This window comes from Tachypleus tridentatus, chromosome 13, assembly GCF_004210375.1.
Source record: "Tachypleus tridentatus isolate NWPU-2018 chromosome 13, ASM421037v1, whole genome shotgun sequence".
Lineage (NCBI taxonomy): Eukaryota > Metazoa > Arthropoda > Merostomata > Xiphosura > Limulidae > Tachypleus > Tachypleus tridentatus.
The window spans coordinates 161667358-161739446 of record NC_134837.1 but is presented as its reverse complement, the minus strand read 5'-3'; the positions used below and the strand labels follow the sequence as shown (position 1 = coordinate 161739446).

At 34.1% G+C, this 72089-nt stretch overlaps 2 protein-coding genes and 2 long non-coding RNA genes across 6 annotated transcripts in view; 3 read left to right on the top strand and 1 right to left on the bottom strand.

Annotated features, from left to right (window-relative positions):
* Positions 1-3756, top strand: part of LOC143239372 (uncharacterized) — a 6169-nt gene extending 2413 nt beyond the window's left edge. The window contains exons 3-5 of the mRNA XM_076480373.1: positions 380-497; positions 908-1340; positions 2975-3756. Of these exons, the coding sequence (XP_076336488.1) occupies positions 380-497; positions 908-1340; positions 2975-3346 (923 nt within the window). The 3' untranslated portion in view covers positions 3347-3756. The remainder of the gene's footprint in view (positions 1-379; positions 498-907; positions 1341-2974) is intronic.
* A 34013-nt stretch (positions 3757-37769) lies between these two features.
* Positions 37770-40886, top strand: LOC143238472 (uncharacterized). Its single transcript, XR_013020598.1, has 3 exons — positions 37770-38121; positions 38666-38717; positions 40592-40886. It is a non-coding gene; the product is annotated as an uncharacterized LOC143238472 (long non-coding RNA).
* A 136-nt stretch (positions 40887-41022) lies between these two features.
* LOC143238469 (sodium- and chloride-dependent GABA transporter 2-like) lies at positions 41023-44205 on the top strand. The gene is made up of 4 exons (XM_076478733.1): positions 41023-41128; positions 41251-41558; positions 43539-43671; positions 44070-44205. The coding sequence occupies exons 2-4, from the start codon at positions 41419-41421 to the stop codon at positions 44184-44186; spliced, it is 390 nt and encodes a 129-aa protein (XP_076334848.1). The 5' UTR covers positions 41023-41128; positions 41251-41418; the 3' UTR covers positions 44187-44205.
* Positions 44206-44773: 568 nt separating this feature from the next.
* Positions 44774-57154, bottom strand: LOC143238470 (uncharacterized). Of its 3 annotated transcripts, XR_013020596.1 has the most exons (4): positions 56869-57154; positions 54696-54775; positions 48315-48538; positions 44774-44908 (listed from the first exon to the last, which is right to left on the bottom strand). It is a non-coding gene; the product is annotated as an uncharacterized LOC143238470 (long non-coding RNA). The 3 variants fall into 3 exon arrangements; XR_013020595.1 differs by lacking the exon at positions 44774-44908 and having other exon boundaries at positions 48211-48538; XR_013020597.1 differs by lacking the exons at positions 44774-44908; positions 48315-48538 and adding an exon at positions 50127-50178.
* Between the last annotated feature and the right edge of the window lie 14935 nt (positions 57155-72089).

Below are 72089 nucleotides of genomic sequence, written 5' to 3'. Positions count from 1 at the left end.
TCGTCTCACAAAGTAAATATGTTGGAAAACCTGACTGATTTCCCGTTATATAACTATATAGTTGTTGTTATTACATAACTGTACTATTTGTCTACTAGTAAGGAGCTCAAATAATATAACAGGCGTCATTTTTCTTTGCTAATTATCGTTTAAAGTGTAAAGAAAAATCTATTTTACAGTTGTCAACTTGTAAAGGTTGTTATCAATGTTTAATATGAAAATATATAAGAAATATCATATTTATTTAATTGTAATTTTAATATGTTAAATCAAGTTTATTTTAGTTTAAAGAATTATACACTTTGTTATTAAGTTACATTTGAAGTTTTCTTTCTGTTTTATGTAATCGATACAATGTGTAAAACAACTCTCTCTTAAGATCCAACTGAAGTGGTTCTCAAGCTTACTTTCCCCTGGGCCTCCAAACCAACAGTTGTAAGATATCCTTGGTGGATGGAAGAGCTGACACTAATTTCGATTTGTCTTATTGCTCTGTGGTAAGTTACAAGTTATCTTCCAGTTCTTGCTAATTAAAGTATGTGGAACAGGGGTGAGAGAGCATCTGACCTCAATACCCAATTATCTTTTAATTGAATAGTAGGGTTGGATATTTGAAAATGTCAAGTGTGTTCAGTGCCCCTTTGGTAGTTAATTTGTGAAAACACAAATGTGAACCTTGTAAAGCTGAATATGTTTAATTAACCTTACAAATGAGGTCAAAATAACTTTTCAATTGTAGTTAACATTTCTACATGGTGGTTTATCAAGTGTTTTTGTAGATCTGTTTGCTAACGATAAAACCAACAAAAAAGACAACTATTTAGAGTTAATCTTTAATAGTATTGTTTATATAGAAAACTGAAAGAAAAAAAATCGCGTTTTTATTTCTCATTTATTTTTTATTTAGTGTTCTTTGTTGCTTCTGCAATGTGAATGAAAAAGCCCGGGGCAAATGGAAAGCTCTAAAAAACCGCATCCTCGGGTCTTGTGGTGTTTTTGCCTACACGAAGCTAGAAGACCAGGAGCTTGTAACTAAAAAGATCACCCCCAGTGAATTAGACATTTTGGAAGCTGTTTCAATGATCCCTGAGTGTGAGAAGGTCCCAACAAATAAGTTCAATAAAAGAGAAACTAATGTGGTATTAAAGGAAAATCAAACAGAACCAACCATATTGCAGACAATAAATGAAAATCACTCAGTAGAAAAGAAACCAGAAAGAGCAGAAAACGTGAGCAAGCCTGCTTCAAGTCCTGATAAAACTGAATTAAAGATACGCGTTGAGACAATCGTGAATGATGAGAAACCTGAAGGGACATTAAAATCTGATTCACTGACAACGGTTCGTATACGTTTAAAATTCTTTTACTTTATAGTACTCAGTATTATACAGCACAAGTATATAACCATTAATAAATAGGATGCGCTCTTAATATTAAACTTTCACTTCGTACAAGTTAATTTATACCTACACACATATATATATTGCAAGAAGCAACTGAAATATAATGGAATTAATAGCACATTATTAATGTTAATGCAAAATTACTGTTATAAAATAATTACAACCATTCTGATACTTAATTTATGTGAATATCTGTATCTGGTTCAAAATTGAATTAATTTCTCATTCATATTACGTTTATGATTTATATTTGGTAGAGTTAAAACATTTCACTTTAATGTAATGTATACTGTGTCAAACTGTGTGATCAATATGATATGCTTGCTTACAATGAGTGTTGTTAAGACATCCACAACTACAGAAAAACATGCGTTCAGAGTCATTTGAATACATGTAATTCTTCTTCCAAAAGAGACCTATACATGTTCGATACTATTGAGGTTTGATAAGTCTGTACCCTAGTTAAACTGGTCAATTACCTCTTCTTCAATATTATTACATGTGGCAAGACAATTATCATCCATTTAGCTAAAGCCAGAACCAAACATTACAATATATGATAATGTAAGAGGTACTTCCATTGCTATTATGACATCTGGAAAACATAAAGGTCTGATTGTCGGTTCATGATTTTTCATTACCACACATACTTCCACTACTGATATTAAAGTGAGTTATTTTGTGTCTTACTATAACTAAAATTTACCTTTCGTTGTTAATATTACCAAACTTTATGAGTTTTAACCGTACATACACAGAAATGACGTTCTGTTGAAGCTGCGAACATCTGATTCTGTTTTTAACAGTTATCACATAATTGCTGCGAATCGTTAGATCACGGTAACTTACTTAAAATGTGGATTTTATCATTCTTAGTTTAGTACCAGTGTATTTGTACCATTTTGTAACAAGTGATTCCACCATATCTTGTTAATAACACCTTGATACATTTTACAACAGTTTGTTTTTTATCGTCAGCCAAATTTCACTGGTCTGACAGACATTTAGTGAAATATCCAATTGTCTTCTTTTGGACTAAGATTATTGAATATTTTAAAGTACTATAAACTGCGTGATTTACTTCAGTGTTACAACTATGATAAGACAGTTTGAAAACTCTTTCTCTTAATAGTCATTAGTAGTTCAGATTACATAACTTTTCATGTTTAATTTATATAACAATGAAATGAGGAGAACAACAAACATTTATTTATAACAGTAGTTTTATCTTGTTTTAACAAGTTAGTATTTGTGAACTTACAAAACATAAATGTTAAACATTATTTAAAGCTCTTGTTTGCTCTATATTACCTTCCTCACTATTTGGGACAATGCTTGAGATATATTTCGAGTTTCGAGAAAACGTTTATCAGATATCTTGATCCAATTTCATAACATACAATTTTCATATAAACACTTATTTGGTTTTATTCATATTATAGTAAAATGATTGTTACATAAAGAATAAATTATATATTTTTAAAATGTTTATTACCTGATTATTGTTATTAAAAGTTTTTTTTTTTCCGATTGATGAGTGTTCCCTCACTAATTATGATTTACATCTTCAGGCAGAAACACCAGCTTCAAAAGAAATAAGAGACGTTGATTGGATCCAGAGGGAGGTGTCAAGCAACATCAGGCCTCCCTCAACTAGACTTTTCCATAATGTTGATGAAATTATTACTGTAAGACTTGGCAGTAAGCCAGAACATCATCAGAGAAACGTTTTTATTGTTATTGGAAATAGTGAAAACCGAAACAAATTTGTTATTGGTAGAACTCCAAAATCAACACCTACGTGTCAATTGAAACGTTGCAAAAGCGAACATAAACTTATTGTACAGAAACCTAAAAAGAATAATCAAATTAAACACGTTGACAGCCCTCACAAGATTGTTTTCACAAGAGATCCGAAACTGGAACCAAAATCCAAAAATTAAATAACCCATGAGTTGCATACAAGCATACCATATTAAAAAGAATTACTTTACCTTATCTCATAAGTTACTATTTTGTATATTTTACTCACTGATATAAATAATAAATAAAACACACTCATGAAAAACAAAGAATATGATATTCGCCTGGGTATTCTCTTTTTTGCTGTCAACTGTCATGAAACTTAAGCTCACTTTTTAATGTACTAAAGGTATTGATACAATCAATAATGCTTTGATGTAATTAAATGATACATCTGGGAACGGAGAATAATAATACACAGAAAACACTGTCCTATAAATGTGATAATTTTCTGGCTTTTTAACTATGTGATAATTTCCTTAAAGAAATTAAGCTAAGCTTTCCAATGTAATTAGTAATTTCCATCAGAAAAAAATTTGAAACCAAATGATAAAATAGACAAAGCTGCATAAGGAAAACAACAAACCAGATCGCTTGATACTTTAGTTTTCTATTGGGTATAAATAATATAGTGTAAAACACTAAAGATAACTATTAGCATTTGTGAAAGATGGAATTGCAGGACGTTGGTCTGATTACCTAGTTAATGGTTTGCAGACGAATAACAAATAGAGCTATATCACAGTGTTAAATTTTGTGTTAATTGAACAAGAAACGTGGAGACGTATAAGAAACAGACACATTCAGACATTTATTTATATAGATTCAATGACGGTGAACATTTTAAAAATTCAACTAAAGCCCAGTAAAGTATGGCTGAAAACTCAATTGTCGAAAACAATAGGTCGTAATGAAACTCCTTTACAAATATTAGGTAAAATTCAAATTGTGCTTATAATTAAGAATGTCATCTTTATTAATTTCAATGAATATATTGGCAGTTTTGTTCACTTTTATTAATAGCGTTACTACGCAGTTCCTCTGCCTTTACTTTTAACGAGAGTTAAATGTTTATAAAAATTGGACAGCTCACACATCTATCTTGTTTGATATATTAGAATAAATACTGTATTTCTTTTCATGTTAAAAATGGCTGAATTTATAACGACTTATATCCGTACATTAATTTAACTTGAAAACTAAGTCGACCACAGATATAAAACAATAAATGTGCATTCGTAACATTTTTTTTTTTTAAAGATTCAATGGTCTGAAAAGGACCTTTAATTGTAACTCAGTAACTAGGAAAAATCATTATCACCTTGTACAGATCCTCTTGGACCTGTAAAACAGAAAAAGAACATTTTATATTTGAACGATTTTAGGCCCTGTTTACACACCCCCTTTCAGCTTGTAAGTCCCATTTTACTTTTAAAAGATGCTGTCATGTAGTAATCGTAAGGTGGCGTGCTATACTTACCGTCAAAATCATGGACCGCTTAGTGATAAATTTCATAGCTTCCTTTATTAGTGTCAAAATCTAATGTTTGTAAAATATCTGTAACATCCCTAAACTGAAGAACATACAAATCATTTGGTTCTATGAACGTAAATTTTACAGCCGTCATTTTTCCACACCAATGATTCTCTGATAATCATTGTTTTATTGGTTTTCAAGATTTTGAAATAATATCTGTATTGATAAAACCCGAGATGGTATAGTTTGACTTTTATCTATAATTTATACCTCTTATATCAGCCCACCGATTTGAAAAATGCACAGGGTGACACGAAACAGTTTTTCAGGAAGATGTAGATAACACACTATCTATCCTCTGGTGTCACTTCATAGAACTTACATTCACTATCAAATTCTTCTTCTTCATCTGAATTCGGTCCATGTTTTGGACCAGAGAGAGACAGATTTAGTAAAGACCTCTTCCTCCTTCTCTGGAACTGTTATTTTATCTGCACTGCTTCTAAATCTTGAGTAATTAATTAGCATTGTTACTTTTTTGTTGTATTACTTACAGTATATTAAATTTCGTCTATTATCTGCAGTTTTAATTAACATAATATTTTCATGGAGTAATATTAATTCATATGGTTTTATAGCTTCTCTTTTTTATGATCCAACTGGCAGTCATATACAAACAAACGCATAATACTATTTTTTCATACAACACTTTTAAAATAGAGCTACGTTTGTATCTATGACTCTCTTAGCCTAGCACTGTACTGAATTTTAAGTTTTGTATTTGTGACGTTCAGAGTGGAAAGGTACTTAGGGCTAAGTTCATCATGTATTATGTAACTCTTTAGTTTGCTTACCAGTTCATTTGTATTGATATGTTTTTATAATATTGAAGCAAGTTATCCAGGGGGTCTGTTTAATAGAATTGGCATGTTTCAATAGTTGTGAAGAAATATTTAGTTTGTTGATCGTGGAACTGCAAATGCTTTTGTTAAAATACAATGCTGTAGTTTGTTGGTGAGTGTTTTTGGCATATTTATCCACGTTATACAAACATATTCTTCGGCTGGTTTTATGTATGTTCTATTAAGCTTTAATATGTTTCCTATTGAAACTTCTTGTTTGATCATTCAAATTCCTAATGTAACTCGCTATTTTCCAAATTCTGGTTTTTCTGCTATTAATGTGTGGTATCTAGTTTAATTTTGAGTCAAAGTAATCCCTAAGAATTTTGCTGATATTGTTACCTGTAAGAGTCATGTCTAGATGTAACTGTAATATTAATTTGGTTTCCTTTCTTACAATTTTGTAAATAATATGGCTTGTATTTTGTACGTATTTATTGTAATTCTCCAATTCTGCAGTGAAAATTCTAGATTGTTTAGTAATGGTGGTTTGTTGTTGTTATTGGTTTGTCGGCACTCTTCCAGCTTTCAAAATCACCTGTCAACTGTGAGAGAAAAGTGTAGTTTGGGTCTTTGAGAGGCTTTTTGCTGACACGCCCCCTATCAAAACGCTCCTAGTAATACAACTCCTACTAATATTATATCTTTGTTAACATGAAGATAACCAAAGAATGTCGAAATGTTGTTTTTTGCTTTATTAGTAAAGTGTTAATACCCACACCAGCTGTCCTGAAACACGTTTTTTACTTCAAGTAGGTTTCTCGTCATCACGAATTAAACCTTCTGATACTGCCTTCTGGTAACAGTTTATGAAACAATGACTCACATGACCTGCTAGACTCCCTGATGTATAAGTTTCGACAAGTTAATGACTTAAGTGGTTAGAGAAAAGTTTTTTTTACTTCATTACGTAATAAACAAGGATATGTTTGACTTGATATGAACGTCAGGCAGATTGGTATTAAGGATAAAAAGAAAAGATACTTTATAAGCGCAAAACCCTATTACACAGAATTTCATATCAATGTTTACAAATACATATATTTGAACATTTTCTGAAGTTTGACACAGGAAGTTTATATCTACTTTTCAACTTTCAAAATTATAGACAGTAAATGTAAAACTAAATTTCAAGATTAACAAATCTGTAGCAGACAAAGGCAGAAATAAATTGATTTTTAATACATAATTAAACCGAACGTGACATAATTTTAACAGGTAATGCAAAAAGCAACTAAAGATATAATATGTAAATGAAGTTCAGAACTGGGATTATTTTGATGAAATTAGAATATAATATTAATTAAACTTTAACCTTTGAGATGACCTCATGAGTGTTACTGGAGTTGTTTGTTGATTTGTAGTTAAACACAAAGCTACAAAGTGGGACATACACGCTGTGTCCATCAATTTTATATTAAGTGTCCGAAAACATGCTGCTGAGTTACTAGGTGGCAAATTGAAGAAACAGTGAAAGGAAATCAAGAAGAAATAAAATAAAAATAGTAGAACGAGGCAGAAAATTAAAATATTATAGAAAAAAGTAAAATAGAAATAGTAAATTATATTAATGAGCAAGAAAAGTCAAATATCGGGAAAAGTGTTTCAAAATTAACAGGTTTAATACTAATATTGTGTTACAAGTGTAATTGTAATCATTTTTGACAGCTTTTGAAAGTCGAACACGACATAAAATATGTCGGTATGTATGGACATATTTTGGGGTTTGATTCAGCTAGAACAGTTATACTGAAACCATATCTTACAGTTACAAAGCCACAGTAGTGCTATAACAACAGAACTTTAAAACATTAATTCTAGCAATAAAAATCTGAGGAACGCATATATCTAGTTGTAAAATAAGATGAATACTTTAAAAGACGCGTTCAGAAATGGTTCCAGTATTTAATTCCATCTTGATATGTATTGATTTATTCATTCAACTTTCAGGCCCGGCATGGCCAAGTGTGTTAAGACGAATAGTGGTATTGACCATCATATTATAACACCCCCACGGCTGAAAGAGCGAGTTGTTAGATGTGACTGAGATTCGAACCCGCGACCCTCAGCTGACGAGTCGAGTGCCTTAACTACCTGGCTGTCATTTGGAGGGAAGGAAAACAAAAAAATTCAGAGAAGTGTGTGGATGATAAAAAGGTTATCGTGATTCATTGACAAACACAAATAGGGAGAAAAGAATCAGCTTATGCTACCCGAGAGAACAGATGAGGGACACAACTGGCAGAACAGGCGATATAAAGGGGTCAGCAGTTATAACGTTTTTGCCTTGCATATATACTAGGTGTAAAAATAGAGGCAGAGAAAAGCTTAGCATAGGAAATGAGTGTAGAAGCAGTTACAATGGTAGATGTATAACAAATAAAATTGATGACTTCAGGAAAGTGCATGGTTGGAATAGAGAAATTTGATACGAGACAACTGAAAAATGGTTTTCATGACACAAAATCTTTGAAATATAGGGTTACAGGCTATTTAATCGGAACAGAGTACAAAAGAGGGGGAGGGGTGGCATTATATGTAATATCTGATTTAGATCCTGTAGAGATTGAGGATATCAAAGACAATACCAAGGAGATTGAATAAATCAGGATTTTTATAAATCATTATAAAGCGAAAAAAAACTTAGCGAGAATCTGTTATAGACCATTAAATGATACTTGAGAAATTAGTGAGAAACTTTCATTGAAATTAAGATTTCAACTGCGAACTCTACAACATGGTTTTGTTAAAATATACATATTTATATATAAATATATTAAATATTCGGAAATTCTCTTGAAAATAAGTAGCTAATTAAATATTGATATGTATCAAATTTATGATATTTGCTAACAAGATTGATAAAAACATTTTTCTGTCCCAACACCAATATATTTTGTTTGTTTATTTGTTTTGAATTAAGCCCAAAGCTACACAATGAACTATCTGTGCTCTGCTAACTAGAGGTATCAAAACCCGGTTTTTAGCGTTGTAATTCCGCAGACATACCGCTGAGCCACTGGAGAGCGTAATTATAAGAATTGTGATACTTTTATATAATTTGTTTCCTCCCGTAAAGTATTAACCATCTTTGATCTGTAACTACAGGAAAGGCAGCTATTTAACAGTACTCATCGCCAACTCTTTAGCTACTCTAATCGAATAGAAATATTTGGTAACTTTTATAACGCATACAGGACACGTTTTGTAATAAATGAGAGCTAACATAAAAGAATGTGGTTTGTGTAATCAGTTCGATGTTTCACAAACATCAATGAAAGCAGGTCAGGTGGACCCGCAAGAACAAAGATTAGGAAATTATTACACGGATTTCGTCATATAAATTAATTAGAAGTGTGCAGTTTGTAGTAGTGATGTATATTAGATAATGTACATTTCCTATCCCTCCGGGACCTGGCATGGCCTAGCGCGTTAACACGTGCGATTCGTAATCTGAGGGTCGCGGGTTTGCGCCCGAGTCGCGCCAAAACACGCTCGCCCTCCCAGCCGTGGGGCGTTATAATGTGACGGTCAATCCCACTATTCGTTGGTAAAAGAGTAGCCCAAGAGTTGGCGGTGGGTGGTGATGACTAGCTGCCTTCCCTCTAGTCTTACACTGCTAAATTAGGGACGGCTAGCACAGATAGTCCTCGTACAGTTTATCTCGAAATTCAAGACAAACCAAACCAATAGTTCTAAATTGGGGATGATGGCAGAAAGCATTTGTACCTTTGTTAAAAATATATACCCTAATGCATTGTTACGCGAAAATTCTGAAATGGGTGAACAATGTTAATGAAAGTAAGTAAATAAAAAATAGTAAATTATGTATTCTATCTTATTAATGTTAAGAATAAATAACAAATCTCTTCAGCTGTATAAGAATCTATATAAATTCGCTGGATCTAAAATTAACTTTCCCTCTTAAACCTCTTTCTTACTGTATCTTGCAGTTGTTAGCTCCACTGAAAAGTATTGCTATTTTACAAACACTTATTCACTTGATGTGAGTTCTCCTTTAGGGCTCTACGGCTAGTGAGTACATAATATAAATATAGAAATTCTAATTTATAATTTTCGTCTAATTGAAGTGGATTTTATGGAATTATACGATTAATCGCTGTAAAGTGGGCTGTAGTTATCTTTCGGGATGGGAGAGAGCGTCGTTGGTCGTTTCGTCACATATAAAATTGTAGACTGACAATTTATGATCCGAATAGGTGGATTAAGGCGTGCGATTCGTAATCTGAGGGACGCGGGCTGGTATCCCCGTCGCGCCAAACATGCTCGCCCCTTTTAGCCGTGGGGGCGTTATAATGTGACGGTCAATCCCACTATTCATTGATAAAAGAGTAGCCCAAGAGTTGGCGATGAGTGATGCTAACTAGCTGTCTTCCCTCTGGTCTTACACTGCTAAATTAGGGACGGCTAGCGCAGATATCCCTCGAAAAGCTTTACGCGAAATTCAAAACAAACATCCAAATATTATTGTTTCAGTCTGTTGGTAATACATAATTACATTAATTTGAAAGGTTAATTGCTAAACAGAAATGGTCTGGGGGCGAATTTTCTAATTTGAAATTTAGAAAAAAAAATCACTGGTTATTTCCTAATGTTGAAACATGGCGATTGTTGGAGCATTAATATTAGCTCTTCTTTTCTTGAATGACGAAATAATATATTTCTGAGACGTTTTTAGGTTTTATTGTGTAACTTCTAGTTCACGATTTAGTTTTCACATATTTTATTCTTCGCACGCAGTTTTCTGTAATTTAATGTATTCACAGTTGCTACGGAATTTTGCTCAATTTCAGAATGTGCAAGTTTTTTTCATGATTAACTGGAGTGTCACTACATTAGTTAACTGGACTACTTTCTATCTATGGCATTTTGGTAAGGTAACTGTTATTTGTTTTAATAAACAAAAAAATAACAAAGCTGCTGACAATTTGACAACTGGGAGGTTAGACATCATCACAGTATAGCAGAATCATCAAAAATTGTTTGTTCTCAAAGATGGTAAAAGAAATCTCACTCATGAAAGGGAATATTGAACTAACGGTAATGAACTCTCTTGGATACCGATTTTGCAATGTAAAACGGTGTTCTGTACATCGCTGGAGGCGGTTCGACGAGAAGAAATAAAACACTTCTTTTAAATGCGCCTCCGGTGGGTCAGCGGCATGACTGCAGACTTACAACGCTAAAACACGAGTTTCGATACCCGTGGTGGGCAGAGCACAGATTTCCTATTGTGTAGCTTTGTGCTTATTACAAAACAAAATCTTTTAAATGCGACTGATATTGAGGAAAGTGGTAGATGCTCTTCGAGCGATAGAAAACCTTGAGTGTTCTAGAATATTGTCAAATTCAAGATGTACCAAACTGTCTGTTCAAAAATAACTAAAAAGACACCTAATGTCCAGTATATGACAATAGAATCTAAAGAAAATATACTATGCTGAAGCTTGGTGCTGATTTTTGTGACACAAAGCGCGATATGATGACGTTCAAAGGGTATCAAGGAGAAGAGCAACTCCTGGTGAACGGTGGGGCAGGTGAAAGCTGTCTCTCAAGTGGTTTGATGACTTTTTTTGTCACTGTTTTACACGTACTGGACGTGGTAAACATGAATCCAGAACAAGTTGAATTTTTCTACGTGGTATTCTTGAAATTATTACACTTCTTTCACGGACGTGATCCTCTCAATGTATGAAGAACTCTGGGTTTCAGGATATTTTTCAACATTCGTCAGCGATTAAAAAAATGTGTAGCGGTTTCCTCAGTGTTCTTCACTCGTGTGAATAAATCGAAATTATTCACTAAAATTATTTGAAATAAGAGTCGGATTTAAAAGTAATACAAAATCTTAACACTCCGTTATACAAAACATCAAACTGACATAATATCTCGCGCCCGAGTCGCGCCAAACATGCTCGCTCTCCCAGCCGTGGGGGCGTTATAATGTTATGGTCAATCCCACTTTTCGTTGGTGAAAAAGTAGCCCAAGAGTTGGCGATGGGTGGTGATGACAAGCTGCCTTCCCTCTAGTCTTACACTGCTAAATTAGAGACGGCTAGCACAGATAGCCCTCGAGTAGCTTTGTGCGAAATTCCAAAAACAAACAAACAAACTGACATAATATCACGTTACGTTTCACCAAGTTAACTTATAAAGATGTTGTGACAATTTTACTCAGCATATCTGATAATAAGGAATTCTTTTAAAAAAACAACCCTTATGTTGCACAAATTATTTGTAATTATGCCAAACAAAATCAAATTATATAAAGATTAATAATATTTCATAAATAGTGAGAAATAAGAAACAAGATATTTATTAATAACAAAATATTTAATTTCTCGCAGAACTTACTCGCTTGGCTTCTTCTTTGTGGGTATTTGGATATGTTTAATTTTTAAATACCCAGGATGGTCAGGTGCACAGGACCTCTTCCTCCATTCCTAGTTTTCATGTCGGATACTTGTAGGAATTTGTTGTTGTTGTAGATTTTGGGCCAGAGTATTTCACAATACTCCAACCTTTTTCAGGGCAATGTCCATGTCTTGTGTTGCCCTTTTTTTCATCCTTTATCCACTTTTTTTACTTCTATTCCATTTTTATTTATATTTCTACTCGTTTTTTTCACACATATATATATATTTTCCCTTTTTTCATATATATTTAAAGGAAAAATTAAAATAATAAAGAAAAAGAAGAAAGGAAAGAAGAGAAAAAATAATAAATAAAAAGCATAAAAAATAAAACTAGTTTTAAGCGTCTAGTGTATGGAAGCCAGCTTGATTTATATTTCTTAAATATATATTTATAGGAGAGAGGTACTTAGGACTATGTTCATCATGTACGTAGTATCTGTCGAGATCACACATTAAAACATTTTTATGCCAATTTTTATTAAAATAGCTTAGTGCATGATGCAAGAGTCTTTCACATATTGGCTCAACGTTTGCATACTTGTGCATGGTACTTTATAGGCTGAACTTGAGATTGAATTTTGTATTTTTTGTACTTTCTGTAATTGTTTTTGTTATGATTATCCAGGCAGGAGATGTGTATTCTATTATAGGTCTAATGTATGTTTTGTAAATGTTTATTATATTATCAGGTAATGTACCTTGATTTTACCTGAAAGACTTTCATAATTTGCTCTTTTCCAGATTCTGATCAGGATATTGTTTGTGTGCTGTATCCACCACCAACTCTTTGGCTACTCTTTTACCAACAAAATTGGGATTGACCGTCATATTATAACACCCCCACGACTGATAGCGCGAGCATGTTTGGCGCGACCCTCGTATTACAAGTCAAACGCCTTAAGACGCTTGGCCATGCCGGGCCCTGTTGAAATTTCTTACATATTAAAATACTTAACCAGCGATAAACAGTTAAACAATATGTGGTTATGCATCCATTCTTTGATTTGTTATATATAAAATAGAACATAATAATGTAAGCTCAGGTGACACATGGAACACTTGTAGCATATAAACACATGTATCAAGTAACGGTTGATGGATATAACAATTTGAAGCTAGAACTACATTTATGTGGCAAACATACGTAGCAGGTGTCAACCATATAATGCATTAGTGATTTATGACAAACAAATGTAGTACATTACAAAATACGACAGCATCTGTTAACTAGTTAGTTGGTTATTGCCATGAGTAACAGATTACGCAAATGTAAAAGATTATAAAAAGATTATTACTGATGTATGTAACAGGTATCGGAGAAAAGGAGCAGACAGCAACAAAGTAGCTGGTTGCCAGGATAGGCAGCATGCAAGAATAGCACTACTACGACGTGCAGAAAGCATGCAAGAGTCCCGAATAGTCTTTACTGCGAAAAAACATGCACGCGTGTCAACAATCATGTTGCCATGCGACACGTGGCTTGTGTCCTAACAGATAATAAGGCGAAAGTGGAAATAGAATCTCTGACAATAATGACATATCAGAAGGTTGTATTTTGTTGAGAATGGTTAACACCACACATTTTGAGGTTAACTAAACAAGAAATTAACCACTAACTGCACGTCACATGATCATGCACATACGATTCTTAGATCAGAATTTTCCTTAGCTTCTGACACTGTTAACAGTATTGTTTCATAAGCCTCTGCCACTGCGCAGGTTTCGTTTGGTAAAACAATGAAGGTCAACACATTTAATAACAATTTCTCCCATTACTAGTTCCACAGATTTCATGTACTAACCTTATATATATCAAAGACAGGTCTAATTTATAATAACACTAAACTGTCAGTTACTTGTTAATCTTTTTCTCATAGTGTTTCTCAAATTAATAAACTCATTAACTCAGTAATTAAGTACAAACGTCACAGACTTATTAAATATTCAATTGTTGAAACAGTTAAAACGTGAAAACTCCCTCCAGACAAACAATAACACAAACGCGTAAATTAAAAAAAATATAGTCTACAAAAGTATTTTGAGCTCTGAAAATTTTCCCATTTTTAAAAGAATATTTATGTCATTAAATGAAAATGAGAATATAAAATTTGTACCTGGCTGTCAAATAACACACATCAACATATTATATGCTCACCCGGCTGTCAAATAACACACATCAACATACTATATGCTCACCTGGCTATCAAATAACACACATCAACGTATTATATGCTCACCTGGCTATCAAATAACACACGTCAACATATTATATGCTCACCTGGCTATCAATTAACACACATCAACATATTATATGTTCACCTGGCTATCAATTAACACACATCAATATATTATATGCTCACCTGGCTATCAAATAACACACATCAACGTATTATATGCTCACCTGGCTATCAAATAACATACGTCAACATATTATCTGAATTAACAGAATGAGGAAGAACACAATTGACCACAAAGGGGGAGGTGGCAACTGTAGAACAACTTCTGGATAAACAAGGAAAGCAAACCCTGGACCTGAAGAAAATACACTATGTTAGATTATATTTGAACAAAGACCGTGTTTGTACTCTGTAAAAAACACAGCAGGTCACTGTCTGATAATACTTAATTTATATTAAGATGTTGATACACTGTAACTTACCAATAAACGTTTCATTTTAAATGTTTTAGAACCAAGATTCAAGAAAATATTAATAAAGTTTGTTCTGAAATATTTTACGTTGATTTGGTACAGAAACAGAACTTTACTGTTTATATAAACAACTGAAGCACAAGAAGACTGAATTATCTCACCGGACTTCACAACGTCAGCAACTTCAGTCCCGTCGCCTTTCAAGTAGGTCATGTGACCGAGGACGGAAAATATCACAGTACCAGCAAATATGCTAGCAGCAGGGTTAACAATACATAGAATATTTCCGTCTCTAGAAATAAAGATGTAGAAACAATAATGAATGTGTTCAAAGTGTACAATAATATCTATTGAAAGAATAACGAATACAGAGTACAGAGAATTATTATATTGAACATTTTTGTGCGAATCATTGTTAAATAATCAAATAAAAAAATAATTTTGTTTTTTTGTTACCGGAAGAAGTTGTGGCTAAACTTGTTGTAGCTTCCAAGAGTTACGACGGAACCGAAACCAATACCAAAGGTGAAAAACACTTGTGTTCCTGCTGTCACCCAGACCTAATAACATTAATATAATAAATTAATACTGATTTCACAGAGTTCACTTCTTTAAATTTAACACTAATTTAGTTTCGTTACGTTTTGATTAAAGAATTATTAACTAGTATTAAAGCTTGATAGCAAATAAACGAAAAAAAGTCGCTTGACAGTTACTGATTAACAATGACACTGTTTTCACTAAAGACGTAAATTACAGTTACATTAGATGGGAAGTTTTATTTGTTGCCCAGCCTGGTTGTTAGTGTTTGTCTTCAGCGTCAGGGGTATTAAAATGTACGGTTAATCCCATTGTTCGTTGGTAAAAGAATATGCCATTGGTTCTGTCCAACAACCTGTAACATCTAACATTAATATTTACTGGTGTTTATATCGTATATGAATGTAATAATAATAACACTAGTATATTGATATAATAACAATAACATTTAAATCTGAATATAATGACAATAACATGTATATATGAATGTAATAACAATAACATTTATATATATTCGTTGGTAAAAGAATATGTGATGGGCTCTGTACAACGACTACCTTCTGTCTTTTCAACAGATTAAAATCACTTACCTGATATATATAAACAAAAGCAGTTGTTCACCTCACGTGGAGAAAGGTCAGGAAAAACTGAAGATATGAGAAAAGTATTCAGGATTGGCTTTGCTTAGAAACCTAATTATTGTGTTCAAAGTTATCAAAACATTGCTGTAGTATAGTGTAATGCATAGTTAGTAATTATGTAATAACCGGTTTTATCAAGTTGAAATGTTCATTATTATAGTATACTGTGCTATTAAATCGAAATGTTGTGTATTTTGCTTCAGTACTGCACCCAAAGTAATAAAAAGGCTTTTTTTAAATAACAGAATCGAGGAGAAGTAGTAGTAGTATCATCTACTGACAATTCTCGACACATCATTCTTGTTCTAAAAGTGGGATCTGACTGTCACTCTTATAACACACACACGGTACAAAAGCGTATAATGCGATTTATGATAACTTTGCGTGACTCAAAAGTCTCCGGTTTAACAGTTAGGCAAATTAACAACAAGGCCACTCTCGGCCATATGTAAAGTACTAAGGGCACATTAACCACAAGGCCACTCTCGGCCACATGTAAAATACTATCAAATTAAATTGTTCTTAATTTAATTCAGTGTCCCCCAGTGTCTGTATGCTTATAACAGTTAATCCTAAACAAATGAATAATTAAAACAGTTGACCAGAATCAGAGAAATACATTTAACATAATTACCGCACGATTCCCAAGGCAGTTGTGTCGTCATTGAGAACCCGAAGTAGAATAAAGTCCAAGCTATTGTCACCACGTGGTGGATATTATAGAGACAAACGATGGTCATTGTAGCAGAGCCAATTCCTAGTGAAAGTATAGATTACATAATATAAGAACTGTTGACATATTTGAGACACAAGTATGAGTTATATATATCCGGAAAAGGTGAAAAATACTAAGGCACTAGAAGTAAACAACAATAGCTACCTTTACAGATAGAAATCAAATTCCAGAACCCGATACCACCAATGCTGAGGTACTAACCAATGGCCACTTCCAGGAAGAATAGAGGAGCAGCACACAAGACTAAACAGATGAGGTAGGGAAACAAAAATGCCCCTAAATAACAAACAACAACATATAATCTATCAGAACCATCGATTTAACATTTAGTAAGGTAAAGGTTTCATGTATATTATGTTGGATTAAACCACAAGACACATACCTCCACCATTTTCATAACACAAGTATGGAAATCGCCATACGTTGCCAAGACTGACAGCGTAGCTTATGCAGCTGAAAATAAAGCCCAGTTTTCCTACCCATTCCCCACGTTCTGGTTCGTTCTTTTATCTGACTTTCTTACCGACTGGTCATCAGTTGTTGTGATATTTTCACCCCTTTTTCTACACTGACGATTTCTGATTTTTCATTTTGGGAGCCATTTCTTGAATAAAGTCACAAATTTTCTACATTTTAATAAAAATTGAAACTGTAAAAAAACAAGAGCATAATAATGTATTGTATTTACTAAAAATATTACATGAAGATAAACGTAATTATTATAAGAAGTAATTAATTAATAGATTTTATTTGTATCACAGTTAGTACTTAAGAATGCTAACATAGTATTGGTGATATTAAATATGTATATATATATCATCAGAGAAATTACGTACAACTATACTGATGGAGGCATTACTTAATATCATATAGAGGTATCTATATTTTATCAGAAATATTACTTATGCAGAATTATATATTATTATAAATATACGTAACTAATGCCAATAATAATGCAATAATTCACAGCCGTCGGCCAAGATACACCACTGATATACATTGTGTAATATTTATCAAAACATAAAAATATCCAAAAAATCACGAAAAATGTGTGACGTAACTAAAACTAACATTTAACCTAATAGATAACACTAAATTAACACCCTTTGGTATTTACTACCCGACTCTGCACGGCAATTATAAGCGGTATACTTCCAAGATGTTTAACGTACGCTGATAGGTCGTACTGGCTTTGTCGCACCAATCAGTATTGACACAGTCACTGTGGTCAACCATAGCTGTATCTTATGTAAATGACATCTTCTGTCACTGCGTTTATAAAATTGCAGTAATTATATATTTGTAATTGATGAGATTCAAACACTTGTAAACTGAACACTATTTTTAATGATTCACTGAAGACTAGTTTATCTCTGGTAAATGCAATACTGCTGTATATACCTCTATATCACCAGATATAGAGAAGTCGGTTTTTTAAATTGATAATGATCAAATTTTTATTTCCTTTCATAGTGAGGTGTCGAAACAGAGGCATGGGTAGAAATAGGCACGTTCCCAGATTCTATTTGACCGTGCCCCTAATTCCTAGTTGGCGTCTTGAAAAATAAAAATTGAAAATCATGATCGACAAATTGAAACGTCAAAAATTTCTGAAGATACATATGGGTCCGTTCTAGAAATCTTCTAGACACCTAGTGATACCTGTCCAGTCTATCCATTAGTTAGTCTGATTAGTTAATATAAATGTCACAACCTAATTCATTATTGAGTCTGATCAGTTAATATAATAGTCCCATCCTATCTATTAGGGTCTGATTGATCAATATAATGACACAAACCTATCCAATTGTGAGTCTGATCAGTTAACATAATAGTCCTGATATATTACTGAGTAATTAGTTACCATAACAGTCCTGATGTATTGCTAAGTATTTCTAATCAGTTAACATAATAGTTCTGATCTATCCCTAAATCAGCGGGAGCTTCACGCAATTGTACAGATTGCGTAATGTTGTCAAATATGCATATCATTTAGTAGTTGGCGCGACCTGTGATACTAATCTTATTAGAATCGACGTGTTTTGTAACATCATGAAAATATGAAAGTTGTATGTTCATATTGTATGTTGCGTCAGTTAAATGGCGCAGATAACCTGGTTATTTTTTATGATGAAACAGAAGTCTTATAAATGTATGGAAAATAAACAAGTACTTCGTAGGAAAGACCAAAGGTGGTGAGGTAAGAAAGAAACCCGCGAAGTACAAACTAACAATATCAAATCAGAGATCTAACTTAATGCCATCACGTTTCTTTCTGCCCTTCGGACAGATAGGCGGTGGAACACGCTACGACGAGTTCGACGGTACTTGGGGTAGCCACGCGGAACTCTCCCGCATAAGCTCTCGCCTTTTACCGCACATAGAAAAGCCGTACTTTTGAGTAGTGATGGCATTAAATGAAAGTCAATTAGTCATCACCACCCACAACCAACTCTTTTACCAACGAATAGTGGAATAAAACGTCACATTATAACGCCCCCATGTCTGAAAGGGCGAGTATGTTTGGTGTGAAGGGGATTTGAAACCGCTCCCCTCGAAATACGAGCCGAGTGTCTCCACCACCTGGCCATGCCGGGCCCTATTAAAAAGTAGGAACACTTCTAAGAATATTACAAACTGATACTGAAGTCACAGAACTCAGAATGAAGTACAGTAACAATTATATTTATTTAATAATCAATAACATTAACAATTTATTTGAACATAAACGCATCATAAAGTTCCTTAGCGTACTATTATTTGTAAAAAAAATGAATTACATTGGTATTATAGCAATATTAGTTTGGGGATTTACTAAATACACCAAGGAGAATTCGAATCAATGAACACGAAAATGGTCAATGTAGTTACCAATGTCGTAAACAACGACCTTCATCCTTAGGGTGACGTGACAGACAGCTGAATGATGTTGTGAACACGGGAAATTTGCATATTTGCCGGTAGATGGCAGCAGATAACCTTTGCTAATCTATAACCCATTGTTATTATTTTGCTGTTAATTCGGTTTAAAAGAAATGATAAATCTCTGCAATGATGTGTCATAACAACGTTGTTTTCATGCCCACAACTCGCAGTGTATGGGAATTAAAGTTTTAATACCCATACCAACCGTACAAACATCCAACACTTTTACAGATTATTTTTAAATGAAACTTAAGTGTTGTCAGGAGTTGATTGTGAAACAGTTATACTTCTTATCTCCAAATAAAATATTAGTTACGTAGGTTGAGGTCCCATTTTAAAAAAAAAGTCAAACTAGGCTAGACTCATTTTCATACATCTGTGATAAGTTTTTTTCTTAAATGATACTTTAGACAAAGATATATCAATACACACATCTCATTAAAAACATATATAAAGACAGAAAGGTTCCCCTCGATGGTTTTGAATTTCACCAAAAGAAAAACAGTTTCATCATTAAAGTAGAACATTTATTCTTGTTGGTTCTGAAGTGGGAAACTTTCATCATTAGCAGTATTTCACTAAACCTTACAAAAACATCATGTAATATTTTATAATGAGACAAGTTTCATTTTAATCTAGAAAAATTCGTCAAGTTGGGTGTTTCTTGTTTTGACAAACTGTAATGATAACTATATGTCAACTCTTTAACATACGCGTAGATAGACAGACAGACAAATATCTAGATAGATAGACAAACAGACAGCTAGACAGACAATTAAACAGGCGGAATTACAGACAGGCGATTAACTACACGGACATACAGATAGATAGACAAATAAAGAAACGGATGTAGAAACAAATAGACAATTAAACAGATTATGTACAGCTACACAATGAAACAGAGATGAGCAGATAGAAAATTAAACAGATGGATGTAGAAACAGACAATTAACTAGACAGATGTACTGATAGATAAACAATTAAACAGGCGAATGCATTGACAAATAGACAATTAAACAGACGGAGGTACAGACACTTAACAGAATAAATTTATTATAATCTTTGTTCACATAATTATAAAGTAATACACATATATATATTGTAAATTTTAGGTCAATTTAATTTTTTTTTATTTATTTGTAACAGCTCGTTTATTCTAGAGTTGCACTTTATAAAAACAAATGGAAGATATAGAGAAACTTTAAATTATATAATACAACATGCATAGCTGTTGTATTCACTTCATATTTTGAAGTATTTTGTTTCGTTCATGAATATCGACATATTTTATAAAACACAAAAGGCACCTCTACGAGTTTCATTAGTACTTCTAAAATCATTACTGCAGCATTCTATATATAAGGAGACTTTGTCAATATCCCATATAAGCCCTGTACAAGTATCGTTACACGAGGTTAGGTCCCACTGGCGTTTTCTTAGGTCTCACTACTTCTTTCTTGTATAATTCTTATTAGGAACTAAACAAGTACCTTTACACCTGTACGAGTATCTTTACATCTGTTTAAATCAGTTGTACCTGTACAAGTATTTTTACGTCTGCTCAAGTCAGCTTTAGATCTGTTTATATCAAGTCATACCAAAACAACCCCACTATAACACACAAAACAACCCCATTATAACACACAAAAGAATCCCATTATGATGCCCTTTTGTGCTACCTCAGCAAGTATTTTTATTGGTTAACAAAAGATACAGATTGGGGTATTGGTCTGTACTAAGTGGCACCACTACGTATTGATTACTGTATATTGAGTGGCACCATTAGATATTAGGATGTGTTATCCTAAACTGAGTAGCACCACCACCAAGTATGAATTGCTCTATACTGAGTGGCACCATTAGGTATTAAGGAATACTGTCCTGTATTGAGTTACACCACTGGATATCAGGGTGTTATTACCCTACAGAGAATAACAGTACTAATCACTTGATTCAGAGGTCATTATGCTGTAGCAGCAATTTGTTGGGAAGACATTTTACTTCATTTGTAAGTTCATCTTCTGTCAGACTGAACAGTTCCATTCCCCCTCTTACCTGTGCGGCCAGAGCTTTCCTTCTTTACTTCATTGTTCTAGATACTGCTCTGTTCCACGCTGTCCAAACCTGTAAAAAAACGTTCCAGAAGCTCTTCTATACTGAACGGTCCGTTCTCGGTTCTCCTTCGTTTCACGTGGTTCCAGATACTTCTCTGTACCGGATAGTTCCAGATTCAAACGTTCAAAGAAACATTCTCAAAATTTCCATGAAAATGTTCATGCACAGTAATGCTAGCAGTGTTTAGGACTTTAGATTTAAATGTGTTTTCCAACAGTTAGGTATAACCAACAGCATGGAAATAAAATTGACTATTTTGTCGTTAATTAATAACTTGTTTATTTCTCAATTCAGCCTCAAACGTGGCTGTTTCTTATTGAAAGTACACACAGTTTATTACCGAATTGACATACCAAGCCTAAACAAAACGTGTTACTTGTTTATACGAAACTAATGACTATACGCTATAGACGTTTGTTCTAGGAGAGAGTCTCTGCCTTTTTTTAGGTTATCCCGGCATGGTCAGGTGATTACGACAATCAACTCGCAATCTGAGGGTCGTGGGTTAGAATCCCCTTCACATCAAACATGCTCATCCTTTCAGCTGTGGAGGTGGTACAATGTTACGTTCAATCCCGCCATTCGTTGATAAAAGAATAACCCAAGAAGTGGCGGTAGGCGGTGATGACTAGCTGCCTTCCATCTAGTAACTAAACTAATGCTATATTAGGGACGGCTAGTGAACTTTTCTTGGTATTTATAGTGTTGTTTATACTATTCTTAAGTAATAAAAATTATATTTATGACATCAAACTATTTTAAGTTATTTAATGTTATGTTTCATGTTTTATTATTAGTATTTGAACGTACTCTTGTCATTCATTTTGTTTCTGATCCTTTTTTGTCATGAAAACAGTCTGTCATGATAGCCTTATTGTGACCTCTCTTCTGAAGAGAAGGATTAGATGAGTCTGGGAGAGCTGGTTCGAAGATTATTTAACATTCTTCTTGTATTCTGCGTGTGATGTGAAACGGAGAGTTGATGAGGATCCTTTCAGCTTACGAAACTCCTGAACGTTATATAAATATCTCATTATTCATTATTTAAAAAGATTTTCACAGGAAGAGCTTTCTCCTCGTCTTGAACAATCACCAGGACTTACTTAATTCTGAAATCTTTACATCGTAATGCGTTATTAAATCACCTCGCAAATTAAAGTCACCAACACGTGTCTTTTGACAACTTCCATGTAAAAGTCGAGTCTTGTCACAATATTAATAGTTCTTCTTGTTATTCTAATAGACTCAGATAATCATCGAGGCTTAAACTGATATTATCGAGGAAGAATATCAGTTCTAAAGAAAGAAATTACGTGTGACTTGAGGACCTAGTTAAAAACCATAAAACTCAAACCTACACTTCCCTGAATTTCTCCCAGACAGTTTTTCTCCTAGTATTGAGTTTTAAGAATCTCTTATTAGTATTACTGGTATACTATAATTTCCCTGTTATGTTTTCTTGTATTTGTTTGTTTTTCTTGACTGAAGCTTGAAAGTTAGGGACATTGAAATTTACTGAGTTACAACGTTAAATTCCGGGTTTAGTTCCCGCAGTAGAAAAAAATGTGCAGATAACTAATTCTGTAGTTTTGTGCTGTAAACAAACCAATATATATTTCCCCAACTGAATAGTAATAGTTTTACGGTCTTCAATCTCAAAATCCGCGGTTCGATTCATCGCTGTGGACAGAGAGAAGGTAACTCATTGAGTAAATTTATGCTAAAACAACAGCAGGAAATCCATCTCACAAGGATCTGAGTAAATAACCTAATTAATGCATCACAGTCATTTAAAAAAAAACTGATTAAAAATAATAACAATAATATATATATATATATAAAGTAACTACAGCCAAGTTAGAAACACTATCGTAATTATGCACACACAATTTAACGTTTGATCAAACCGCAGGTACTGCCACAGCCGTTCTAGATACTTAAAGTTACATTAATTACTCCAACGTCACGTACAGAAAAATAACAATTTAATATCTGTTATAAATCAAAGAAATAACCATTCAAACAGAGGTGAAAATATTGTTTTTGTTCAGAAAACAAAACTTATAGTAGATAAAGGAAAGTATACCATTGAATGTTCAGTGCCTTATAAAACGATTTTGGAGCCATACCACGTCGTTACAATCCATGTTGTCAGATCCATGACGACCGGGAATCTCGACAATATTAAAAGTTATGTAATGTAGTTTCCATTGCGGAAGGCTCAGTCGTAATACTGTCGTGTCCAAACCACACTTATTCTCACTGAAAGGTTTACATATTCCATCTGGTTTACGAGGACAACGATTTTGCAACGCCAGTTTCGAGGAACAGAAATCAGTATGTGCAACTTGATCAGTATGTTTACACACGCAATAGAGCGATACCCGTTTCATTCTCAACTCGCTAGAAATATGAGATGGTTAATCGTTAAATATGACTGTAAGCCTTATATTGGTGAACGGTTGCCCAAATGGCCTAACTTCCAGATAAAGATATTTCTTTATAACATTTCTTGTAGTCGCCTGAGACACGTGGATGGCTTTTAGTACTAATTTTTTTGAATTTGTGAACACCCACCTCTTACAAAATGCTGCACTTTGCTCATTATGGTTGTAATACGACTTGTTACAGGTCTCTTTCTGGATGGTCCTGGGGTCCATTTTGATCAATATTCTTTTGTTATCCAATGTAATTAAGTACAAAGGATATCTCCGTCTTGGAAATTCTAAACCCACGAACTGAATACATCTTTACAGTCTAAATGTATGATATTTATGTCGGAAAAGCTATTACATACACCTTCCAAAAGCGGTCAGTTTTCTGCGATATTTCACTGCCTACGATACACTAAAAATGTCAAAATGTAGTTCTGATACAATCCATTCCACCACGACTTTGAATTGCCTGTGGTTGTCACGGATCTTGCTAATTTTCATATTCAAATTGTTTCAGCTTATAGCATTCAACCCTGTATATTGAGAAATAATTTTATAAATATATATTTTCGTTATTATTATTGTTATTAAAATTTGTTTTATCTTCTACATCTTGTAAATAGGTTAAAATTAGTTGCAAAGTTTCAAAAAGATGGCAGCACATATCAATAAATAATACTTTTTGTTAACAGTTTTTCAAATTTCTTCGATAGAACTAAAATATATAAATTAAAAATTATTTTAACTTAAATCTTACGAAGCTAAATTTAACAAAAGATTCTAAATCATTCATCTGATAAATCTATAAATTGTTCAAGTAAATGTTAGATATTTGAAATAATAATTATAGCTAAAATCAAGCTTCGTGTTGTAAAAAATTAAACTTTCAAATATATTGCCGTGATCCGACCAAAACAGATTACATGTAAAAAATAGCCAACAATAAGGGCCAGCAGTTTTGAAACATGTAAAACCGTGTACAATTCGTGGTTTTGTAAATATTTATTACACAAACAATGCCGCATTGTATAAAGATGTGTAAATATTGAACGTTCAAATAGCTAACTTAAAAAACTGCCAAGTTTCCTAAGTGTGTCCTCTTCAACTTAACATTTTTAGCGTTTGTGAAAAATTATATATAAAACGAAAACAACACAAAACTACCTAGTTGGATATACTTCACTAATTACGTAAAAATCCCTTTATGTTATCAGTTGTTTTAATTATATTTGGGACGAATGACAAACAAACCTCTTTCGTGGATATCCTTACGTTAATTATGTCTTGTAGTTTTGACACAATTATGAATCTTGCTTGATCAGAGTTTATTGGAAAGAATTTTTACGAAGGTTGTATCCAAATATTTTCCTGTAATTACTAATAAAACATAAACTGAGAGAGAGAAGTAAACAAAAGTTTATAAAAACTGTAGAAAAATACACATCCAAGATGTTCAGTCATGTACTCTACTCCTGCATGTATATATACACATATATATATATCCGATATGTTTAAAGTTATCTACTTTCTACTCGTAAGGCCCGGCATAGCCAGGTAGTTAAGGCACTCGACTTGCAATCTGTGGGTGGGTCGTGGGCTCGAATCCCCGTCACATCAAATATGCTTGCCCCTTCAGCCGCGGGGGCGTTATAATGTGACGATCAATCCCACTATTCATTGGTAAAAGAGTGGCCCAAGAGTTGGCGGTAGGTGGTGATGACTAAACTCCCTTTCCTCTAGACTTACTTTGCTAAATTAGGGAAAGCTAGCGCAGGTGGCTTTCGCCTAGCTTTGGGCGAAATTTAAAACAAAAAAGTACCAGTATGTATATACAGTCATGTGAAAAAGTTAGGACACCCTATGAAAGCCTGTGTATTTTTGCAACATTTTTGAATATATAGATATTTAATCTCAATTTTAACAACACTAAGAAATTATAGGAATATAACTAAATAATTAAAACTGAAGAAAAGACTTTTCAAGATCTTCTGTAAATGTAATTCTACAAAAATGCATATTCTAACTGAGAAAAAAGTTAGGACACCCCTACATTTATTCCCACTTAAAATGGCTCAACTCACATACACGTGTATCACACCAGGTGCACATGATTAGAAGATCGTTACTCATCATTTTGAATGAGGCTTGCCTCATTTAGTTTGGTGTGCTCCTGACTCTTGAAGTGAGAGTGAGCACCTTGCTGAGAGCAAAAGAGCTGTCTGAGGCCATCGGAAAGAAAATTGTAGAAGCTTATGAGTCTGGTAATGGATTTTAAAAAATCCCAACAGATTTTGAAATCAGCCATTCCACTCTCCGGAAAATAGTCAACAAGTGGAGGGCTTTTAAAACAACTTCTAACATGCCCAGGTCTGGTCGTCCAAGCAAGTTCACCCCGATAGCAGACCGCAAAATGCTAAAAGAGGTCTCCAAACACCCTAACAAGTTATCACGGGCCCTACAGCAGGCTCTAGCTACTGTTGATGTGAAAGTGCATGCTTCTACAATCAGAAAGAGACTGCACAAGTTTAACTTGCATGGGAGGTGTGCAAGGAGGAAATCTTTGCTCTCTAAGAGAAACATCAAGGCCGGACTGAAGTTTGCTAGAGAGAATGTAGAAAAATTCCAGGACCTCTGGAATAATGTTCTTTGGACAGATGAGTCCAAAATTGAATTATTTGGACACCAAAACAGAGGACATGTTTGGCGTAAACTAAATACAGCATTCCAGGAAAAGTACCTCATACCAACTGTGAAGCATGGAGGTGGAAGTATCATGGCTTGGGGCTGCTTTGCTGCAGCAGGACCTGGAAAGCTCACAATCATAGAATCCACCATGAATTCTACTGTGTATCAGAGGGTGCTTGAGGATCATGTGAGACCATCTGTACGAAAATTAAAGCTGAAGCGGAACTGGACCCTGCAACACGACAATGACCCAAAACATACCAGTAAGTCCACCAACGACTGGCTGAAAACTAAGAAATGGAGAGCCTTGGAATAGCCGAGTCAAACTCCAGATCTTAATCCCATTGAGATGCTGTGGGGTGACTTGAAACGGGCTGTACATGCAAGAAACCCCTCAAACATCTCACAGCTGACAGAATTCTGCATTGAGAAGTGAGGCAAACTTTCTTCAGACCAGTGTCAGAGACTGGTAGATGGCTACAAGAAGCGTCTCACTGCAGTTATTTCAGCCAAAGGGGGTAACACTAGTTATTAGGGGGTAGGATGTTCTAACTTTTCACATGACTTTACATATCCGAGATGCCCAAAATTATTTTACACTGTTAAAGGCTTCGTATAGCTTATTTCTTTAAATTGGATGATTTCTTTTCCAGTTCTTCCTCCAAGTTTTTACACATCTTATAGAAACCTTAACCTAATAGTTTCTTTTTAAAGAATAAAGCGGAAAATTTTGTTTACGAAATTTACATTTTTATTGTTTTCACTGTATAATGAAACGCACTCCACTCTGTCTCCGTGATAAAACTGATGTTTCGCAGTCTATTTCAACAAATGATCAAGTTGTCAAGATTAACTTTATCAGAATCAAAAATCACGGCCATTTCTGTGGCGATCAACCAATCAGACTTTGTTTAAAATCGGATACCGCGGCCATATCTGTGAGGGTTAATCAATCACCCTTCCTCTAAAATTGGATATTTGTGAGGGTTAACTACTCAGTTTTCGTCTACTAATCATATATTGTGGCCATATTTTTGAGGTTTAACTTAATATTCATTACTCATAACTACAATCATATTATACAATCAAAAGGCCAGTCCAATTTTTGCATCCTAACGAGGAAATCTAAGCTTACAGAGACTAGGACATGTTTTAATTTATTTCATTTCCTCACGTTACATCAACCATCAAAGAGATTACAATGTAAATAAATTATTACAAACTGTATCCAAGTATGAGTTTACATAAAAACAGTTTCTTGATTTTCGATAAACGTATGATTGAAAGTTTTTCAGAATTTTGGCTGTAAACTAATTTTATAAGATGTAAAAAACTATTTGAAAGATATTTCAGTCTATTATTCTGCTAATGTTGACTTGTGTGTAACACTATATTTTATGTGGACTCCTCATGATTGCTTTATAATAATATTTACAGGAAAATTATTTACTAACAGGTCCCCCCTCAAGTGGTAATAGCTGTAAGGACAAATAAATCATGTTGACATGGTTGTCAAAATACATTCTTTATATTGATATATCATATATCTCAATATTTGTAACATTTGATCTAATTCTAAGCTTGATTACTAAACAATACAAATATATTTCACTAAATTATGCAGCGTTAAGTAAGTAGCGTTTTATTATTACCAGGGGCAAGAGAATAAAAATTATAACGTGATGATACCAGGGTCTTACCTTGGAACCTTAAAACGTATTTTCGAGTGTATCTGCTCTTTATTTAACGCCCCCTAAGAGGCACGATGGTAAGTCTGCGGGTTAATAATGTAAAAACCTAAGTTTCGATATCTGCGTTAGGCAAAGTAGAAATGACATATCATGTAGCTTTGTATTAGACTATAAAAATATTTTAACTGTATGAGTAATATGTGAGTTCCTGAGTGAAGTCTACTGTATAAGTAATATGTGATTTACTGAGTGAAGTCTACTGTATGAGTAACATGTAAGTTGTTGAGTGAAGTCTACGGTATGAGTAATATGTGAGTTGTTGAGTGAAGTCTACTGTATGAGTAATATGTGATTTACTGAGTGAAGTCTACTGTATGAGTAATATGTAAGTTGTTGAGTGAAGTCTACGGTATGAGTAATATGTGAGTTGTTGAGTGAAGTCTACTGTATGAGTAATATGTGAGTTGCTGAGTGAGATCTACTGTATGAGTAATATGTGAGTTACTGAGTGAAGTCTACTGTATGAGTAATTTTTGTGATTTACTGAGTGAAGTCTACTGTATGAGTAATATGTAATTTACTGAGTGAAGTCTACTGTATGAGTAATATGTGAGTTGTTGAGTGAAGTCTACTATATAAGTAATATGTGAGTTACTGAGTGAAGTCTACTGTATGAGTATTTTTTGTGATTTACTGAGTGAAGCCTACTGCATGAGTAATATGTGAGTTGCTGAGTGAAGTCTACTGTGTAAGTAATATGTGAGTTACTGAGTGAAGTCTACTGTATGAGTAATATGTGAGTCACTGAGTGAAGTCTACTGTATGAGTAATGGGTGAGCGAGTTGTTTCTATCAGTATATTTCGGATAATTGTTTGGTTGATGTAATAATAATCTTTTGTAAAGTTCTGAGATTCAAAGTTGATTTATATTTTCAAACCTGTATTACAATCATATTTAAAGCAAGCTTGTTCTGTCTAAGGTTAGTATTCCAGCCCCCAGTATGGAAGAAAGGCACTAATTGACAGCATAAAAAAAAGAACTACAGGGTGAGCCAAAAGTAGGTGGACAGTAAAAAAACATTTATTTAGAGATCACGTATGCGTACAACTATATGTAATAAGACAATTATATTAATGAAAATAAAATGTTATTTATTAACGCAAATGCTCAAATTGTTTTCCTTCTTGATTTACACAGCTTTGAAGTCTACCTCTTACGCTTCGACAAACATTTTTGCACAAGTCACTCTGGGCATTAATTTCTTGAAATGCATCTCTTATGTAATTTTTTAAATCACCGACACTTCTTGGTTTTTGACTATAAACTTTTTCCTTGAGTACTCCCCAAAAGAAAAAATCCATAGGGGTCAAGTCCGGTGAACGTGCCGGCCAATCGATTGGACCTCTTCGACCAATCCATTTCAATAGAAATGTTTCATCAAGATACTCACGAACTCCTTTGGAATAATGTGGAGGGGCCCCATCTTGTTGAAAATAAAAGTCATGTAAATTAGGTTGTTGCTGTAACTGGGGAACAACTTGATTCCTTAGAATTTCGAAATACTTATCTCCTGTAATTGTTCCGTCCAAAAAAAATGGTCCATAAACACCAGAACTTGAAATACCACCCCAAACATTGACACCAGGCTGATTTAGCTGTTGTTCTAATGTTAAATGCATGTTCTCACTATACCAGTAAACACGATTATGTCTACTGACATGACCGGATAATTTAAAAGAAGCTTCATCACTCCACACAATGTTATCTAACATTCCTGGGTTTTCTTCAATTTGTTCAGCATAATTTCACTAAATTGCAGTCGCCTGTCTGGATCATCTCCAATAAGCCATGAATTAGTTGTGGTCGATAGGGTTTCAACCCAATTTGCGTTATAATTCGCCTAATAGAGGTTTGTGGTATGTTCAATTCCATAGAAGCTCTTCTGGTGGATTTGTTTGGACTTTGAACAAATGCATCGGCAACACGTTGCTTATTATTCTCTGTACAGACTGTTTTGGGTCGACCACTTTTAGCAGCATTAAGGATTGAGCCAGTGGCGTCGAATTTGTCACGGATACGGTAAATGGTTTGTCTTTTTGGAGCTGGAGTATCAAATGTTTCAACCCACTTTCTCCTTACGGTTTCAGTATTTTGAGATTTCCAATACTCTTTTAACACCCATATTATTTTATCTGTATTTAAAGTATTTGACATTATGGGTTCTATTAACAATCTAAAAAAAAAAAAAAAAAAACAGATTAAATTAAAACAAATGTAATTATATAACACAAATAATATAGTTGCAACATAGTTATAATATACAATTGCATTAATATAACCGATACATAAACCTATTCCAAATGCTGTCCACCTACTTTTGGCTCACCCTGTATATCAGTACGATGGGACACTTCTTATACACTATGTTTGATAGCGCAAATTATCTTTAGACTGACAAAATGTAAAGTAGCACTTCACGTATTAAATGTGTGTTATAGTGAACCTATAAATATTGGTCACAGACTCACAGGTTCGGTAGTGACGTAAATAAAATCGATAATAATTACAATTCACTCATTTAATCTTATTCTCACGATAGCACTCGTTGTTCTTAAAATGCAATGATAAAAAAAAATAAAAGAATCCAGACTACTACTACATCTCCCATTGACCTGATAATATGTTTGTTTGTAGTTAACCACAAAGTTACACAAAGAGCTCTGTCCACCACGAGCTTATAGCATTGGCTTGTTTTTGTTTGCATTTCTCTTTCACTCTACTTTCTTTCAATTTTCAAGAAATTCCCACAGTAAATACAAAACTATAGTTAGAAATAGTAACCTCAACGTCAATTAGTAGTTTACTTACTGTGATAAAAATTTGTAAGGGTAAATATCGAGATTCAAAGGATGGAAAAGACTTTACAAATCATCAAACGAACTCTTAAGTTCATAAGTAAATGCATTTATATTGTTTCTTGGCTTCCATTTCTTCAAAGTCCTTGAATAGTGGGCAGGAACCAGAGGATTGAAAGTCACCTAATGTAACTCCTCTTTTCTAGGGAAAGAATAAACATTGTCACTGTAATTATAAGCTCATTCATTAATCTTAACGTCAGTTGTGGGAAACGTTTTGGAAAGTCTGATGGGAAATGATTTACGAAGTGTAAAATGTTATTCGATAGTTAGTATTGTTCCACTTGGTAAAAATATTGCTTTACAAATCTTACGACACTCTTTGAAGAGGTTAATGCTTATGTGAAAGAGGAAACGGGTGTGGATTTGGTGAATTTAGATTTTAAGATATTTATAAAACCTTTAACATGGTACCACATGAAAGTCTTTCTTGTACAAATTATTTCTGTGTGTGTTGGAGGAAATATATTGTATCACTAGGTAGAAAACTGGTTAGATGGTAGAAAGCATAGGTGTAATAAATTAATTCAGTGAAACTGGGTTAATGTCACAAGCTCGGTGGTGGGTCTTTTTCTCTTTGATTTACATCAATGGTGTAGCTACTAGATGACCCTGTTAAAAGGGCATTAATTATGACATTCTTTAAATTCTGACGACTACACACACATACAAATTAAATTAAAAAGTATCGCATTTGGATAACCTGTGTCTGTACCTATAATCATTTTTCAGCAATATTATCCATAGATAATTTGAGTGAAATAAGATATATATTCCTTCTTTCTGTTGTACTAGTTATTTTAGATCGCGCAGTTAATGTGTTGAACTGCATATTGGTAGGTGCAAAGTTACACTTATAACTCGACCAAACAATACGCTCCTTATTTTCAGTTGTGATAACGTTATAAAAGTACCAGTTTGTTAGATATATACCACTGTGTCGTTTTAAGTTTAATTTGAAAATGTTATTTAATTTACATTGTGTGAACGTTAAAGTAAACAATAGTTATGGCAAGTTTGATTAAGTAATGGTTTATTAGTCATTTGTCGTGTAGTTCGATTGTTGTGAACTGAGATCAGGTTACTCAACTATTCTGAATTCTTCTCATTAATGTAATCGATTATTGATGAACCATATATTATCTGGTTGAGTGTAAAAGGTTCTAGGCTACATTTGGCCTATTGATAAGTATGTGTACAAAATGTGATAAGAAGTTAGTAAAAAACAAAGATAGATATTGATGGTGAGTTCAGCCAGAAAGTGTGTATAGTGGTGACTTTTAAAATGTAATAACTGCAGGTTCTATTGTAATAACTACTATTTTAAAACAAATGGACCGTGCGTTGTATATTTATTATTAAACATTTATGACCAACAAGTCACAGTCATCTGTCACAAAAACTCCTGCCCACATGTTTATCCGCATACACATCTCACTTGCTCTTAGGAGACTCTAGTAGCTTTGGCGATCCTTGTTTTGTTGTTATTGCTAGAAAAAATGTGAGACCAAAACTATAACTTAACGTAGCAATTTTGTTTCAGTATACAGTCAAGTACTAATTCAGAGCGTCTTCTCACTCATTTTTCACACGCAATATTTACATGGAGTAGACTTTGACTTCATGGCTTTTAACATAAGGATAAAATACGTAATACATCAGAATTTATCTCACAGAAACAAATAAACTAACAAAGAAAAAGACTGGATGGTATAAAACACAGTTTCTAATTGTCTGTCAAGAAGTTTAGGTAATTTGGTAAAAACCACTGGAAAGTGTATCTCACCTAGTCACCAAGCGGGGTAATAGTCAAAGGAATATTTCACATATAAAACACAACAATACAGAACCTATTCAGTAGAGTCACCACGTGGGGTAATAGTCGAAGGAATATTTCGCATATAAACACAACAAAACAGAACCTATTCAGTAGAGTCACCACGTGGGGTAATAGTCGAAGGAATATTTCGCATATAAACACAACAAAACAGAACCTATTCAGTAGAGTCACCACGTGGGGTAATAGTCGAAGGAATATTTCACATATAAACACAACAATACACAACCTATTCGGTAGTCATGAGGAGGATAATAGTTAAAGCAGTATTACACATAAACAAACACGTACAATAAAAGAGGAAACACTGGTCATTGAAGATAATCTTGTAGTTTAAGGATAAATCCTCTTTAATCTCCTTTCTTCAACTCTCAGTACAGCTTTTCTTTTGATCGTAGTTATCAAACACTGTTCGTAGTCAAGTGTAGATTTCACAAAGTGAAACATGACGTCATAACTGAAACTTGTCCAAATTTGAAACGTTGTGATACAATTAGATGCAATTTCAAAGTATATTTGTATGAACTATAATTATATTTATGACAATTATAATTGGTATTTATTAGGTTAGGTTAGATTCATTGTTGTTTAATTAGACAAACTTGGTATCAATAAGCTTCATGAGGTCATGTTTAGTTTTGTTTCATTTCGTTCTGGCTTTGTAATTTGTTACTTGGTGTAAAAACGTCTGTTAAAAATTGTAAAAATAATAGGTTATCCTTTTCCTTCAGAAAAATATATTATTCTAGTGGCCTTGCCTTTTTTCCACAAATCTTTATTTCTGACTTCGTTATGGCAGCACTGATCCAAGGTCAGCATGTCATTGTATGATGATGAAACATAAGTGCTTGAACGAGTTTTCATTAAGAAGCTATTTTGTGTTTGTGAAAATACTTTTGTTTGAAGTGCAAAAGATATAAGATATAATTAATGATTAGTTGTCACCATTATAATGGATATGTGGCTCAATATCAGTAATAAATCTTATACTAGTAAAAATCTTTCTAGGTTTAGGCCTAATAATAATTCATCAGCGTTATAGTCGCGTGCAAGCATTTCAATACAGGATGATGCATGGGGTACTGAAACAAGAAAGAAATGAAAGTATGGTGAAAGTTTTGTTCAACATGGTTTCGCATGAACAGGTAATGAAGATGGACCTAATGGGTTGTGTGTTGAATATGGAACAGTATTCAGTAACAGTACTTTGCATCCAACTAAGTTAAAACGGCATATAGAAACCAAACACTTCCAATTAAAAAAATGTGGCACACATAAAAAAGAAAAACGAAACGAATGCCAGAAGACTTGAAAGAGGTATTGAGATGTCCTAAAATAGTTAAGTTTATAAAATGAAGACCGCTCAATGTGAGGATTTTCAGTTTAGTCTTTAAGGATATGGGAAGTTTGTATAAAAATTTGCTGTTTCATACTGAAGTCCGATGGTTTTGTCGGAGCAAAGTGCTTGCTCTGTTTTACGAATTGCGTGAGGAGATAGTTTTCTTTTTATCTGAATGCCATTTTGAACTTGCATACAAATTAAGAGACAAATGCTGGGTGCAGAAAGTGGCTTATCTTTAGGATGTATTTGCCTGTCTAAATGAAATGAATGTTACAATGCATGGTACCAGGGTAACGTACTTCAAAGTTCAGAGTGAAATGAAAGTGCTTCAACGTAAGCTAAACTTTGGGGTAAATGTATACTTATGGAAGAACTTGATTACTTAAGGAAAATGAAATTTCCTTAAGTGAAGATACAAAAGTTTCAGTCTTGCAGCACGTATCTGATTTGTGTACAACTGTTGAGGAGTACTTTCCCTCTAATTTAAAAAAAAAAAATATTGTGAATTCAAAATCCCTTTGTTGACTCTTCAAATACCAATGATTGTCCTTGAAAGAGAAAAACAGCTTTTAGAAATTTCAACTGCGTGTGTATGTTTTTTCTTATAGTAAAGCCATATCGGGCTATCTGCTGAGCCCACCGAGGGGAATCAAACCCCTGATTTTAGCGTTGTAAATTCATAGACTTACCGCTGTACTAGCGGAGGACGAAATTTCAACTCATTACACCCTAAACTCAAAATTTCAGCAGAAAGAAATTACACAATTTTGGATTCAAATGGCCATGGGAAGCATTGAAATAAGTAACAGAGCTTTGAAAATTTTAACGCATTTTTCAACAACATATCTTTGAGAGCAAACATTTTCACTGTATACAACTACAAATTTAGAAATAGGCTAAATACTGAAGATGATCTGCGCTTACACGTAACAGCCATAACTCTAAATATTGAACTACTTTGTGAACAAAATCGAGCCAGTCGGAGCCACTAATAAATAAATAAGTACACTGTACTTTTACTGATATAACATTTGCAAGCAAAAATTTTTGAACAATAAGTAGAAGTAAAATATTTTCTTTAAATAGTGATATTTTAATAAATTTATATTCTAAAAGCTAGCGACCGATTGTTTCTATTTTTAGTGTATTTTTTTATTAATGCTCCAAAATGTTTTGTTTATTTTCTGATGTGAAACTCCGCAGGTCTGAACGTTTGGGAATTCCTTTCCTAAGGGGCCTGGCATTGCCTAGCGCGTTAAGGCGTGCGCTTCGTAATCTGAGAATCGCGGGTTCTTGCCCGAGTAGCGCCAAACATGCTCACCCTCCCAGCCGTGGGAGCGTTATAATGTGACGGTCAATCCCACTTTTCAGTAGTAAAAGAGTAGCCCAAGAGTTGGCGGTGGGTGGTGATGACTAGCTGCCTTCCCTCTAGTCTTACACTGCTAAATTAGGGACGGCTAGCACAGATAGCCCTCGAGTAGCTTTGTGCGAAATTCAAAAACAAACAAACAATCCTATCCTAAGATATATATATATATATATAAAAGCTTCTGGTACAAGCAATAACATATACAGCATACAAAATTATTACGAAAGTTTTGTTTTTACATATATTTCTAAAAGTATAGTTTGATTTAGATGAAATTTATACATATTAACGTGTGAAGGTGACTTTTTTATTTTCTTTGAATCTGGTTTCCATTTTTCTACTTGTTTCTCCAATATAGAAGTCGTGGCAGTTATCACATTGTATTTTATAAATAATGTTGGTGTGGTGTTTGTCAGTGTAGTTTTTACATAGTATAGACCTTAGTTTTGTGCCTGGTTTTTGAATAAATTTGGTATTAACTGGAATGTCATATTTTGTTACTAGTTTTTGCCAAATGTTGGTTATTTGTCTGCTGATGTCAGGAATATATGGAATGCAGCAGTATATGGTTTCGCGATTTTTTGATTCGTGAGATATATTTACTTTTGTTGGTTGATTTTGCTTTCTGTCTAGGTGTGTGCGTATAATGTTTTCTACGGTTTGTGGAGGAAACTTATTGATGTTGATGAAGTATTGTTTTATTTTGTCTAATTTGTCGTTAATTTTATCTGGTGAGCATAGTTTTATGGCGGCATAAAAAGTCACCTTCACACGTTTTCGAACACTGCAAGTCAAATAAACACAACATAACCATAGAAAACACTCAAATACTAAATAAAGAAACAAACATAAACAAACGCAAAATTAAAGAAGCCTTACTTATACAACAATTTAAACCCAAAATAAACCAATATAAAGGAACGCCTTTATAACTATATTAATATAATAAAATAAATAAAATTATGCATTCAAACATCTAACACCGCCCTCTACATTCCGACACTCAGTGACACAACCCTTTCCAAACATGTGGTCAGCTTCCGGTCAGTTACCTCTTTCTTTGTGAACTTGACGATGACCGAAGGAGGTCGAAATGTTGTTCGCTCTTTTATGTAAAATATTTTCTCAACCCAAACGAGCCGTTTTTTGCATCCATAAAGACCAAAAGGGTTGTGGTATAGACAAAAACATATGTATGCAGTCTTTTGTATAAACAATTATATATACATATTATAACCATAAATGTTTAAGCCATAAACATATATAAATATGTATATACACACACACACATATAATAGTCTCTGGTATACAGAAGTTTATTCATATTACCCTCTGGTGGTATAGGGAAGAACACAGATACATATATATATATACTAGTCACTGATGAATGTATGTGTGTGTTTAACATTCATCCCCCAGCGTATGTTAACTGCAATTCGCCCGACAGTATACATGGTTTGTATCGAATACAACAGCCCTGAAACAGGACACACTTTTAAGTTCATATGAATTTTTCGTTTAATAAGTTAAATGGGTCAGTTATTACCTTCTACAAAGCATAATATTGAATTATCATCTAATGAAGTGATTACAGATTAAATAACAAAAGATGAAAGAGGCACGTTATCTTGTATTGTCTTTTTATACGATAAACAGTTTTCGTTCCTCAACAGCTAGTACTGAATTACAAAGAGTCATACCCGAGTAATAACAAACGGTCATTTTAATTTAAGTAATCACAAAGTCACCTCCTAAAATTAGTAATAACAAAGTCACCTTCCAATATTAGTAATAACAAATTGTCGTGTCTTAATATAAGTAATAACAAACTTGGAAGTTTATTTTTCTTGGAAGTTAAGGTTTGTGAAAAAGTGTATGTAGTGGTTATGTTGATTTAATCAAGCTACTGATAGAACGTGATCATTCTGTTTATGAAATATAGTTCTGCTTTTGTTTTGCTTTTTTATTTCTGTCACTGCGAGTGGTCGTCATTGAATCATGCGATTGTGCTACTTCATATTACAGCTCACGTACTACCACGTGGTAACATGTACATCTTTCGCGCCTTCACTCACATCCTCAATGGTAATTTCCATGCTTATCAGTAGCAACCAATGAGAAACTCGGTCGTTACTCCACTAGCGATCCCAGACAGCAAAATGGGAACTATCGTTAAACACAAAGTAAATGAAAATCTTGAAGTTGAAGAACGTGCCGGTGAGAAAGACTTACCAAGTTTATATGAGTAGACACTCTGAAGACACGTTTTGTTTTGCTCGTTGTAGACAACTTACATTTAACAATTGACAAAATTGGAGAGACTTCACTCATTTCTGTGTACAGTTACTTTGTTTTACTAAATATAACTGTCTTTCAACATTCTATCACGTGCTTTATATTGATCGCTGGACATCAGTCGTTTCGCTCCTGTACAAGTCATAATAGTGAACTCGATTTTCAGCACTTTCACAAAATATTTGAGTTTATACTCAAAAGAACTAAGAAGTGTTGATACCAGTTTGTTCCATTATTAATTGTATAAGAACTAAGAGTGTTGATACCAGTTTGTTTTATTATTAGCTGTATAAGAACTAAGAAGTGTTTACACCAGTTTGTTTCATTATTAGCTGTATAAGAACTGAGAAGTATTTATACAAGTTTGTTTCATTATTAGCTGTATAAGAACTAAGTGTTTATACCAGTTTTATTGTTCGCTGTATAAGAACAAAGAAGTGTTTATACCAGTTTATTTCATTGTTAGCAGTATCATCGACTTCGGAATTTAGTTATTTTTGAAGAGTAACATTAAACAGGTGAGTGACTTTAAGTATTTTGTTTTAACATGTTTTTATATTTTAAATCATAAGTAAACGATTCTCTCTTATCTAATTATTAAAACGTTGGTACTAAATAATTTAACTTTTTTTTTAAAAACAAGACGTTTAATAACCATTATTCCACCTTAGAATATTTTAAGTGTCTTGAAATCGATAAATTAGAATATAACTGAAACATCCATGCACCATAGTTAATTTTAAAATGTTTCTTGATGTAATAATTTTTAAATACTTAACCAGGGGGCTGCTTTTTTAAAAATAAAAACGCTTAAATAATATCTTCTCATCACAACACTATTTTGAATCTGAAATAAAAATAAAGTAAAAAATAGTAACTGTGATCTATTTCAATTCGTAAATTTTGTATCAGTTTTGATTTTTGGAAGTTTTGGAACGTTACTTTGTTACAGTTTAGAATGTACTTGTTTTTTTTGTTGTTGTTTTGTTGGAATTGTACGTTAGACCATATATCTAGAGTTTGTGTTATACCTGAGATGATATAGCTAGAGTTACATTGTGATTTTTTCCACAAGATATACCTTATTTTCAAATGCTTACTTTTTATTGATTTATATAAATGTTTCAGATCGCACTGGTATCTATAGCGTAGATTAATTAGATCCTGAACAACTATTTAATAATTAGCACCCTTTGTGGTTGTTTATTTCACAGTGACCGAGTTTTGTTTTCCTATTCATTTATTTGCCTTATGAGCAAGGAATTGATATTAGTTGTTATATAATTACAATTTTATAATTACATTTGTTTTAATTTAATCTGTTTTCTTTTTTTTTAGATTGTTAATAGAACCCATAATGTCAAATACTTTAAATACAGATAAAAGAATATGGGTGTTAAAAGAGTATTGGAAATCTCTTTTAGGAATGAAAACAATTTGAGCATTTGCGTTAATAAATAACATTTTATTTTCATTAATATAATTGTCTTATTACATATAGTTGTACGTATACGTGATCTCTAAATAAATGTTTTTTTTACTGTCCACCTACTTTTGGCTCACCCTGTATTAGGACTACTGTATTAACTAACTTAGGAAAAGAGTGGACGTTTGAAGCACGGGACATGAACTTCACACAGCAACCGAACAACAAACAACATAAAACACTTTTTTACTCCACTGTTCATGGTTTTTACTTACTGCTTGAGGCAGCAAGTCAACAACCAACCATTCAGTAGGAAGCGCCTCTAGCATAATTTTATTAAATCAAAGGGTGAACAAAATCAACCAATAAAGTGCAGAACGAAGAAAAATCCTAATTTCTAACCAATCCTGGCTTTAATAAATGTACATAAGAATAAGAACGACTCAGAAATGTTGGAATTATTTTGTTAAATATATTGTCAGTTTTAATATTATCTTTCTGAATTTCATTTCTAGGTTTTTATGCTTGAAAGTTTGTTTTAAAAAATTAGAAAACTATATAAACAAAGAAGAAATTGTGGCAGTTTAAAATATAAAAATTTTAACAAACGAAACTTAAAAATGGATCTACTTGAATAAAACGTAAATATACATAAGTGACATCTCTTGGAACGTACAATTACATAATGTATTTGATTGTACTGAATTTATGTCTCCCTAGATGAATTATTGTGTATATGTGCACATGAAAATGGTTTTAAATGAAACAATTTAGGGTGTGGGTGCACATAGAAGTTGTGTCTAATGGAATAAATGAAACAGAACATTTAAACAAATTTATTTTACTGGTTTTCTGAGGTGTATTTATTTCTTCATCGCTTCAACTATACATGTATATAACTGTATGCTTTTTCAACTATATATATATATACATATATATCTTGACAATGTATTTTGTTTTCTACAGCATTTGTTTGTGTTAAAGTTATGTCCTTGAATAAAGTATCTTCTGAAAATGAAACATCAGAAACCGTCAGTGTAGAAAATGGAGTGGAAATGATCACAATACCTGATGAAATGAACCAGTCGGTAGTGATCACAATACCTGATGAAATGATCCAGTCGGTAACAAGTCCAGATAAGGAGGACGAACCAGAACGTTGGGAATGGGAAGGAAAACTGGACTTTGTTTTAAGTTCTATAAACTACGCTGTCGGTCTTGGAAACGTATGGCGATTTCCATACTTGTGTTATGAAAATGGTGGAGGTATGTGTCTTGTGGTTTAATTCAACATAATATACATGAAACCTTTACCTTACTAAATGTTAAATCGATGGTTCTAATGGATTATATGTTGTTGTTTGTTATTTAGGGGCATTTTGTTTCCCTACCTCATCTGTTTAGTCTTGTGTGCTGCTCCTCTATTCTTCCTGGAAGTGGCCATTGGTCAGTACCTCAGCGTTGGTGGTATCGGGATCTGGAATTTAGTTCCTATCTTTAAAGGTAGCTATTGTTGTTTACTTCTAGTGCCTTAGTATTTTCACCTTTTCCGGATAAATATAACTCATACTTGTGTCTCAAATATGTCAACAGTTCTTACATTATGTAATCTACACTTTCACTAGGAATTGGCTCTGTTTCAATGGTCATCGTTTGTCTCTATAATATCTACTACGTGGTGATAATAGCTTGGACTTTATTCTACTTCGTGTTCTCAATGACGTCACCACTGCCTTGGGAATCGTGTGGTAATTGTTAGCGATGTCGAGAAACCCACCTGTTGAGAAATTTATATGCAAAAATGTTTTCTTAACCCAAACGAGCCGTGTGGTAATTGGTGGAACACAAAATACTGTATGAAAGAGGGAACCAACATCACGAATCTCAATATTACAGCCACCGAAGCAAAATCACCTGTAACCGAATTCTGGGAGTAGGTTTAATTTTTTATTTTTTAGATGAATTTATTATTTTCGATCAATAGATATGAGTCGTATTTGGATCTAGTGTTCTCAAAATATTGTTTTCTATGTATATATACACATATATATATTACAAGGGAAGTACAATTAAATAACTATTTTCTATCAACATAATGTTATTATTTATTCATTTTCCACATTTGTACACTGGTTTTTAGTCCACTTAACTGTTTACCAGTAATTTATATTTTCTACTTTAATTTATGAAAAATATATTGTCGATAGTCCAAGATGTTTAACTTGTCCAGCCACAATGAATTTTAAGATATACCACTATGTAAAATGATAATATAATTTATTTACTAACTTATAATATATGTGGTTTAAGTGTGTAGAACAAACAACTAATCCTTCACATTTAAGTTTCAATCTAGGAAGATCTCAGTGTAATAAAAATCTTCCCAATTCTATTGAAATAGATCCCATTAACAAACATTCATTTACTTATGTCAAAATAACTATCTTGGAAAATTATACAATGTAAATCTACTAATAAAAAGAGGAAAATATTTTGAAGAAAAACTCCTTATTCTTATGAATTATACAATGATTTTCAAAACAAAACTGCTGAATCTTTAAATAAAATTATTTGTATTAGAATTTCAATTGTAATAAATACTTGTAATAGTTAAAAAAAAGAAGTAAAGGTGGCTTCCAAGTAGCATAACGGTTTGTCTGAAGACTTATAATGCAAGTAACAGATATCTCAATGTGTATCTTTGTGCTTAACAAAGACAAAGTTAAAGGTAAAAATATAAAAAATATGATTACTTTTGATAATTTGTATGAGAATGTAAGATACTTCTTTTAATAAATATGTTAACAGCTAAAATTAATCATAATAGAAGTTTTTTTATATGAATGATAGAAAATTTAAATATTTGTAAAATAATTGTTAAATTTTGAATTTAAACATATTTCTATTAAAAGTTTAATTTTAAATTTTGTTTAATATCATTTTTTAAATAAAAGAGTGGAGGTTGGAAATTTTAACTTTTAGAATTTTTAGGATGCTTTTATTTCTACGATTTTATTTTTCTACGATTATTTTGCACGTGGAGGTTGTATCTGAATATTAAGCATAACTGCCTTCTCACAATTGGCTGCAGCCCTATGAAAGGCAGTAGGAGTTGAGATATTACGTTTATAAGCACTCAAATTCTAACCCTTAAATGATTTTACATACCTGCTGACTAGTCTGACATCAGTGTCTGGATTTTATCTGATAAAATAATGTAATGACCACTTACATTATTTGTTGTGATTCATGGTTGAGAAATAAGATTAATAATTCAAAATAACTGTTTAATTTTAATTCTGTTATAATGTTTGTTATATATATATTTTGTGGAAGTTGGTTAAAAATACAAGTACATCATTCAAAGTCATTATACATAAAAAGGTAATTGTTCCAGGGGAAGCACACTTCCTCCAGAGGTACACATGTTTTAATTAGGGAAGTTTAGAAATAGTGTTTCAAAATTATGTTGCATGTGAGTCACTATTCTCACAAACTACCATTGCCTTTGTTTCTCTTCCTTTTCACAATATGAGATTAGTGTGTAGAATTCTGTTCAAAACAGATGATGCTTACTGTAGCTACATCTAGGAATAGGCTTAACTAACAATGACTGTAATAATAATGGACACATCATGTGCCAGTTTATAGTGCACCGTGTACCTTGTGAGAATTTTACTCAGTTAAACTTGTTATTGTTAATCTAGTAAGATAAATTTTAGGACATATATTTCTAGGTATAATTGGTTTTTAAATAACCTTCCTTGTTTCTATTATTGGCTTGAAAGGTACTTATAATACCATAGTAGACAGTTTTATCATTTAATACTCAAAAATTAAAAATTATGAAACCCTAACTGAAGTTGGTTAAATAGTACATTTCAATAAAACAGTATTTATTACTCTTTTGAAGTCGTCGAACATTACAGATTACTTCGGGATTACATGACTTGGGAGGTGAGAACATGGAACTGAGTTTGTGTTTGTTACTTACCTGGTTTATGGTTTATTTCGTCATCTGGAAAGGTCTACTGAGAAGTGGCAAGGTAAGATTTAAACTAAAATAAAACTTGGAAAGAAAGGAAAGATTGCATAAAACAGTGTTACAGTAACCATAAGGAAACATCACCTAATGACATAAAACACCATTATAGTAATTACAAGAACAGATCACATAGTAACAAAAAACATTACAGTAATCACAAGGAAAGATCATCTAATGACATAAAACACCATTACAGTAATCATAAGGAAACATCACCTAATGACATAAAACACCATTACAATAATCATAAGGAAACATCACCTAATGACATAAAACACCATTACAATAATCATAAGAAAACATCACCGTTTATTTAATCCAATAATCTTTAATGTTTCTAGCATTAATTATTTCATTTCTTTGGACTGTTTTACTTCATTATTTGTTCATTGTTCACAGATTATTAAGGTGTCAGCAGTCACTCCATACGTCATTCGAATCATTCTTCTTATTCGTGGAGTGACGTTAGAGGGCGCTGGAGACGGACTACTTTTTTTACATTACTCCAAAATTTGACAAACTTTTGGATCCCAAGGTTCGTTTATGTTTTTGTAAGTACATTCATACACTAATGTTATTGTTATTATATTCATATATAAATGTTACTGTTATTACATTCATATATACATGTATTTGTTATTATATTCATATATAAGTGTTATTGTTGTTACATTGATATATAAATGTTATTGTCATTATATTCAGATTTAAATGTTGTTATTATATTAATATACTAATGTTATTATTATTACATTCATATACGATATAAACACTAGTAAATATTGATGTTAGATGTCAAAGGTTGTTGGACAGAACCCATCGTATATTCTTTTACCAACGAATAGTGAGATTAACCGTACATTTTAATGCCCCTGACGCTGAAGACAAACACTAACAACCAGGCTGGGCAACAAATAAAACTTCCCATCTAATGTAACTGTAGTTTACGTCTTTGGTGAAAACAGTGTCATTGTTAATCAGTAACTGTCAAGCGACTTTTTTTTTTTTCGTTTATTTGCTCTCAAGTTTTGATACCAGTTAATAATTCTTTAATCAAAACGCAACGAAACTAAATTAGTGTTATATTTTCTCAGAAGTGAACTCTGTGAAATCAGTATTAATTTATTATATTAATGTTATCAGGTCTGGGTGACAGCAGGAACACAAGTGTTTTTCACCTTTGGTGTTGGTTTCGGTTCCGTCGTAACTCTTGGAAGCTACAAGTTTAGCCACAACTTCTTCCGGTAACAAAACAAAAAAAACCAAATTTTTTTTTTATTTGATTATTTAACAATGATTTTGCACAAAAATGTTCAATATAATAATTCTCTGTACTCTGTATTCGTTATTCTTTCAATAGATATTATTGTACACTTTGAACACATTCATTATTGTTTCTATATCTTTATTTCTAGAGACGGAAATATTCTATATTTTGTTAACCCTGCTACCAGCATATTTGCTGGTACTGTGATATTTTCCGTTCTCGGTCACATGGTCTACATGAAAGGCGACGGGACTGAAGCTGCTGACGTTGTGAAGTCCGGTAAGATAATTCAGTCTTCTTGTGCTTCAGTTGTTTATATAAACACTAAAAGCTCTGTTTCTGTACTAAATCAACGTATTCAGAACAAACCTTATTAATATTTTCTTTAATCTTGGTTCTAAAACATTTAAAATGAAACGTTTATTGGTAAGTTACAGTGTATCAACATCTTAATATAAACTTAGTATTATCAGACAGTGACCTGCTGTGTTATTTTCAGAGTACAAACACGGTCTTTGTTCAAATATAATCTAACATGGTGTATTTTCTTCAGGTCCAGAGTTAGCTTTCCTTGTTTATCCAGAAGTTGTTCTACAGTTGCCACCTCCCCCTTTATGGTCAATTGTGTCCTTTCTTATGCTGTTAATTCTTGGAATTGACAGCCAGGGGAGCATATAATATGTTGATGTGTGTTATTTGATAGCCAGGTGAGCATATAATGTGTTGGTGTGTGTTAATGTACGCCAACATTGTGAAATATTCAGAGACTAAACACTGTCTTTCGTTTTGTTTCAAATTTATACGTTTCTGTTATCGTTTGCTTGGTGGGAGTTTTAACGTCTTGTGCGTGGCTCAACGAATGGAATCTCCTTGGAAGTGAAATAAACAATTTGAGCAGTATAAAAACGTGAGTAATGTTAACGTGCGGGTGTTATTTAGTAAGTCCGTTACATTTTACCCAATTACACATTTAAACGAAGAACAATAGATTTTCGAAAGAACCGATAGGTATGGGGAATACAATTAGCAGTTTACTGGGTTACCAATTAGTGCCTTTCTGCCATAATGGGGCTGAAATGCTAACTTCCAGAGGTAACTTTATTGAATTTACTTGTTTGGTTTTGAATTTCGCGCAAAGCTACACGAGGGCTATCTATGCTAGTCGTCCGTAACTTAACAGTGTAAGACTAGAAGAAAGGCAGCTAGTCACCACCACCAATTCTTGGGCTATTTACCAATGAATAGTGGAATTGACCGTTGCATAACGTCCTCAAGGTTGAAAAGGAAAGCATGTTTGATGTGACGGGGATTCGAACCCGTAACTCTCGGAGTACCAGTCCAGTGCCATAACCACCTGGCCACGCCAAGCCTCAGTTTAATTAATCCAGATGTTAGTACCTTATTTTTATTATTCTTATTTTTCAGTTTTTTCTTTACTATGGAAAGCAGTCAGCTACCCACAGCTGTCTACAGACAGTGAAGGGTGATATAAATGTGGAAATCGCTCTCTAATTTTAATTTCTACTGCTGTTTTTTTTATTTTACTTTATTTCATTTCTTTATGTGAGATGGGTGAATGAACTGATAGACGATGTATCTCCACCGCAATGTGGGTCCTACTTCTTTAGTCGCCTCTAAAACCTAGGGTAAATTTTATACCTCACGTTATAGCTTGTACCCCGAGATTCTTTCAATTAGTGCAGTGTTTTTATTTTATTTTTGTTTTGGCTTGTTTTTGGTTATAACTAAATAATATATATATTTTTTGTTGTTATTCAAAATGCATTTCTCCATAATTGGCGTGTAGATAAGGGAGCTCAATTGTAGCACCGCACGTGATAAACCAATTTTGGGTGTGGCTGACATTATCAGGTCACTTATTTAGTTTTAGGTTTACTGTATATCTATATAAATTCTAAGTATCTAACTTCTGTATACCTTTGTTTATTAAGTACATGTTTTCTTCTTCATTTCTTTTAAAAGTCTGTGGAGATCCAGAAAGATCGGATAATAAAAGGAAACTATTTTATTCAGTCATCAACAAGTAGATCTCTTAATTGAAAGCGAGCAAAATCACATGAAAGCAACTAGTAATACATTATATTCACACCCACTTTTAACAGCGATTCAACACAAATACATTCTTAACCACGAAATGTACAGTGTCGCTGAAATAAGCTCCGGCATGGCCAAGCGTGTTGAGGTGTGCGACTCGTAATCTGAGGGTCGCGGATTCGCATTCCCGTTGCGCCAAACATACTCGCCCTTTCAGTCATGGGGCGTTATAATGTAATGGTCAATCCCACTATTCGTTAGTAAAAGAGTAGCCCAAGAGTTGGCGGTGGGTTGTGATGAATAGCTGCCTTCCCTCTAGTCTTACACTACGAAATTAGGGACGGCTAGCACAGATTGCCCTCGAGTAGCTTTGTGCGAAATTCAAAAAACAAACAAACAAGTCGCTGAAATTATTTATAAACTTGAAATTTAGTCATAAAACGTAACGAGAAGTCCTATAAATTTCAACTTTTATAAGGTGGCCAGAACTCCTAGAAATGTCGATTATTATACAGTGGCCAAAAGACCACTTATAAAAACTTTCTTCCATCTTTAAACAGTGGACTTTTGGGCGACGTCATAAAGGCTTTCTTCTCATTGTTGTGATTTTGGTCTTACAGACCATGGAGGGTTAGGTTCATTCAGATCACTTTCTCCACATAGGCTTTGGTTAACATAACATCACCAAATAAGTCCGAGATTAATGATTTTACAGTCACAGCTCCCAATCATGAATAAAATTAAAAAACAATAAAAATTAAAAATAATTACCAAATATATGGTCAAGTTCTAAGAAAATAAGAAACTGCTTTCACTGAAAACATACAAGTACCTAAGTCAGGTTTTCTCGAAAGCTGTGCAATTTTCACTAGCACTGATTTTGTTGTTTAAAATAACACAAATGAGATGAAACATTGCTTACAATAAAAGACAAACTGTAACCACATATAAAAGACATAGATCATAAGAGATACATTTGTACAATGTCTACAAGTTACAACTTAAAGCATTATAGTGAATATACATTTAATATAAGAACCAACAGTTTTAGATAAGAAATGTGTAATTGGATAATATTCTATGAATAACAATAATATTTTGACACCGCACTGAAAAAGAAATTATACATTTTCACCCAATTAATGACACGTTTTTGATATTAAATTTTAAATAAAAGATTATTTGTTTTGTTTTTTTTGCGCAAAGCAACAAGTCTGTCTGTGAAAATAAATCGAGTTTAAACAAAATAATGGTCACAAGTCAGATACAAAACTCAAACACAATTAAAAAGAGGCCAATAAAAGGACGAAAACACAACTTACATCATGTAGAAGGAATATTATGCTATCAAACTAGAAATCTGCCTAATTATTCTGAAGTGCTTTCATCTTTATCAATGGAGTTTGGAATGCTTCGCAAGCGAGAGTCCCAGCACCAACGGTAGATTGGAGGTCCTGGAGAGAAGCAATCCTGTTTACTTACGATTCTGTCACCTTCCACATAGTACATCAGGTAGAAATTACACATTTCATCATTGCCAGTTGGCCTGTACAGAAGTAAACAAAACAAAGTTTTCCGTGACGATAAAAAACCAACTTGGAAGTAAAAATGTATTCTCAAGATGACTGGTATGGGTAATAAAACTTTAATTAGCACAAAGTACAGAACAACGTATCGAGCTTCTGAGATCATTTTCAGATTCACTTGCAAACTCTCTTTGTTAGCCTGAAGATGACTTAAGAAGACCGAAACGTTGTTATGTTCTATATGTTAATTAAAATTGTAATACCCACAATACATAAGTTCATCAGAATGTAACCAGTTATTGAATTTACTTATTGTTTATTATTATATTTTTTGTTGTTGTTGTTGGTGGTGGTATATAAAAACATCCATTTAACTTGAGAAGTATTCGTCATTTTAAGTTAGAGACACAGAGGCACTCATAATAAGCATTTAAATTGTTACTGAAAATGACTAATTGCAACACGGAAGAAGACATTTTAAAAACAAAAAAATATTCATTTGCTTGGAATGTGAAGAATCCAAAAATTACTTGCAAATTAACACATGATACTTTTTATCATTTATTTTTCAGAAGATCATTAATCTGCTTTGGTATCGAGTCCACGAGTTGACTGCAATCTTTACCAATTTTTGGATCGCAGTACCACACCTCAATTATGGCTTCAATTAGCTTATCATTCATAGTACAGTATTTTCCCCGAAGTCTTTCTTTACAAATCGCCCAAAGATTTTCAATAGGATTTAAGTCTGGAGAGTTTCCAGGTCAGTCCATCACCTTTATTTGCATTGTAATCATAAAATTCTTCACACGTTTCGATGTGTGGCACGGAGAAAGATCTTGCTGAAAAATGCCAGATCCATCTGGAAATCTCTTTTTCAATTCTGGAACCACTCTTCTCTAAAAAACTTCGATGTACTGTGGTCCTCGCATCATACCTTCTACGATATGTAAGCCCCCGACGCCATAGTAGCTGAAAAAAGCCCCAAAACATATTCTTCAAGGGATGTTTTACGAACTGATTGATGTGAGATTCTCGAAGTTTCTCACTAGCAGATCTGCGAACATGCAGACTTCTTTGACCCTGTACGAAGAAATAAGGCTTGTCACTGAATAACACCTTCCTCTATTGTTCTTGCGTCCAGTTCTTGTATTTCAGACCCCATTGATACTGTTTTTTCTTTCTTGAGTTGGTAAGAAGTCGTTTTTGACTGGTCTCCATGCCCTTCTAACGCAATTTCGAATGACGTAATATTCCTCAAAATTTCGTCATATATCCCAAAAATAGATCGACCGTACTGTAAAACACAGCTAATAACGCCGTCTGCGTGAAAAAGTGACTATTAAAGGAAATAAGCGGGTCCAGCGAGCCTACACCGGCCGCCATGTTAAAAATATTGTAAAATGACCATTTGTCTCAATTAATTTGCACAAGGGTGTAGTTCATAACTATACAAAATATTTTCCAAGTAAAACATATACTAAAAAACAAAATAAATGTCATATTTTTGTAATCACAAGGAAATCAATCATTTGTATTATATTTATGTTTGTTTGTTGAATGTGAAATAAAATGTTAAAATGTAAATATTTGCTTCAGAAATTTCTTTCCCAACTTCAATGTCAACATCTCTGAAATTTTTCATCGTACAACGAGCAGCCTGTTAATAAAATATTCAAATTGACTGTTAAGTATAACATGTATAAAATCAAGAAACCATGATTTATATTAATGTATATTTATTTGCTCCAGTATTATAAGCTAATAACTCATAATTTTAAACATTTTAATTCAAGCTTTCTTTACCAGGGGCGTAATTTGTTACACCCGATTGGGGAGGATAATTTTTGCAACCACTTATGTGAACTGTTCAATTTATAAATTGGTAATCTCTGATTACGTGAACCTGAAAACTGTAAACATGCAGTCACAGAATAATCTTGTTGACACGATACTTCAAGGTTTCCATGTAGGTTTGTATAAGTGAGATGTTGTGAACAGTTTTCAAAATGTTGACAGAATAAAGACATATGTGTCACAAATTAACTGCCACATGAATTTATTCCTGCACACTGCACAGTATAAAAGATGGCCATTATACTTGACAAAGTCACTAATAACTTTCATTGCATGAATTACGTTTTCAAATATTAATGAAGTTAGTAATTACCCTTGATAAGTTTATATATACTAAAAACTGTTCATGTTGTTTGATAAAAATAATTAAAATGTCTTTGCAAACTCTTGAAAATTACACATCATTACAATTAAGCACATAATTATTCATACTTTTCATTGAAGTAAGATTCATTTAGTCCTCTAGTCTACATGTTCCCAAACATAAACCTCCTTTGTGATGATCTGTTTATTAATCCTTTCATAAGCTCTTCTATATTTATCTTGTCGACCTCATCTTTGTGAATGTGACAAACTGCCACATAGTTGAAAAGGCATTGAGACATAGTTGACCTTAACCACGTCTACAACCGTCTTCATGCACAAAAGCTGCGTTCACATTCGCAGCTGAATACTGGACATACAAGTAAAATTTTCATGAGAAGAAACATTTCACTAAACATCTGCTGGCTTGTTTCATGCATTTTACAATAAGCATCCTTTGCATCGCACCTTTCAGAGATACTGCTTTTGTTGTTTGTTCCTTTGAACTTGGGCAACTGAAACTCGAGCCGTTGTACAGAGATTTCTGGATAGAAGTTTATAACCGAGTTGTCAATCTTGCCAGATGTGATCATGTTCTCAAGTGCCAGATATTGCCTCAAGTCATTGTTGTCTGCATTGAATCTAGTGGTCAGATGTTCTATGACTGTGTCCACAAATTCAAAATATTGGCTTCTGTAGTAATCTCTAGTTGTTGCAGAATGGTGTGCTGAGCCATCACCTGTGATCCTTCTGGGGGGTCTGCGAATGTGTGGTAGTTCAATAGGCACCAGATCTAGGGAAGTTACCTTTTTCTCAGCTTCATCAAATATCTTGTTGTAATTTTCCTCTGTTCGCAATTCCCGCAGTTGCTCAACTGTCATTGCAGATGCATCAATCATGCCAGATACTGTCGCTAATATGGTTTAGAATGTACGGTTTAGTTCCTCTAATGCAGCTAACGGATGCTGAGCCATCAACAATCCTAAAACTGTCTTTCCTTTGTCAAATCTGTCCAGCAGACCTCGTGCTTTCACTGCTACATCTGATTTTATATTTGCTAATTCAGATAAAGAATCAACAATGTCACTGTAGTGATCATTAGCACATGTAATTGCAGATAGGTGGCACAACCAGCGTGTTGGACACAGTGAGGGGATGTATTTAACTGGATTATTGTGGCTGTCTGACGATACAATACTTTCAAAGATTTTCTTGTATTTGCCTAACCTCTGAAGCAAGTTCATGTACCTACTGGATAGAATCTAACACATTCACAAGCTACAACTGCATGTTGTATTATTAAATTAGCCTTGTGTGCTCCACAGTGACAAAACAAAGCTGACGGTTGCTTCTCTTTTATTTTTGCCTGGCATCCACTGTACGCATCACTCATGTTAGCGGCTCCATCATAAGTTTGTGCTCTTAATCCTGAAAGTGGTAAATTGAGTCTAGTCAGTACATCAAGTGTAGTCGAGGATAGTTTCACCAGTTGTATTGGACACACTATACAAACCAAGAAATGTCTCATGGACGTCAAGGTTCTCATCTACGTATCGTATACATATTGCTTCCTGTTCGGCACCTGTAACATCTTGAGTGCCATCAACCATTAATGCAAAGACTTTACTTTGTTGCACTTCGTGTGTAATGTTCCTGAGTATTTGATGGCTGAACATCTCCATTATTTCATTCTGAGCCTGGGGTGATGTGAATGTGGTTTTCTTTGACAAGTAGGCCATCTACTAAGGATCTTCCTCTTCCAGGAGCTTCATTAACTGCAGGAAGTTCCCCTCCGTATCAGTATGTCCACGTAATGCTAAACCTTGACGTAGTAATAAACGTAAACTTCTGAATATTTTGGCCAGACTTCTTTTGCATTCTTCCTGCTGCTTCTTTTTTCCATCATGTAGCTGGACAGTCACTGGAGTTACATCAAGTGAACCTTCTGGAGATATAGCGAATCTGTGCTGAGAGGAGGGCTGGTGTTCGTTGAATTTCTGTTTTGCCTTTTTTCCAGTTGCACAAACTGGTGGATATGAAGGTATACTCCACTGGCCTCTCCAATTTCTCTGTAAAAAGGCCTCTATTTTCTGCCTTGGCACAATAAAAGCATATAACTTTTTTGAGTCTGACTGTCGAAGTGCAGCCATGGGAACTCATCAAACCACTTACCCTGGAAGTTGATATTTTGAGATTTTGCTTTCTGTCGAGGTATTAGTTGTGAGTCTGGATGATATTGCTTCCTATACTGTATCTGTGAAGTGTCAGATTTTTTATTACTGCACAAACTTGTTTCACAACTATCTGGTGGTTAGTAATGTGCAATAGTTGCACAAGTATTTTCAGACTCGTCCTGTGATGAACATGGTAATTCCTCTGTATGGCAAATTTCTATTCTTATGCTTGAAGTTGTTGGATTATCTGCATCTACATTGTCACTTGTAGTACTAGTAACTGGCTTGCAGAACTGTTTAATATGGGAAAGTTTCAGACGCTTGCTTGTCATAATTGGAATCTGTTTCCCAGATGACTCAACAGGCTAAAATACAGTTTTTTATTGAAAAACTCTGATGTACAATGAATGAAGATAGAACAGAATGGAAATTGGACTGAACTGTACAATGTATTTAAGTCGAACGCGCGAACCTCACAGTGACTACCGAGCTGACTGATTGCCTGGGCATCGCTGGGACAATAATGTGTGCTCGTTACAACACAAGTAATTGCATGTTTCTCGAAAATACTTAAACAATTACAAATATATTATATTCCTGTTAAAACTTATCAAAAGGCAAACGAGTTGTGATATAATATCTATTAGCACGTCTATTAAATGAAAAGACCTAAAAAAAAATTAGCAATAGAATTCGAGTAGAGGCTTCAGGCCGTTGAAATCGCTCCTTTTGTGTTCTAATTATACAAGAAAATACAACATTTTTACTATCTGTTTTTTTACCATAAAGCTCCAGCACTTTATTAGAGGGCAGTGATAATCTGAAATATCATGGATTAATGAGACCCACAAACACAGGTCTAATGAGCCCTGTTGTAAAATCGAGGCTCAGACTAAAGGGAGCGGAGGGGCTGATGTGGGGCGCATCTGGATCCGAGTGGCCCGTTAACTGTACACTAAACGTACACTATAGTCAGCGTCTTCGGCAACTAAGGAGAGTAAGGTGTTCGACAATAAAACCGGCTAGACATGTTTTAGAACAAATGGCGTAGGAAAACCGCACAATATACACATAAGATTGATGCAGCTACAAGCTACAAATGGCTTGCCAGATCTAGATCATGGGAGTTTACGCTTGGAAGTAATATTTTCGAATTTAATGCTCTGTTCAGTATGTTGTGATGAAACTTTTACTTAACCTCACACTACGTACAAGACATAGGTAGATTTTGAGATAGTGCTTGCAAGCTTTGCATTATATTTAGGCCTACTGACTGATACTTACGAACTATCGCTTAGATCGAAAAGCTTAGAAGTATGCCTATATTAAAGATGTAAATTTCGGCTACTGAAAAAGCCTACATCTAGGCCTAATTATGTAATTCGATTGGTAAGAACACGAGAATCACAAGAACAAACACAGAATTTGTAGGCCTGTGATGCAATAAAACAATTCAACAGACCAAACTGTAGGTAGGATGATTGAATGCACCATCCCCCCACCTAAAATGAAGGGGGGATGGTGCATTCAATCATCCTACCTACAGTTTGGTCTGTTGAATTGTTTTATTGCATCTTTACTGTATTACAAAATTTCAATACAATTTCCACAGAAAAAACACGTAATGACCTTTTTTAACCCTCACCACGATATCTCCTTGCAAAATTGTCAAGTTGTTCTGAACAGGGTAGAACATCTGAAACAGGTAATATTAACATTAAGTTAATATTATTTATTTCGTATAGAATTATTTAATATTATGAAATTTAAATAGTTCTCACGTTTCCTGGTTAGTTTTAATTGCACACATTTTCAAAGATTATCGAATTGTTTCTACAAATACCTGTGGTTTCAGAAGGTCATGTTTTCCAATCAACAGCTACTGGCCATTAGGCTTAACAACATATCCTGCCACAAGCTTCCCTGCATGAGAAATATAAATACATGTTTAAAAGTTTAAAACTAAAAATATGTAGAAACCTTTACTAATGCACTTAAAATTCATTAAGAATTACACATCCCTCGAACAAACTTATAATATAAATAAAAGGGTTATTTGTCTTTTCAATACATATATTTACTTCACTTTCTTATATTTCAGGTTACATATATTCAAATAAGTTTCTTATTTATAATTACTTGCTTCAGTGATAAAGATGTCAAATAGCATGTGCAACAAAACATTTTTATTTGTCTCAATAAACACATACTTGTCCATGTATAACCTAAAAAAATGTCTTCTTAAAATAACTTGCATACCCCTAAACTGAATAATACAGTAGATATTGAAAGTTTTCCTTGTAAAATACTTGGAGAATTACAAAATATATTTAACTGATGTGTGCAACATTTGTTATGTGTGTATTGTATTTAATTACTGTTTGTTATCAAATGCAATTAATAATAAATAATGAAGCAAATATATTAATCATACTTGAAAATATAAATTCCTCAATATGGAAATAAAAGTACATAAATTACCAGCACCTTTATGTATAACAAATAATAGGAATTGTTTAAAAACTGTGATGGAAAATGAAATGATTGAATGGTATAGATTAGGAGAACCAACAGAATGGAGACAATTATTACATGAGTTCCAATATCCTTAGAGAAATTCCATGAATTCATACTAATATATATAAACACCAGAATCTATTCTGCTTTATTTAATCAACTTTCTTTTCATATTGATTTACATAATTTCTATAGTTTCCAGTGACTACATATAAAAACAGAATGAAACAGTATAATATTACATTCGTGTCCTATAGTGAAAAATCTGTTTAACTGAAGTTAAACACAAAGCTACACAATGGGTATCTAACCCCAGTTTATAGCGTTGTAACTCTGCAGACATCCTGTTGTGCCACTGAAGAAAAGATGGGATGAAAAGAATCCATCAATATTTGGCAAAATTCACTCTGATAGTTACTTGTATTCATATTTACCTATGTGCATGTGTTTAATTTTCTCTTGTGGTATACAGGCTTATCATATGTTTTAATATAGAAATTTTTCAAAATTTTCATTTATTTTGGTGCATGTAGTTTTAACTTTCTTTTGACCTAGTTACCTACAGTTCTTGGTCATTCACCTGATGTATCACTGCTGTCTTCTTGTGAGACATATTTCTTTAAATATTTACATACAATGTAAAGATAATTAGAAGTGTTTTCCATTGAAAGGTCAGGTGACCTTATCATGCAAGAATAACACCAAAAAAATCTCCCTTATCTAGCAGTGAAAGTGATAAAAAAATCACATGGGTAGCACAAGAAATATGGGCAGACTAGGAATATTGTTTCCTGTATATAATGCCATGCATGCTTTTCTCAGTCTGGGACAACTTAATAATGGAGAGGGGGAGACTCTTTTCAACAAAGGAACTTTCTTTAGTCCATAAAACATTTATTGTTTTGAGAGTCAAATATTGTTTCGTTGTGTCCAGTGTCTTAAGCGTCAATCAAAGTTAGAAAATTCAGACTCGCTCTACAAAGCGAGATGAAATACTAATTCTAATTACTGATAACAAGTTCAAATAGGTTTTCAGAAAGAATAATATTTTCACCATCCATTCTTATGTCTTAGATTTTAGTCATTCTGTTAAGACCAAGAAAAGCAAATATGTTTTTAAATACAAAACTTAAAAACGAAACAGATGCTACGTTTGTTACATTCATGCTTTCTTCCTTTAATAAAGTTTAAAAAGTTCTTTATAAACATGACTGCAATAAATGATTGTATAATATGCTGAATGTACCATATTACAGCCTTGTATTATGTCTTATTCGTAAAAGATTTAAAGATATTCAAATGACGTGTTTTTTTTTATTTTTGTACGGGTAAAACAACTGGAAAAACAGATACTGGAATATAGCAACAGAACTTGGAATCATATATTAGATACTGACTAAATTCGTAATGTAACAGACTTAATCTTAAGAAAATACTTTCCTACCATATGGTAGTATACGTACAAAACTTCAAGCTATGTATTTAAACAGAATACTTACCACTTTAGGCTGAACATCAGGCATTAGTAACGGAAGCTTTAGTTCAGCAGAAACGTGATGTAACATACACTTTAGGCTTAACCACAAAATCCAAAATATTGTGACTGAATAGAGCTTCCTTAGTCGTGATGAGAAAGCCATTTTAACTACTGGTCCTGCACGTCGTCGAAAAGATATAAGTCGCTGCTGAAACGTGGGATGAAATTATATCGATTTTTGTGCGAGTATTACGTTTCTAAGTGTGTTGCTAAGCTACCACACACCTCAAGTTCTACGTGCTTGACGCAAAGTGTCCCCCCCGGTCCGAGGTGAACAGCGAAAAAACAAATTACACAAGTAATAACAGACTGTTTCTGTGATTGAACAGAACCACAGCGCAAGCTTAAACAACCCGAGCTCACGAACAACTTGTTTGTGACGTTACAAGGTTCCTGAAAGAAAGTTCACCGTTTTATAAAAATTAAACACTGACCATTGAGCGCTTAGAAATCTCGGTTAACGTAACGTTCAAGATAATTTACACATACGAATATTATAGTAATATTATGCTTCTAAAAAATAGCATTATGTGATTGAATCTTAACCTCCGTTCTGCGAAGATGTGTTTCTTCTTTTCCTGTTCCTCCGTTATCAAACTTCCTTCCTTTTCTATATAAAGTTCTCTCATTTTACTTATCATATTACATTGTGTACACTTTTGCAGAAGTGACATCACCTTACCACGAGTGGTTTCTTTCATCGTTTCGTTTCTTTTACATATTATACATATAAGTTCGTGTAGGTAACATTGGACGCCAATGAACTGTCATTAAAACAAAACAAAAAACAGAGTTATATTTATATTTGGAAAGAACAAAGGAATATAACATTTTTTTAACATTTGTATTTTCCTATGCACATAAAGTTGTTCAAAAGACACTATATCAGTGAAGGTCCACAGTGACACAGGTGTAAGTATGAACGCTAATTAACGCTAAAAACGATTTTTCGATAACAGTGGTGGCCTTAGCACAGACAGCTCATGCGCTAAACAACAAACGAGCAAAAATCAAAATGCCGAAGAATCGTTAGAAAAAAGCGAAAAACACTGCTTTCTATCTCAAAATACAAAACGTGTGTAACATTTTTACACACGTGCAAATATAACTTAAAGGCCCAGCAGAGCCAGGTGGTTGAGGCAGTCGACTCGTAATCCGAAGGGGGCGTATTCGAATCCACGTCATCAAATAGGGTCGCTCTTTCAGCCATAGGGACATTTTAATGTAAAGGTCAAAAGTAGCCCAAGAGCTCGCAGCGGGTGGTGATAACTAGCTGTCATTCTATAGACTGTTAAATAGCAAAGAGCTCTCGTGTAGCTTCATGCGAAATTAAATTTAAGACACGAAAAAACAAAACAAAAAACAACTTTAAAACAAACTTGTACGTAACGCCAACCAACAATATATATTTGATACTTACATGTTTTGTCTACAACTCGACAACAATCTGAATATTACGCCCGAAAATAATATTTCACTTAATACGTTCAACAATAAATTCGCTTAGCAACTAACTACATGTAGAACACTTGACAACAGAATTCTATAAAATATCCTTACTCAACTTTTAAGCTGACTTTCTCTCGCGCAGTGAACTAAAATAAGATTTGAAAAAATATCACTTTAGCTGAATAAAGTATTCGGAAAAAGAAGAAAACAAACTTTTAATACTACTGATAAAGCATAGCTTATACATAAGTCCCGAGAAAACAACTCCACTGGTTCATCAAGCTTACCGGGTTCGTTAGGGACTCGTAGCGAAGGAGACCAGGCGACATTCTCGAGGAGAAATTTTCATTTAGCCTCGAATTTCGACATGATACAAATACCTGTGTGTAAAGGGAAAATCACAACCTAAACATCTATGGAATCTACTAACTTTCCTTCTTCATCCCGCACCAGGTAAAATGTTTACATTTTATACTGAGTGGCTGACGTTTGTATAGGCCCGAATGGGTTAATGTTGTCTATGTGAATATGATGATAAATGCGAGTAAAGTAGAAAAAGTGAAGGCAAAGGCACGAACGTTGTGTTAACCTGTTATTACAGTAAAAAGTAAGTAAGTCGGGAAGGGCAGATGACTCAAGGTGCCCTAGTTGGGATTTACAGATCCATCGCCTCAAATTTTAGGTGGAGAAAGTGCCCCGAGAAAACCTACTTTCACTAGTTAGGACCAAGTGAAGCCTCTTCCAGTAATTTCTTTTTCCTTCCCATTTAAAGTAGAGTTTGGGTAGTAACACGCAGATAATCGGGTGATTGACCAATGAAAGTAGGTTTTCCAAAGGCACTCCCCCATCACACACACAACCAGTTTCTAGGAATATTTCCCTTCAAGTCAGACCCCTTGTTTATTTTAATCTATATGTATATCTATTCAAACTTCTCACTTTTAATTTTAATTCCATTTATTCTACTTTATTTTTATTTTATTATTTAATTATTTTTAACATCTGCCGTAACATTTTTCATTTTGGAATACGATCGCAATAAAATCAATTTTAGGATTCGATTGTGGAAGTCATACAAAACGAATGCACCAATGAAAACAATTTCACAATAAAAGGAGATGTGACAACTTAAATACCGTCTCCCGATGGTGCAGCGGTAATTTGGCAGTGATAATAAATAGTTTTACTTGCAATACATTTGTAAGGTATTGTATCAAGTCAAAATATCACACACTCACTTTGATTTCCTCTCATCGTAATTTGTGGATAATATTTTGGATTTCATTTGTTTTTGAAAGAAAACATTTAATCAACTACGATCAATTGTAAAGTCTTTAAATAAATAAATTTTATTTCCTTTGAAGTTCATAATATCAATATTACAGTACTCTTTTGGCCTTCATTGTTAGGGGGGTAATAGCCAGATGAAGCTTTGGATCAAAAGAAATATCACATAGGTTCGAGTATTTCCTCATATTTCCAGGTTCCAATTCTTTAAAAATTGGCGTCAATGCTTTTGCTCAACATTTTAATATTATCTGTTATACCATTTTTAGGTCGTTTACCCCAGCCATTTTTGAACTCTTCAGTGATACCAGTACCATTAATATTAACAATTGTTGACACGGTATCATATCCTTTGTCATGAAATATTACTTTACAATCTTCAGTCTGTTTATCAGCATGTTGAATACAGCATAAAAATTTCATCTTTTCTTTTTTACATCTCGCTCCATTAAACACATGCTGGACTCTCCTTAATTCAGCTGTAAATCCTTATTTGTGTAAAAACATTTTTTTTTCCTTTTTCTCTATTTCACCCAAAGAAAAAAACAATTACATTCACAGACACAGTTTGCTAAGTCCTTTGAACATAATGGCTTTCTTTATTATTTGTAATACAAAGAATTATTTTGAATAATAATCACAATTTTATCGAGAGTCTTTGAAATAGCTGTCAACAATTTCGATCCATTGACTTGGAGCAGCCAAAAATCTACTAAAGCTAAAGATATGATAAATTGTTGTCTTATTGGTCAATGACTTTTCTCAAGAAAGAAAACAAGAAAAGAGAATTTTTTTTTACTGCAGATACGTGCGTGTGTTTTTTATAGCAAAGCCACATCGGGCTATCTGCCTCGTGCACTGAGGAGAGTCGAACCCCTTGATTTTTACACTGTAAATCCGTAGACATACCGCTGTACTAGCGGGGAGCACTACTACAGATAGAGGCAGTGTTAATTAAGGTAAGACTGGAGTCTATTTAGAGCTAACTGGAAGTGTAACGAAGAAAAACAGCAACCCAAGAACCAATAACTCAAAATGATATGCCACTTCTCATTCTTCGACTATATTTAGGTTCTCAGCTTTTCTTCCTTTTACAGCAGTAGTTTAAGTGAATCGAGCTAATGAAATAATAAAGTAAATATTTTGTTCCATGTAATATTACCTAAAACTTTCTAAACTAAAAGCAAGATGAAGAAGGACTCGGCCTGGCATGGCCGAGCGCGATAAGGCATGCGCTCGGAATCTGAGGATCGCGGGTTCGCATCCGAGTCGCGCTAAACATGCTTGCCTTCCCAGCCGTGGGGGCGTTATAATGTCACGGTCAATCCCACTTTTCGTTGGTAAAAGAGTAGCCCAAGAGTTGGCGGTGAGTGGTGATGATTAGCTGCCTTTCCTCTAATCTTACACTGCTAAATTAGGGACGGCTAGCACAGATAGCCCTCGAGTAGCTTTGTGCGAAATTCCAAAACAAACAATGGCATGAACTGCAGTGCCAGAGCAACCAGACAGAATCCACTATTATTTGAGGCAGTATTGCACATCATTGAAATCGGGTTTCAAATTTTCATTTACGCCTTCCCGTAATTTGTTACGACAATTCCAGATGTACACATTTCTTGGACAGTGGGTCCACAAGAATATGACGATTATTCTCGTAGGAACTTTCACTGAACCATCCTAAAGCTTCGTAAAACATGATGGTATTTGTATTATAGCAGTTAACGTGTTTGTGCTTTGAATTCCAGGATATGCACTTTGGAGACATAACTACTTTGTAATGAATGATAGTCAAATTTTATACTTTGGTCAGACAAGGGCACGTCAAGAGATAATAGGTGTTACTGTTCATTTTTATGATGTCAGACTATTTCTATTTTACTCATAATTTTTGGTTGAACCTTCACTCTATCCCATGACATTTCGAAAGTGTGGTGAAGCAACAGTGAGTAACATGACGTCACTTCCAACCGATCCCAATATCAATTGGCACAACGTTCTTGGATAATTTACATCCATCAGGAGAATGGAACCATGACGTTACTTTCACTGTTCATCCTAAACGGTAGCCTGCTATGGGTGCATCTGTCTTGTTTAGTTCTTGTTGGTATCCAACAATAGAATCCTCTAATGGGTGCAGCCATCTGGATGAATAAGTTTGAATGAATGAATTTGTTTGAATAAGTTATTTACTTTATTCATGGTCCTTCTCTCTCATCTCATTTCATTGATTTGTTGTTTTTTCTTTACACTAGTATTTATTTTTACACTTTAATTATTTCATACATTTTACATTTTGCAAACTTTTATTTCTTTACGTCCCTGTTCATATGCTGAGAAACATGTAGAAAACTTTGGTGATTGTCCAAAACTACCACGACACATTATGTCTGTTTGATTTTTACTTTTCTTGTTCCACTCAGTGTTTCTGTTGTTGTTGTTTTTTGAACCATTAGCTGGCAGAGTTAGCATTTTATAGACTTAAAAAACAAACAAACACCAAATCTCAAGAGATATTTTATTTTTAATAAATATTTTCTAACGATGTTCGAATATTTACAAGAAACGTAATTTTAATAGAACGATTGTGATAATACAACAGATGTGACAAGTGAAGTCTGGGAAGACACTGGCTGACGTAAATGTTCATGGTAGACTTTGGTTTCTCAAAGTTAAAAGGTTCTTTATTTTTCTTCTTTCGGTTTACGGATGGCAAACTTGCAATGTATGTTGTAGGATTCAGATTTAGTTCGCTTTGGTTCCCCGCTCTATTGGACAACTTTTTACACTAGTGTGTGCATATTACCGGCAGCTCATTAAACTCATGTGAGCCTCATTTTTAGCAACTAATATAGTTTAACTCGAGATTACAGTGTCTATAAACATTATACAAACCATATAGTGAGAAATGTTATCCTATATATCAAGCTCCATCTACAGGAAGTGAAACAGGGTTCATAACGCAAAAATGATCATAAAAACCTCAAGACTCACACTTTGTATCTATCGCTCAAGGACCTAATGAGTTTCCGTAAGAATTTTGGTGAATATCCATTCACATCGTGCGAAATAATTACATGGACACACAAGAGACAGTAATATTGTACCTATAAAGATATAGGAAGTTATAAAGTACGTTTTATTAACTGAAACAATTTCTGAGACTCACAACACTGTGACATCTGTCTCCTGACGCATTGTTTGATGATCGCTCGTCTTTACAATTTCCGTGCAATATAATATCCAGTACTAAAGGTACATTGTATCTAGTACACGTGGACAACTTCCAAGCGCCATTTTCAAAAGTTCGATTACACATATTTTATGGAACAGAGTGGATACCCTTTAATTTTCAAGCTTTTGATATATGTAACTATAGAACGGATATGTTGTCGAAACATCTTATACACACGTGAGTTATAACATTTTACCAAATGGAAACCGTTCTGTATACGTTGCGTATTGTTACCTGAGGTATATTCACTCTTGTGCAAATTAATTAAAACAAGACGGAAAATTACGATTTTTTTTTCATTTTTTTTTTGCGTTTTATTTCTGAGAATCCAAAAATTACAAATTAATACATTATATGACCGCCTTTATTTTTCAGAAGATCATTAATCCGCTTTGGCATCGAGTCCACGAGTTGACTGCAATATTTGGATCGCGGTACCACACCTGAATAAGATTATCTTTCATAGTACAGTCTTTTCCGCGAAGTCTTTCTTTACAAATCGCCCAAAGATCTTCAATAGGATTTAAGTCCGGAGAGTTTCCAGGCCAGTCCAGCACCTTTATTCACGTTATAGTCATAAAATTCTTCACAAGTTTCGACGTATAGTACAGAGTCACATCTTGCTGAAAAATGCCAGATCCATTTGGAAATCTCTTTTTCAATTCTGGAACGACTATTTTCTGCAAAACTTCGTGTACTATGGTCCTCGCATTATACCTTCTATGATATGTAAGGCTCCGATGTCATAGTAGCTGATAAAGTCCCAAAACATCTTCTTGAAGGGATGTTTTACGAACTGGTTGATGTGAGATTCTCGAAGTTTCTCACCTGGAGACTTGCGAACATGCAGACATCTTTGACCCTGTACAAAGAAATGAGTCTCGTCACTGAATAACACCTTCCTCCATTGTTTTTGTGTCCAGTTTTTGTATTTCAGACCCCACTGATACCGATTTTTCTTCATTGAGTTGGTAAGAAGTCGTTTTTTGATTGGTCTCCTTGCCCTTCTAACGCAATTTCGAATGACATAATATTCCTCAAAATGTCATATATCCCAAAAATAGATCGATTGTACTGCAAAACACAGCTAATGACGCCGTCTGTGTGAAAAGATGACAATTAAAGGAAACCAGCGGGTCCAGCGAGCCTACACCGGTCGCCATATTGAAAATATTGTAAAACGACCATTTGTTTCAATTAATTTGCACAAGGGTGTACATGGCTTTTGTGCTAACCTATGTGTTCGTACACTTGTAACTTCACGGTTTGTATATTGAACATCACCTCATATACAGTGCACAAATTTCTCTATATGTGTGTATTCGCTCCATAGCAAAATTATGTACATAAAGTATAAACCCTTGTGTACGTCCATATTCATTAATAAACGTCGAAAAATTATTTAACTTCTATTCTAAAAGGGTAATTCCAAATTTATTATGGAGTAAAATTATTTTTACTCCCTTGTTACCAGTTTTCAAATCGATAGAGTAGAAGGAAAACAGACAACTCTCATGCTGCTCGGACTGATTAATGGGTTTCGATAGTCATCGAGTGGGTGAAAGGTGTTGTTGATTTGTTACCCCCTCCTGTGATAACCATTTCTAAATTAGGGTTAGCTATGCCTGAACTTTGTGGTCCCCGACCCAGCTGTTTTGCCTTTGTGTCACAAAACGTTATTATCTTGTTACGATTTAACTCTTTAGTGAGTATGAATCATCTACATTATTTGTGTTTTTTAGGAAACATCATACTTCGCATCGTCCGTACATTTTAAGACTGATAGGAAAAGATTCTTCAACAGAAAGCGAACTTAACAACAGAGACTTTCATCAATATACAGGTAAACACAGCGGAGACAAGTTCCGTGTATAATGTCAAAATAATTTCTACTAGATGAATAATGGATAGTTAAACTTTCTAAGGACAATTACGGTCCGGCATGGCCAGAGGTGTTAAGGCGTGTGACTCGTAATTCTAGGGTCGCGGCTTCGAATCCCGGTCGCACCAAACATGCTCGCCGTTTTAGCTAATATTAGCGTAATATTATGTGACGATCAATTCCACTATTCGTTGGTAAAAGAGTAACTCAAGAGTTGGCGATGGGTAGTGATAACTAGCTGCCTTTCCTTCAGCCTTACACTGCTAAATTAGGAACGGCTAGCGCAGGTAGCCCTCGTGTAACTTAGCGCGAAATTAAAAAAAAGACAAGACGGACAATTACTCAACTTTTCCTGTAAATATTTATTAATTAAAATTCAAATGTTATACTTAAATTAACATATTTGTTCGTAAGATACGAATAATGTTGCACAATAATTGGTTGTTAAAAGTGAATGATACAGTTATATATCATTCAAGTGAGTTCAAAATGTTTGTCTGTCATCAAATTCTTATTATAATAAATCTCAATACTATCATTTAAACATTTAATGAGAAAAATAATTTATTGTGAGTATTTAATGCGCGAAAAGAAGTTAATAAAACAGTGTTTCTGTTAATTGTTGTTCAGCTCGTGATGTTATCTTTAATTGACTGCAGAAGGTAAATGTAATGTAGATGTCTGAAACGTTACTGCACTTTTAGCATCTTATCAATTGTTTGAAGTTAATCATAATGCTACAAAGGACCTATTTCTGCATTAATTACTACTGGTATCTGAACCCGATTTCTAGCGTTGTAAATCCGCAGTCATGCCATTGGAGCGCTGTGAAGTATCGAAATATGGTTTATACTGTCCTAAATTTCCATATTATTACTGAACCATCAGTGAGACTGTGTTTCTAGTGACAATCATCAGTGAGACTGGGTTTCTAGTGACAATCATCAGTAACACTGTTTTGCTAGTGACAATCATCAGTGAAACTGTGTTTCTAGTGACAACAATCAGTGAGACCATGTTTCTAGTGAAAACCATCAGGGAGACTGTGTTTCTATTAATAACCATCAGTAAGACTGTGTTTCTATTAATAACCATCAGTAAGACTGTGTTTCTAGTGACAACCATCAGTTAGACTGTGTTTCCAGTGACAACAATCAGTGAGACTGTGTTTCAAGTGACAATTATCAGTAAGACTGTGTTTCTAGTGACAACCATCAGTGAGACTGTTTCTAGTGATAACAATCAGTGAGACTGTGTTTCTAGTGATAACCTTCAGTGAGACTGTGTTTCTATTGATAACCATCACTGACACTGTGTTTCTAGTGACAACCATCAGTGAGGCTGTGTTTCTAGTGATAACAATCAGTGAGACTGTGTTTCTAGTGACAATCATCAGAGAGACGGTGTTTTTAGTGATAACCATCACTGACACTGTGTTTCAAGTTATAACCATCAGTGAGACTGTGTTTCTAGTGACAATCATCAGTAACACTGTTTTGCTAGTGACAATCATCAGTGACACTGTGTTTCTAGTGATAACAATCACATGAAACTGTGTTTCAAGTTATAACCATCAGTGAGACTGTGTTTCTAGTGACAATCATCAGTAACACTGTTTTGCTAGTGACAACAATCAGTGAGACTGTGTTTCAAGTTATAACCATCAGTGAGACTGTGTTTCTAGTGACAATCATCAGAGAGACGGTGTTTTTAGTGATAACCATCACTGACACTGTGTTTCAAGTTATAACCATCAGTGAGACTGTGTTTCTAGTGACAATCATCAGTAACACTGTTTTGCTAGTGACAATCATCAGTGACACTGTGTTTCTAGTGATAACAATCACATGAAACTGTGTTTCAAGTTATAACCATCAGTGAGACTGTGTTTCTAGTGACAATCATCAGTAACACTGTTTTGCTAGTGACAACAATCAGTGAGACTGTGTTTCAAGTTATAACCATCAGTGGGACTGTGTTTCTAGTGATAACCATCAGTGAGACTGTGTTTTTTTGTGAAAACCATCACTGACACTGTGTTTCAAGTTATAACCATCAGTGAGACTGTGTTTCTTGTGAAAACCATCAGTCAGACTGTGTTCCTAGTGACAACCATCAGTGAGGCTGTGTTTCTAGTGATAACAATCAGTGAGACTGTGTTTCTAGTGACAATCATCAGAGAGACGGTGTTTTTAGTGATAACCATCACTGACACTGTGTTTCAAGTTATAACAATCAGTGAGACTGTGTTTCTAGGGAAAACCATCAATGAGACTGTGTTTCTATTAATAACCATCAGTAAGACTGTGTTTCTAGTGACAAACACCAGTGAGACTGTGTTTATAGTGACAACCATCAGTTAGACTGTGTTTCCAGTGACAATTATCAGTGAGACTGTGTTTCTAGTGACAACCATCAGTGAGACTGTGTTTCTAGTGACAATCATCAGTAACACTGTTTTGCTAGTGACAATCATCAGTGACACTGTGTTTCTAGTGATAAAAATCACATGAAACTGTGTTTTTAGTGACAACAATCAGTGAGACTGTGTTTCAAGTGACAATTATCAGTGAGACTGTGTTTCTAGTGACAACCATCAGTGAGACTGTTTCTAGTGATAACAATCAATGAGACTGTGTTTCTAGTGACAACCACCAGTGAGACTGTGTTTCTAGTGACAACCATCAGTGAGACTGTTTCTATTGATAACCATCACTGACACTGTGTTTCTAGTGACAACCATCAGTGAGGCTGTGTTTCTAGTGATAACAATCAGTGAGACTGTGTTTCAAGTTATAACCATCAGTGGGACTGTGTTTCTAGTGATAACCATCAGTGAGACTGTGTTTTTTTGTGAAAACCATCACTGACACTGTGTTTCAAGTTATAACCATCAGTGAGACTGTGTTTCTTGTGAAAACCATCAGTCAGACTGTGTTCCTAGTGACAACCATCAGTGAGGCTGTGTTTCTAGTGATAACAATCAGTGAGACTGTGTTTCTAGTGACAATCATCAGAGAGACGGTGTTTTTAGTGATAACCATCACTGACACTGTGTTTCAAGTTATAACCATCAGTGACACTGTGTTTCTAGTGACAACAATCAGTTAGACTGTGTTTCTAGCGATAACAATCACATGAAATTGTGTTTCCAATCACAACCATCAATGAGACTATGTTTCTAGTGAAAACCATCACGGAGACTGTGTTTCTATTAATAACCACCAGTAAGACTGTGTTTCTAGTGACAATCATCAGAGAGACGGTGTTTTTAGTGATAACCATCACTGACACTGTGTTTCAAGTTATAACCATCAGTGAGACTGTGTTTCTAGGGAAAACCATCAGGGAGACTGTGTTTCTATTAATAACCATCAGTAAGACTGTGTTTCTAGTGACAAACACCAGTGAGACTGTGTTTATAGTGACAACCATCAGTTAGACTGTGTTTCCAGTGACAATTATCAGTGAGACTGTGTTTCTAGTGACAACCATCAGTGAGACTGTGTTTCTAGTGACAATCATCAGTAACACTGTTTTGCTAGTGACAATAATCAGTTAGACTGTGTTTCCAGTGACAACAATCACATGAAACTGTGTTTTTAGTGACAACAATCAGTGAGACTGTTTCTATTGATAACCATCACTGACACTGTGTTTCTAGTGACAACCATCAGTGAGGCTGTGTTTCTAGTGATAACAATCAGTGAGACTGTGTTTCAAGTTATAACCATCAGTGGGACTGTGTTTCTAGTGATAACCATCAGTGAGATAACCATCACTGACACTGTGTTTCAAGTTATAACCATCAGTGAGACTGTGTTTCTAGTTTCAGTGTGTTTCTAGTGAAAACCATCAGTGACACTGTGTTTCTAGTGACAACCATCAGTGAGGACTGTGTTTCTAGTGATAACCATCAGTGAGACTGTGTTTCTAGTGTGACAACCATCAGTGAGACTGTGTTTCTTGTGAAAACCATCAGTCAGACTGTGTTCCTAGTGACAACCATCAGTGAGGCTGTGTTTCTAGTGATAACAATCAGTGAGACTGTGTTTCTAGTGACAATCATCAGAGAGACGGTGTTTTTAGTGATAACCATCACTGACACTGTGTTTCAAGTTATAACCATCAGTGACACTGTGTTTCTAGTGACAACAATCAGTTAGACTGTGTTTCTAGTGATAACAATCACATGAAACTGTGTTTCCAATCACAACCATCAATGAGACTATGTTTCTAGTGAAAACCATCACGGAGACTGTGTTTCTATTAATAACCACCAGTAAGACTGTGTTTCTAGTGACAATCATCAGAGAGACGGTGTTTTTAGTGATAACCATCACTGACACTGTGTTTCAAGTTATAACCATCAGTGAGACTGTGTTTCTAGGGAAAACCATCAGGGAGACTGTGTTTCTATTAATAACCATCAGTAAGACTGTGTTTCTAGTGACAAACACCAGTGAGACTGTGTTTATAGTGACAACCATCAGTTAGACTGTGTTTCCAGTGACAATTATCAGTGAGACTGTGTTTCTAGTGACAATCATCAGTAACACTGTTTTGCTAGTGACAATCATCAGTGACACTGTGTTTCTAGTGATAACAATCACATGAAACTGTGTTTTTAGTGACAACAATCAGTGAGACTGTTTCTATTGATAACCATCACTGACACTGTGTTTCTAGTGACAACCATCAGTGAGACTATGTTTCTAGTGATAACAATCAGTGAGACTGTGTTTCAAGTTATAACCATCAGTGGGACTATGTTTCTAGTGATAACAATCAGTGAGACTGTGTTTCTAGTGACAACCATCAGTGAGGCTGTGTTTCTAGTGATAACAATCAGTGAGACTGTGTTTCAAGTTATAACCATCAGTGGGACTGTGTTTCTAGTGATAACCATCAGTGAGACTGTGTTTTTTTGTGAAAACCATCACTGACACTGTGTTTCAAGTTATAACCATCAGTGAGACTGTGTTTCTTGTGAAAACCATCAGTCAGACTGTGTTCCTAGTGACAACCATCAGTGAGGCTGTGTTTCTAGTGATAACAATCAGTGAGACTGTGTTTCTAGTGACAATCATCAGAGAGACGGTGTTTTTAGTGATAACCATCACTGACACTGTGTTTCAAGTTATAACCATCAGTGACACTGTGTTTCTAGTGACAACAATCAGTTAGACTGTGTTTCTAGCGATAACAATCACATGAAATTGTGTTTCCAATCACAACCATCAATGAGACTATGTTTCTAGTGAAAACCATCACGGAGACTGTGTTTCTATTAATAACCACCAGTAAGACTGTGTTTCTAGTGACAAACACCAGTGAGACTGTGTTTATAGTGACAACCATCAGTTAGACTGTGTTTCCAGTGACAACAATCAGTGAGACTGTGTTTCAAGTGACAATTATCAGTGAGACTGTGTTTCTAGTGACAACCATCAGTGATACTGTGTTTCTAGTGACAACCATCAGTGCGACTGTTTCTAGTGATAACAATCAATGAGACTGTGTTTCTAGTGATAACCTTCAGTGAGACTGTGTTTCTATTGATAACCATCACTGACACTGTGTTTCTAGTGACAACCATCAGTGAGGCTGTGTTTCTAGTGATAACCATCAATTAGACTGTGTTCCTGGTGACAACCATCAGTGAGACTGTTTCTAGTGATAACCTTTAGTGAGACTGTGTTTCTACTGACAACCATGAGTGAGACTAGGTTTCTTGTGATAACCATCAGTAAGACTGTGTTTCTGGTGACAACCATCAGTGAGACTGTGTTTCAAGTGATAAACATCAGTGAGAGTGTGTTTCTAGTGACAACCATCAGCGAGACTGTGTTTATTGTGATAACCATCACTGAGTGTTTCTTGTGACAACCATCAGTGAGACTGTGTTTCAAGTGACAATTATCAGTGAGACTGTGTTTCTAGTGACAACCATCAGTGAGACTGTGTTTCTAGTGACAACCATCAGTGAGACTGTGTTTCAAGTGACAATTATCAGTGAGACTGTGTTTCTAGTGACAACCATCAGTGAGACTGTGTTTCTAGTGACAACCATCAGTGAGACTGTTTCTAGTGATAACAATCAATGAGACTGTGTTTCTAGTGATAACCTTCAGTGAGACTGTGTTTCTAGTGACAACCATCAGTGTAACATTCAGTGTTACAGAATGTGATGTATTGTCCATCAGCCACAATACATGGACATTGCTCTGAAAAGGATCAAAATAATATTCAGTTCTACAATTATAAATGCCAATCCGTCAAGAACATTTGTACGGGGAGGAGAAAGAGGTGACAGAGAACCTGACCCTCCAGGGTATGAACTTTTCTTACCCAAACACCGACAGACATTCCCATTCAAGGTTCATGAACAGAATCACTTATTATGCCCTATACCTTCTGCAATCAGAACGCACAGCCAGATTCCTTGTACCTGTTCTTAAACCATTAACATTTAACGAATTTATTGTTATTGGTTCATTTTCATTTGTTAAAGAGTTAAAAGATCTACGCCCTCGTAATGAATGTTTATTGGGTCCTTTTGATGCAAGTTATTTATTCATGAACATTCCTTCGGATTAAACTGTTGACATTTGTTTGCAAAAACTCTTTCAATAGGAGTCTCTTGTTCATGGCTTAATTAAATAACAACTTAGATCTTTAATTATTCGTTCTTTAAATAACAACCGTTTTGTATTTAATGGACAAATTTAAAAAGTTTTTCGAGATTATCGGAAGATTACGATGAAAAAGTTATATTACATTAATTTATTGACATAATTGTTTTAGACCTTTTTACTTGAACTCAAGTCAGCAACTGCTTACAAAATCTAAGGATATTTTTACCGGCTAATTCCTTCTAATGAATTATGTAAATATAAATCAATTTGCTTTACCTTCTTTATTAAGAACTCTGGATCACATTTGTTTGTTTTTGTTTACTTCCACTTAATTTAATATCGACAGTTTCTTGTGCTAACACTTTTGAGTTCAATCTATTTTCACTATTCGAATTAATGTTCTTTTCCGAATTTTGGGCTCGGCATGGCCAAGCGTGTTAAGGTGTGCGACTCGTAATCTGAGGGTCGCGGGTTCGCATCCCGTCGCGCCAAACATGCTCGTCCTTTAGCCGTGGGGGCGTTATAATGTGACGGTCAATTTGTTGGTAAAAGAGTAGCCCAAAAGTTGGCGGAGGGTGGTGATGACTAGCTGCGTTCCCTCTAGTCTTACACTGCTAAACTAGGGACGGTTAGCACAGATAGACCTCGAGTAGCTTTGTGCGAAATTCAGAAACAAAAACAAACTTTCCGAATTT

What these genes read in the sequence shown, in the direction of transcription:
- LOC143238469 (XM_076478733.1), top strand. Translation starts at nt 41,419, where the DNA reads ATGCAAAAATGTTTTCTTAACCCAAACGAGCCGTGTGGTAATTGGTGG. An exon ending in CCTGTAACCGAATTCTGGGA is followed by an intron (nt 41,559 to 43,538) that starts GTAGGTTTAATT and finishes ACTCTTTTGAAG; the next exon opens with TCGTCGAACATTACAGATTA. An exon ending in GTCTACTGAGAAGTGGCAAG is followed by an intron (nt 43,672 to 44,069) that starts GTAAGATTTAAA and finishes CATTGTTCACAG; the next exon opens with ATTATTAAGGTGTCAGCAGT.